Here is a 70,762-nt window from a genome sequence, read left to right as displayed (position 1 = left end):
GTAGTGCCTTATGATATTATTATATCAATGAATATATTCTGGAGTGACATTTGTGTTAAACTGTTCAAGAGAAATCCCACTGCAATAAACCTTGCACGATAGTGCTATCGCACTACCAAATGTGCGACTTTTTTGGATCAATCTCCAGTCCTTAGGTCAATATCATGCAGTACGGGTTCAGTATTACAAGGCGATGGGACATCCTGCTGAAAATTGAATTGTCTCATCACCCTGTCAGGAAGATGCCACTCACCAATGTGAAAATATATGAGAGGACTCATCGTCTGCTATATGTTTTGACCATTCGTACAAAAATTAGGTAAAGTATGCATAATAATTTTGTACGGCTCCTAAATAACCTGAAATACAAAATATTATATTAGAGAATATTAAAGACAAATACAATAAAAATGTGTATAAAATAATCAATTAGGTTCAGTGTAATGTACCTGTTCAGGTTGAAGCAGATTAAACATGTATCTATACTGGCTGACTACATGTGTGGCTGTCCTAGTCACACAAAATTTGTCTCTCCACCTAAATTTTTAAATTGATAATTTAGAATTTAAATTAACTAGATCAGTGATATAAAAATTAAATTGAATTAAAACAACATACCGAGAACCGTAGGCTCATCCAACTAACTAAACGTCATTAACATGTTGTAGCTGTGGAGCCATTGTTGGAAATCGCTCCCAAGCCCATAGTTGTAAAAGTACGAGAGGTCCAGCTATCTCTCAAACCTCAGGTCTTATTGCTTTGCATAGTTGTCTATACAACCATGCCAAGCATGCTCCACCCCACGAATACCGCCCCGTATCATGGAGGTTACCTAACAATGGCAGGAACATCAAGTGAACAAAATGACTTGATTTATCTGAAAAGACTTTCACCCATCATTTGTAGTATATATGCTCGCACATATCTTATGACAGTTTCCTCGTCTGCATCATCTGTGAGCTCACGAAATTGTGTTCCTGACCATATTAAACTTAACCTCAATCCTTTAATCTTGTCGGCAGGTGGGGTCACATCGAGGTACAGTTGACAAACTTCTGACCAGTCATTGTACATCACTCCGATGACCAGCTCACCGTCAACAGGTAACCCTAACAACACTTCTATGTCTTATAGAGTGATAGTGCACTTCCAACAAACATATGAAATGTATGCGTCTCGAGCCTCCATCTCTCGACCAAGGCTGTGATCAGATGCCAGTCCAACTGAATAAATTCTAATCTGGCAACCCATAGAATCCAGATGTGCGCAGTAGCGGTAGTACTCGAGGGTGGAGCGGGATAGTGCGCTGGAGAACTGCCTCTTGATGCCTGCAAGATATTTCTCCAGTAGTACGATCTCACTATACAACAGATGATCGATGAATGTATTGGTCGTACAAAATATCGGGATCAACAGGTCCTGGGTTTAAAGTCATGATCTGGAAAAAAAAATATTTCTCAATTAAAAAAAATATTTGTTTCTCAATTAGGAGAATAACGTACAACTTAATTAAAAGAATAATGTACAACTTAATTAGAAGAATAATGTACCAAAGAATAATGTACAACTTAACTAAAAGAATAATGTACAATTAATTAAAAGAATATTTTAATAATGTTCTTTTGAGGCTAGTAAATTTCACACTGTTAAGTAAATTCGTTTGAGGCTAGTAAATTCCACAACTTAATTAAAAGAATATTTTAATAAAGGAAATTGAATATACAATAAAAAAAAACGAGGATCTCGCTCATGAGTGAGATTTCCTTCACCCACTTATCTTTTATTGTATATTCAATTTTTTTTTATTATAAAGTTGTACATTATTCTTTTAATAACTTATACATTATTCTTTTAGTTAATATATATATATATATGAACAAGTCTGAAAAAATATGGTCAACCTTGATTTTATTATCAAGTAAATTAAAAAAAGGCGAAATAAGTAAATAGAATAGTATAGAAAAGTGAGGGTAAATTCACTCAGGATATGCAGTGTGAGGGTAAAGAATAATGTAAAACTTTATTGATCACAATAAAAAAAATTGAATATACAATAAATTATTATAAAAAAAATTGAATATACAATAAATTATAATTAAAAAAATTGAATATACAATAAAATGAATATATAATAAAAAAAAACTTATTTATTTTTCAATTTCTAACTATCTGGAGCCCGTCTTAGTAACGAAGGACACTTCCTTCGATTATGTCTTAACTGATTACAAAATCCACATTGTTGTCGAGTGGCTGATTCTGTCCAATCCATCTCGTTGTGATAACGTAAACTTTTCAGTCTACCAGGTTTTCTCAACAACGATGGATCAGGATATTAGACGGGCATATTAGGATGCGTGATCCAGTAATCTTCATGCAGTACAGGTTAAAATTGAGAAGAGTAACATTCACTATACATTGACAATTTGTAGTAGTCCTCAATAAAATCTTCGTAGTTCATGTTAAAATGTGAGCAAACGGCCATAAAATGCAAGCATGGAATGCCGCATGCTTGCCACTTGTTACATGAACAGTACCGCTTGGACCTGTTTAGCCCCAATATTTGAATATTTTCTCCTTTGGCATTGAGACTATGACGTCTGGTCTTCACATGAAACACACATTCATACCGATCGTATGATTGTACTTCATGTTTACTAGATCGTGCAGCCCATTTATTTATTTTATTATGTGCGTACCTAGATGTTTACTCCACTTAATATTATAATATATGTTTGAAATAAATTATTAATAATATATATATATAATATTATCGGGTGTATTTATGTTGACGCTTCAATGCATCCCTTATTTCTTCTCTTCTTTTCTCGAAATAGTTCACACATTTGAAGAATGTTATATGAGCAAGAACATTTATAGGCAACATTCGAGCTCCTTTTAGGACTCCATTTATGCACTCTGATATATTTGTCATCATCCACCCATATCTGAATCTTCCATCATGTGCTTGAGTTTATTGCTCTAAACTAATGTTGTCAAAAAAACTCAGACAGCTCCGATTTATTCCTTTAATATCTTTAATTTCTTTGTTGAACTTTCAAATTTGAAACTGACACCCGGCACGATAAACATAATTTTTCAATGAATTAAATTTATACTTTTTATTGAAGTTACTGACGATATGCCGTAAGCAGAAACGATGGTGACATTTCGGTCTCGTCCAACCATTTGCTGGGTTGTTCACTGCTGCGATTATACCAGCATGTCGATCTGAAATTAAACACACCTCTTCGTATGTTACAATTTCTCTCAGGTGCTTCAGAAACCATCCCCATGAGTCTGCGGACTCTTCATTAGCAACGAAAAACGCAAGTGGAAGAAGATGGTCGTTCGAGTCAATTGATGTAGCAATCAACAGTTTTCCTCTATATTTATCGTACAAGTGTGTACCATCTATCTGAATTATCGGCCGACATTTATTAAAAGTTTCTATACAAGGACCAAATACCCAAAATACAGAAGTTAGGATAACATGACCTTCAGTAAGCGTTTCTTTAACTCTCCACTCTCCACGTGTTTCGGGTTTGGTCTGCTTAACCATATATAACCACCTGGGCAACAATTTGTAAGACTCATCCTAATCACCAAACACTTTAGCCAACGCTTTTTTTTTCCTCTCATACCTTATGGTAAGGAACATGATATCCAAACTTTGATTTGATGTCGGACTGCAGTTGTGCCATACTGATAAATGGTTTTTCTCTTACGGCGTCACAGAACTCCAATGCAATCATTGATGAATCCAATTGCACGTGACTCCAACTTAGTTCTGAATAAAAACATGTATGCTGCTCATCATACTTAGTGATCTCGAACAAGCCATGCGATTTTTTCTTTATTGCACGAAGTCTCCACTTGCAACCTTCCTCCCACTTCTTACATCGAATTGTCCAAATCGTCGGTGTAGATTCAACAACCTCGTATGGTACGTGACACTTTATTGCAAAACATTTGATTGCATGTTGTAACATTTTCTTGTCTTGATAAATCATCCCTTTATACAATTGTGTATTGTCAATGTCCATAGGAGCTACAATTGGGTCATGTTCCCGAATGCTATCCAGTACATTCATATCCAAATCATTGAATGTATTAGAAAGCATCTCATGTTCACAACCATCGAAATCCACTCTTCAAATTCGTCATCCGTTTCTGTTCTGAAGTTTCTGTACAGGTTGTTAGCCGCCATATCTTCATTATCATATAGCGATGCAACTGACTCCAGTTCAGGATCGATACATTGAGTTGGATCTTCAAACTGGTTAAATGATGTATCAGGATCCACCCCTATCATATTTACATTTACATACAAATGCACTACATTTGGCACTAGCATTGTCATTGAGAACATCTAGTTCATAGCTTGTGCATTTGAAATAGGGAATGACATAAACCTTATTGATCCTGATGTTATAGATTGGGAAGTCTATATATTATTTCTATCTTATTTGCTCCCATATCTACATTAAGTAACATCCCAACCATTTGAATGAATTGTTCAAATACAATTTCACTGTTCACATTTATGGTAAAACTTCCACTTGATGGTTGGTCATACTCAACTCCATCAATACCATCAATCATATTACCATTTGTAAACAACAAAAAGCTCAAGCATTTACCTGCCATTTTCTTTTAAAAAAAAATTGTATTATACCTTTTATAAGAAGTATATTAAAAAATATTAATTTTTTTAGTTTATAAACATAAACTTTTTAAGTTTTATGAACATCAATTTTTTAAACATAATAATAAATTAAACTTTTTATAACTATTTTTAAACATAGCAATAAATTAAACTTTTTATAACTATTTTTAAAAATAACAACAAATAAAATTTTCAAAGTAAAATGAGGTAAACTTTTTTAAACTATTTTTTCAAATTTAATACAAAATAAAAAATTAAATTAAATTAAACTTTTTCAAACTATTTTAAACTATATTTTCAAAGTTAATACTAAAAAATATCAACTTATCACAATAAATATAACAACAATATTTTTCATATGAATAAACTAAAATTTTCAAACTATATTAAACTTTTGAAACTATACTAAACTTGTTAACTATCACAATAATTTTGTATTAACTATAAATATCAACTTCTTAAACATAACAATAAACTAAACATTTTAACACTATAAACATCAAAGTTAATACTAAATAAATCAAATATCATAAGAATAAACTAAACTTTTCAAATATCATAAGTTCAACTCACAAATTCGACGGTAGTTCTCTTTTTTCCTTCAAAGTGACAACGTTCACCATTTTTTCCTATTATTTGTTATCTGACAACAACTACAATTTTTTTTTAAAAGAATAAAATCTATAAAAAAAAATAATAATATAAGAACAAAAATAAAATTTATAATTATTCTTAAAAATAAAAATTTAGTAGAGTAAAGAACCAGTATAGTTGTGTGAAAATAATTTGTATTAAACGAAATATAAGAAGTGAAATAGAAATGGAAATGGGAGGAGAGGAAGATGATTTCGAAGGCTTATTTTCGAAGGCAGTGAGGGGGCAGTGAGCAAATCAAAGGGAGAGGAGTGAGCAAAATCAAGGGCAATGAGCTAAAAATTATCGAGGGAGTGAGTGAGCAAAAATGAAGATGATGATGGTTTAAAAGGATATTGGTTGAGTGTTGAACACTCGACCCACGGGTTTGGGGTGGTAAAAAGAGGCATTAAGGCTATGGCAGAGGGGCATAAATGCAGGGAATCGGAGTAGGGACAGCATGGTGATAGGACCTCACACTTTTTTTCAGACTTATTCAATTATAGTTAATTTTAATATATGCACTTTCATTAAACTTACTCAATTATAGTTATTAGTTGTAACAAAATTCTGTTATTGTTGTTATTTTTTCATTAATGATTATTAGATTTTTTTTCTCATTGGTCATGTATATAATATATATAATATATATTTCTATGGAAAGTAAATAAAGTGAAGACAATTATGAGTGAGATCATTCTCATCCTCAAGCATTTCTTTAACAAACTGTCTTCTTAGCGATGCTCACGAGATTCAGCCCACATTTCCAGCGAGATTCCCTTCTAGAGCGAGATTCCCATGATTTTCTTATAAAGCGAGATCCTCAAGCATTTCTTTAACAAACTGTCTTCCTAGCGATGCTCACGAGATTCAGCCCACATTTCTAGAGAGAATCCCTTCTAGAGCGAGATCCCCATCACAAAATTAGCGAGATTTCCTTCTAGAGCGAGATCCTCAAACATTTATTTGACAAACTGTCTTCCTAACGATACTCATGAGATTCAGCCCACATTTCTTGTGAGATTTCCTTCTAGAGCGAGATCCTCAAGCATTTATTTAACAAACTGTCTTCCGATGCTCACGAGATTCAACCAACATTTCTAGCGAGAATCCCTTATAGAGGGAGATCCCCATCACAAAATTAGCGAGATTTCCTTCTAGAGTGAAATCCTCAAGCATTTCTTTAACAAACTGTCTTCCTAGCGATGCTCACGAGATTCAGCCCACATTTCTAGCGAGATTCTCTTCTAGAGTGAGACCCTATCACAAAATTAGCGATATTTTCTTCTAGAGCGAGATCCTCAAGTATTTTTAACAAACTGTCTTCCTAGCGATGCTCACGAGATGCAGCCCACATTAACTGTCTTCCTAGCGATGCTCACGAGATGCAGCCCACATTAACTGTCTTCCTAGCGATGCTCACGAGATGCAGCCCACATTTCTAGCGAGATTCCCCATCACAAAATTAGTGAGATTTCCTTTTAGAGCGAGATCCTCAAGCATTTCTTTAACAAACGGTCTTCCTAGCGATGAGATTCAGCCCATATTTCTAACGAGATTTCCTTCTAGATTGAGATCTTCATCACAAAATTAGCGAAATTTTCTTCTAGAGCGAGATCCTCATCACAAAATTATCTTCACCCATTTATCTTCCTTGTCGAGGGTTGAAGTTTCGACTTATGTATGTCAAAATTTCAACCCTCGACAACCCTAATATACATATCGTTTCCAAGTTTTTCTTTGTTTGTTGAGTTCTCAACATTCGACCTCTACATTAATCGAATCCTCAACCCTCGACTTCTAGCCTCAAAGTCCCAAAAAAACAATATTTCTCTAATAAGTTTCAAAATAACAATATTTCTCTAATAAGTTTTGAAAACAACAATATTAATATTAAAGGTCCTTTTTCTACCACTATCTATGCCCTACTTTTCTTCGAACTTCGATTTCTTTTAAACAGATTTTCCCTATTTCTATTATATTTATTTCTCGTACGATGTCAGATTAAAAAGGTTTGTAGAAGAAACAATTTATTTGGTACGGAATTTAGATTCCGTTTTCTTATTTTGAAACTGTTTTCAAATTCTAAGGCCTAGAAAAAAATTCGAAAACAATATTGGTATGTTTTCCTATTGTATCCAAGTTTTTAATTTTAAATTTTAAATATAGAATTATATTAAATAAATATAAAAATATTTATAAATACAATTGATCATGTTTAGACTCAATTAATTTTTTTAAAAAAATCATAATATATTATGTAATATATTGTAAATTATATAATATTACAGAATAATAATTATATAATTTTTTTTAAAAAATAAATTAATAATAATTTATTGTCAACTAAATATTAGTGGGTAACTCTAATTAGTTTTATGATTTATACATCTATAGTATCAAACACATTTTAAAATGTTTAAATTAGAATCCAATTTCTGAATCTACTACCAAACAAATATCTGAAAATATAAAATACAATTTTGTTTTCGTTGAATCATTTTTTTTTTTAAATTCCTATTTTCAAATTCTCTACCAAACAGGCCATTAGTTTTTCTCTTTAACCACAATAACTTAAAAAAAAAAAAAAAAAAAAAATTATATAAAGTTTCCGTCTCCCTCTGAACCCAATCGGAGGGGAGTTGGAAATCTCGACGTAGCATGGTCAGACACCTTGCATTGTAGGGATTTGGGCTGGATTGTACGAGACTACCTTGGAACTCCTATTTTGGGTAGGTGGAAGAATATCAATTATAATTGAGGAGTCAAGGTACTTGAGGTAAAAGCAATGGTGAAAAGTTTTTGTGAGGATACATTATTGAACTGTATCTTATTATCTGGAAGTGATTACATTATTGAACTGTCAGGATACTTATTTGTCCGAGGTTGATTATTTTTGTGAGGGAGGCCCTTAACCTTGCTAAGTCTGTTAATACATGTAATTTTTGTAAGGTCTCTAGAGAGGAGAACAAAACTGCACAAATTTTACTTTTTTAACCTCCTCTTCTAAATCCTCTTTGGTTTGGAAAGACACTTTTCTAGCGTTTGTTTTTCCTCTTATCCTTGAAGGGGTGTGATTGATATGTGGTTGGTTGTAATGTTTGTTTCAAAGACTTTAAAGAAAAATCTTGAGCTGAGTGTAGTTGCATCATTTTTTGTGGGTCCAAAATTGTATACGAATAAAAACTATCAATTTCTTTTTCTTTTTTTCCTTTTCTTTAGACTATATCATTTTTTTACCATGAAAAGAAAATGTATGTATGAGTCTAACTACATCTAATCATTGCCCACTTTTAAATAAGGGGCACGCCATAACTTTTCTATCATCACCTTGTCCCATTCAATTTTAAAATACATAGGGGTTTGTTTAGTGAATGCACTAGTGATTTGAGTCTCTGTTCAATATATTTATATGTAAAAACATATAAACTAATGGGCATAGTTGAACCTCTCTTAATCATTAGCTTTCTTCAAATCCCTAACCGTCTTGATGTAGCCACCATTATATATATTGTTAAGATAGGCGATTTGAATCTTTAACATTTCGGTAGAAGTTGTCATGTTGTATCAATTTGAACTTTAAGTTTTCAATTTTACTTATCATTTCTTATCTAAATTATAAATTCCTTTTTTTTTTTTCTCTCCATTTGTTTTTTAATCAGTATTTCATCCTCTGTCTTTATTCGCCATTGTTTATTTTTTTCCCTTTTTTTCCTTAATAACATCGTTCAATTGAATAATTTTGCTAGTGCAATCATTAGATATATAACAATTGATTAGTTGTTTTAACTATTAGTTAGGTGAACCTAATACTAAGAGAGAGAGAGAGATTAGATGAACCTTTTTATATTCGAAAGTTTTATAAGTCTAAACCATCCTACCCTCCTAAGTTCTAACATGTTAATGATTAAGGCAAATCTTATACGATGATAATCGATTAACCTTTCTTTTAAAATTACATCATTAAGGTTATTTTTAGGATAAATTCGTCCAAAGGTAACTTTTCAACCTTTTTTTCAGTTCAACAACACATGAGAATGAGAATTCAAATCTTTAAAATTTTAGTCAGTATTAAATCTTTCAAATATATAAACTATACTTAATTCGACAATTCTAAATCTGTATTCCTTATATTTAATATTGATGATACTTTCAATATTTGTTCATATATTTGGAATGAAATATTTACTAATCTCATTAATAGGATCAAACCTTATTCCATGGTATTTACATAAGATACCTCTTTCTTATTCTCAAGCAAGCCTCTAAGAAGGTTTTAGTTGATTCATGATTCATGTTTTGTTTTTCAATGCTTTTTTCTTTGTTTCGAGAAATATATTGATCAATTTTGATTACATATTTTAAAATTGTTTATTTTCCAATTAAGATGATGGCTATGTGTCGAGATGGACCATGTCCATGGATTAAATAAAAGGGACAGTTGCAAATATAGACAGTAAACTCAAAGTATTAGCATATATAATATAATGTAAAAAAAATTGCAAATATGACCAAATTTAAATAGTCTATCAGACCATATTATTGGTAGGAGTCTATCAATGATAGACCATATCACTGGTAAGAGTCTATCAATGATAGTAGTCCATCGTTGATAGACTTGTTTATATTTGCAATTTTTTTAAAAAAATGATGTTATACACTTGGTTATTATTCCTTAAAATACTACCAACTGCAATTATCCTAAATAAAATGTGCAAGAGCTCTATTTTGCATTCTACGAGTCTCTTCCTTTTCACACATGGCTTTGGGTCGACACGAAAACGTGGACCAAGATGTTAGTTCAGAGTATAGATCATTTGACATAAAATATACTCTCGACCAAAAGTTCAAATATTCAAATCTTCCCTCTTTATATTGTTGTACAAAAAAAAACAAGAGGTTGAAATCTCGCACTGCTACATGTTCAACTAAAAAAGTTAAAAAAAAAAAAAACAATATTTTAGTTATTTGAATATGATAAAAATGAGTTAAATAATAATAATAATTTTTACGTGGATAAGAGAATGTGAAGATATGTGTTCAAGATTTTACATAGCAAAAAATAATAAACTTTTTAATACTGCAACAAAGAAACTAACCGTAGATATTATTTTAAAAAAATGATGTAAGAAGATGTAGACAGTTTTGTGGATAATATTGATATTTTATTGGGTATGTTGTGTGGTTCTCTTATAACTGGTGTGGTGGGACACAAATGACTCATCTCCACCTCTATCTACAATAGAACACAACACATCTTCTCTCCTCTCTCCTTTCTCTCTATTTCTCTTATCTTCTTCTTTCATTCCTTCCAAAAGGCACTCATTTTTTGTCCCACTTTCTTTAATATATATAATATCTTTAGGACCTTTATCACTACTCCCCTACTACTCTTTTCTATCATTTCATTTTCATTTAGATTCTAGTTTGTAGTTCAATATTATATATGGATATTCAAATACTGAATTATGGTGGCTAAGTTTTTACACATCAGTATTCTAATAATAAGTTATTATCGATCTATCTTTTTTTAGTTGAATGATTTTTTACCATATTTAGAGTGAGTGATTGAAAATCTTTGGGTTGATAGAGTTTACTCATGTTACAAATCTAAATTCATAATGATTGTTTTAATGAAAATTCAAGTGTTATTTTAAAACCACAATAATAGCACATAAATAAGGGAAATAGAAAAAGACGAAAAAAGAAATCTCTCAAACTATAGAAGTTTGTTACAATTGACTATCCATTTAACAATTCACCTATAGATTTACAAATGTGTTAATTAAATTATTTACTGTCTATTTACGATAAACTACTATTTTTATCTATTGTGTTATGATAGTACCAATAGTAGTCTATTGTAGATAGATTATAATATTTTACTATTATTTATAAATATTTTTGGTAGTTTAATCATTTAACATAATTTTCTTTTGTAAAATGTATAAATCACCCCAAATTACAAAGGGTTGTTTCAATCAAACATATATTATAGTTCTAAAAGTTATATAGAGAAAAACAACTTTGTTTGATTAATTATTAAAAGAAAAGGTTCGACCATAGAAATTCTTCATATTTTATTTAAGGACTTGAATGTAAAGTTGCAAAGTTTAAAAGGCCATTAATTGGATATCGAAAAAAAAGAGAGGCCATTAATTAAATGAAAATTTTTGAGGGGTTGATTGTAACGGGAAAAAAATGTTAAACTAATAGCACCATAGTAGGAGTGGTTTTTGTCATTTTTAGAAAAAAGAAGGAATTGTATTAAAAAAGGAAAAGAAAAAAGAAAAAAAGAAAAAAAGAGAAACCGCTCACAAAGCACAAGATGGGATTAACATTTTATCGACTTGTCGTTTACTGATATTCGATGTCAGCACTCTTCTTATTGTTCTCAGAGTAAACGCTCTTCTCCCTCTCTGTTGCCAACTTGCCATAACCTCCTTAAACCCTGATTCTGCCGCCGCCGCCGCCGCCGCCTCTTTCTGGCGCCAAAATGCAATCGGCAATCATATCTTCTTCACCACGCGCCATCCCCTTCATCACAATTTCACCATCTGTCTCTACCAATGTCCAACGAAGCCGTCCTCTCGTTGTCAGTGCTTCGATTTCTAATGTCACTACACAATCTCCGCCTCCCTCGGTGTCTGTAGACTCTCCATCTCCTAGTTCCACTACCACTCAAAAGCTCAACAAGTACAGCTCTCGCATTACCGAGCCGAAGTCCCAGGGTGGCTCTCAGGCGATTCTCCACGGCGTCGGTCTATCCGACGACGATCTCAATAAGCCTCAGATTGGGATTTCGTCGGTCTGGTATGAGGGAAATACATGCAATATGCATCTGTTGAAGCTCTCTGAGGCTGTCAAATATGGAGTTCAAGCAGCCGGCATGGTTGGCTTTAGGTTCAACACGATCGGTGTCAGTGACGCCATTTCCATGGGGACCAGAGGCATGTGCTATAGCTTGCAGTCAAGGGACTTGATTGCGGATAGCATCGAGACTGTCATGAGTGCTCAGTGGTACGACGGGAACATCTCCATCCCTGGCTGTGATAAGAATGTGAGTTTTATCTAAAATTTTCCCTTTTTCTGGCTGTTTTCGGCACAGAATCTGACAATCTTCTATCTTGCTTACTCGTATTTGAGGACTTGTTTTGCAATTTCAATTGCTTCACCCCCCTCTCCCTTCTTTCCCATCCATTTCTCTGTTTTGCTTATGTCATTCCTGATCGATTAAGCCTCTTTGTTAAAGTTTGTTCTCTGTTTTCTGTAACCGTATAAAAACTATAGTGCATGCGGTTTCTTTGTTTAGGTTTTCTCTCCTGAAATCTTAGTCAGATTAGAACAAAAAATGTTAAACCACTTTTTTTAGTTTTCAAAATTTGGCCATGATCTTAATTTCGTTTTTTAAATTAGACTGGAAAACAAAGAACGATGTTAGGAAATAAACATGAATTTTATAATCACAAGAATTTATCTATCGGGTCCTTATCGAGAATCATTGAGCTCGATCTAGGAGGTTAGGAAGAAAAAAAAAAAGAAAAAAAAAGAAACCCCTGAACAAAGATTAGTTATATGTCTGCAAAACTGACCTTATTGAACCGGGTGTGATCTTGTTTAGGCACAGGCTTCATTTTTCTTTTTCGGTTTCACTAGCATGCTGTTCTTACTTTATTTTAATTTTTGGAAAAGGAAATATATTTTGTATCATGAAGAGTTAAAAGTCAAGTTACAAAGGGAAAAAAAACACCGCGAAGAGCTTTAGGTATTTTTTCTATCCACATTACAATTTTGTGCTGATAATTGGCTATTCTACAGATGCCAGGTACAATAATGGCGATGGGTAGGCTGAATCGACCAAGTATTATGGTCTATGGTGGAACCATCAAGGTTGGGACTTGGATTTTACTCATATCCATGACTTGAATATAATATTTCATTTCAATCCTAAGAAGCACCTATACAAATATGAGACGTGGATACGACACGGACATGGTGACACGCCATTTTAAAAAAAATCTAGGACATGACATAGCAAGGACACATTTATGAAAATATGCCTTTCTAAGAAATATATCTCATTTTTATACAAAAAAGTAAAATAAAATTCAAAGTAAATAGGTCAATGCATTTATATGCTTAAAAAACTTAGTTTGATATATTTTACACTCAAAATTTATTATTATTGTTGTATATGTGCCTTTTTAGTATACTCAATAAATTCTCTATGCATGTCTAATATATTTGTTGCACAAGTGATCGATACGTGTCCAACAAGTGTTGGAGTGTCAAGTTGACACGTGTTGGACACAGACATGCTAGCCAAATGTAAGTGTCTGGGCTTCTTAGATTGAATCTTATGTTTATCAAGAAGCTGGTGTCATGTTTTCCATCTAAAACCCTGCTAAAAGTTATTCACTTCTACGTGGTCTGTATTAAATTTACCACAATGGAGTGTTTCCATTTGTATCTTGACTCTTGATTCATTTCACTTTTCTCTCACCATCTTTATCAGAATAGAACTACAGAAGATGATCACTTTGAGAGCCTTCACATTTTAGGGAAATATCGTAATGAGTTTGTTGCTTATAGATGCATACATCTACATGCTATAGATATGCCAACATGCGTTTATCATCTCCCTACTTTTTCTAAGACACTAGTATTTTGTCCTTATTTGAATCCAAGCTAATTAGTGTAAGTTTTTAAAGTTGTTTGTAATTTAATATTCTTTTCTGTTGCTTTTGTCTGCAGCCTGGTCATTTTCAAGGCCATACATATGACATAGTGTCTGCATTTCAGGTATGTGCTTATTGAAAACAAAATGTAAGAAAGTTTCATTTAAAATCTCAGCATTCATTATCTTTTCACAGTGAGTCATTTATGCATTAAAATCTCATGATGAATATGTAATATTTTTTAACACAACATTAATTTCGGGGACAATCACTCTGGGTCTGCATAAGCATGTAACTCCCGGATTTAGTACAGACATAAAAGTTTGCTGGCATATAAAAACAAAAATGAATGTTGAACGTGGTGAATTTTCATCTTTAAGAAACTCAAGAAAATAGAAAGTTGGTTATTTGAATATGTTTGCTCATGATATTGGCCTGGGCTATATATGTCGATGACATTTGATTAAAAAAAAATCTTAATAACTGTGTTCGTCAAATTTGCTCTTCAAAAGTTCAAATTTCCTTTCACATTTTGTAATTATTGACACTTAGGTATATGGAGAATATGTTAGCGGGTCAATAAGTGATGAAGAGAGGAGGAATGTTGTCCGCAACTCCTGCCCAGGGGCTGGGGCTTGTGGTGGTATGTATACAGCTAACACAATGGCATCTGCTATTGAAGCTATGGGCATGTCTCTTCCTTACAGGTAAGATATATCTCCAGTCCACGACGTTAGTTTGGTGTGCAGCTCTGGGAAGACATTCTCAAGATTTATGTTATTTCTCATCTGATTCACATTTTCTAAAGCTCATCAACACCGGCTGAGGATCCACTGAAGATAGACGAATGCCGTTTAGCTGGAAAATATCTTCTGGAATTATTGAAGATGGATTTGAAACCACGGGATATTATTACTGAAAAATCACTACGAAATGCAATGGTTGTTGTTATGGCTTTGGGTGGTTCCACTAATGCAGTGCTACACTTGATTGCTATAGCAAGGTGAGGAGAGGAGAGCTTGATGTAAAATTATTCGTTGACTTTTGACTCCTTTATTGTAGATACCACTGTGGCTAATGGCACAACTGTTGGCAGGTCTGTTGGTTTGGATTTAACCCTTGATGATTTTCAGAAGGTTAGCGATCAGGTCCCTTTACTTGCCGATCTTAAGCCTAGTGGAAGATATGTGATGGAGGACATTCACAAGGTCTGGATTTTATTTTCATCTCATTGCCAGTCATATAAAATGCTACCACTAGGTTTCTTTTGATCAGCTGTAGCATGTACTGGTACAATACTGTCACCATCGTGTCTTGATAAGCATTGAACATTTGTTTTGATAGATTGGAGGAACACCTGCAGTCATTCGCTATCTGTTGGAGCACGGACTTTTAGATGGAGATTGTATAACTGGTATATTTTGGCTAACACGACCATGGGATTTGGAGTTTACTTCAGTGATTTCCTTTATTGATGTTATTTTTTTATTTTTTATTTTTTGTTTTTGTTTTTAGTCACGGGAAAGACGCTGGCTGAAAATGCTAAACTTTTCCTACCTCTATCTGAAGGGCAGGTAAGATGGCTTTGATATTATTACATCCATGATTTCAGAAATTAAATCATGCTTCTAAACTATTTAAGTATCCGTGGATCTTTGTTTCTGGTTTACGGTTCAGCTTCGTCACCCGTGTCCCAACATAAAAAAGTATAATCCCTTCCAAAAGTTCCAAAATTCAAAGAATTTTGACTACAATAGAGGTGAAGATCTGAAGGAACACTTCATAATAACTATCTCTTCTTCTGCTTTGGATGCAGGATATTATCAAACCTTTGGAGAATCCCATCAAGAAAACAGGGCACCTTCAAATATTATATGGAAATCTTGCTCCTGAGGGTTCAGTAGCTAAGATTACTGGCAAGGAGGGGCTATATTTCTCTGGTACTGTTTATTGAATTTTCAAGATGCTTTATGAACTAGAAATGTCATTTATGGTTAAATTTTGATTAGAAGCTACCGTGAATTTCTTTTCTTTAAAAAAAAGGAGGAAAATACTTTTCATTTAACAGCTGTTTTGGCCCCCTCCTTTTTTTTGGGCGAGAAAACTGGCTGTATTGTGGTTCTGAATCTCATCGCTTATCAGAACGTACATCCTTGTACCTCTGTGCCACTCTCTACTGCCTGTGTCTTTGGTTGGTAGGTCTAGGTGTTACAGATGAATTGCAGATTTTACTCAAATTCTTAAAAGACCATTGTTTCTTTCTTTCTCGTGATAATAAACAAAGGATTTCATGCAAAAGGCCGAAGCCAGAAAACACAACCTTAGGGTTAAAGGGATGAAGCAATCCCCTCCTCCGCAATGTTTATCAATCCAGCAAGTTTTTTCCTTTTTCTGATTTTGAACCAAATTCTTATAACTTACTAGATATTTGTAAAGAATGGTAATAAAATTTTCTGGAAACAAATCATTCTACCTAAAAACATCTGTTTTGCAGGTCCTGCTCTTGTTTTTGAAGGTGAAGAATCGATGATTGCAGCTATAACAAAGGATCCCTCGAGTTTTAAGGTACGCTCACGATTTTTTCCCTTTCTTTTTCACCTTACGACCAAGTTCCAAACTGTTATCTTTGCAAAAGTGTCAGTCTTATGTGATGTATCGTTGTTTTGGCTTCTCTCTTTGGCTAATAATCTCATCTTATATCTGCATGCAATTCTTAGTTAGGGGTTTCAAATTCCACATGGTACATAAGTTGACGTGCATATATTTTCGTACTATTACTAATGATAGGTTATGTAAATCCTTTCTATATCCCGTTTATGAGTTTTCCAAATATAAATGGTACGACTTTAGGGTTCTCATTTTCAGGTTTCATAGATTTAGACATTAAAACGGTAAGTCTTTATCCCTTAAATTTATGGAATAGTTAAATTTTAGTAGTGCACATATCTATACATAACACGCATGCATATATACACAAATTCGAGAGGATGCTAAGCACGTGTTTATCCACACATTTTTTTTGTATGTTGTAATTGAGATTAAAATTTTTAATTCCTTAGGGGAGAACAGTGATCATTAGAGGTGAAGGCCCTAAAGGGGGACCGGGGATGCCTGAAATGTTAACACCGACTAGTGCAATAATGGGGGCAGGTCTGGGGAAGGTATCGTGTTTGAACTCTAAACTCATGTTAGATTTTTTTTTTTTTTTTGTTTAATTTGTAAATAATTGTTGTCAAAGTCATTCGAAGTTAAAGAAGATGACATCTTCTCTGAAGTCAACTTGATCTTTACACTGCCATTGACATCTACAGGAAGTGGCATTGCTGACCGATGGTAGGTTCTCTGGAGGTTCACATGGCTTCGTGGTTGGTCACATCTGCCCGGAAGCATTGGTGCGTTTGGTTTCTCACTTTTGTTAAATTCTTGAACTTCGTCTAAACAGTAGAAGCTTAGAGTAGAGAGAGTTCAAAGATTTATGCATTCATTGATAATAGTATTAGATAACATGGAACCAATCGATAATGAAAGAAGTAGTCCACCTATCTTAAAAAGTGGGTGAGGTTCTTTGATTTTTCTAATGTGGGATTCTTGTCATACTCCTCAAAATGGTACTTCTTTTAGTTTACCATTCTTGAATCAGATCTCAGTTTTGGTTTTTGACCAAATACTCACTCAAGCTTCATAGCTTCATGAGCTCTGAACCATATTAAGATAATATGGAGTTCTTTGTGCAATGAGATAAGTAACCCATTTATCTTATAAAGAGCGTGAAGTCCTTTGGTCTTTTCAATGTGGGATCCTCGAAAAATAGCAGGAGACGAGTCTCAATGTGACAACTCGATATTCGGTAATATCTTGAACAAATAATGGGGTCCTTCAAAGGAAGAAATTTTTTTGGTCTTTTATCCATTATACCATTGCATTGTTGTAAATATTTTGCTAGAATATATCAACAGTTCTAGTCCTAGAAGAAACCACTTCTGAAATAAGAAAATTCTTTTGATGATGGAAATATATTTGTTGCAATAATCGTCATGATGGTTGTCTTGTTGGCACACAAAATGAGAACCAGAGTTTCGCAAAAACATTTGATATGAAGAATGTAATAATTAAGTTTAGACCTAATGCGATCTCTCTTTTTCCTCCTGGCCTTATGGTCCCCTCTTTGGTCAAATAAAGTTTTTAAGTGCTTTTCTGTATCCATTTTCCAGGATGGCGGTCCAATCGGGTTGGTTCAAAATGGCGATATCATCAATGTTGATGTTCAGAACCGGAGAATCGATGTTCAATTATCTGATCAAGAGATCGAAGAACGAAGAAAGAAGTGGATTCCACCTGCATACAAGGCTACTAGGGGCGTTCTTTACAAGGTTCGTGTCATACCATCTCTATGATTCACATGTCTGAAACATTTTCTTTTCTTATAAAGAAAAATTTTATCCAAATCGTTCTTCGTTTTCAGTACATCAAGAATGTGCAAGCGGCATCCAAAGGGTGCGTGACAGACGAGTAAGACGAACCTGAACCTGTAGGCTGCAGTTAGAGATCTCTCTTTCTCTAGTTCACATTTAGAGTTATACCACAAACCCAGTTCCCAAAACCACATCTTACTTTTTACGGCAAACCCAATTTTTTAGTAAACATCAATTTCCTTTTCCTTTTTTCTTTTCTTGTTTTTTTTCCTCTCGTTTTCTTCACCATTTTGTTTCAAGTCATTTTGAATTATTTGCAGAGGAAGGCAGTGGTCTGTTTAACACGGGCTGTGCATTTGGTATATCCATTTGATTTTAATTAATGACATTTTTTTTATTTAATCATCATTTTTATAGAGTTGAGTATGTATCAAATGCATTTGATCATCTGGTTTGTACATGCAATAGAATGAAAAAAATTTCAAGCGAGAGCCTACAATTTACGTAAAAGACTGCCAGATTATTGTGCTTTATGCTTTAAGGAGAAGAAAATTGCAAAACTAACGTCGATGTCTATTTGGTATCTAAAACTGTGGTAAAACACACCCTTCCAGTCCCTGAGGATTAAAGTCGATGTCTATTTGGTATCTAAATGGTTTCTAAAACTATTTTGATGGTTGTTGACTAACGGTGATGAATTAACTTGCTGATTTGGCAAAATATTTACTGATATGGCCTTTCTCCAATCTCTCTTCACCGTCTCCTCCTTCAACCTAGTGAGCGGCCATTTCAGTTGTTGCCGTGTGTTGTCCAGTGAAGAACGCGGGCAGCCCATCTCTTTTCCATCTAAAAGGAGGAGAGGGAGAAGACAGAGAAAATTAAAAGAAACAAAAAGTTATGCCTTCGATTCAGATTCGTAGACGAGTGCACCCAAAATGTGTAACATAATGCACAATACAGCATAACACTTGAAGCAACACAATTTCCAATCTTCGATGTAAAGAAAAATTGAGCGAAAAGTTGTGTTGGCAAAATTTGTCTTTACTTTTTCAATGATTAACCAAAACGAAATGCCTTTCTTTATTTTCTCAGTTTCAAAATGAAAAAAAAACTATTGCATGCTACAGAGAGAAAAGTCTCAAGATGAACAACAACCGAGAAAATGTGAGAAGAGAAATTGAAGAAGGATGAAGCAACAGTGAGTTTATGAGTAATTCGCTTACATCCACTTTTGAAGAAGTAATTTGTTTTATTTCAAAGATAGTACAAAAGATCACAGAGAATTCACAATCACTTTTGTCTTTACATTCAAGAAATGTATTCTAAAGCCTTTTCTCTTTAACTAATTTTTTTTTTTACCAACAACCAGTAGAAAATACCTCTTTCCTTTAAACATGTATTAACTCATCTTTGTTCTCCTATGAGGTGAATGATTATCTTTTAACCATCAATTTCAAGTTTTTTGAACAAGTTGAAGAAAACCCACGTACAAAACTGAACGAAGAAGAAGGAGAGAATGGCAACTAAAAACGATGGTGTCATTGCTAGGTTGAAAAAGAGGGATGGAAAAAGAAGGCCACATCAGTAAAAACAAAAATATTAAATTCATATATTTTTGCCAAATCAGCTAGCTTAGTCATCGTTTAACCCACCACATTATCTTACCGTTAGTCAACAAGTAGTCAAAGTAGTCTCGGGACCATTTAGAACTATTTTTCAAACTCCGAAGACTAAGATCTCGTTTGTTAACTATTTTTTTTGTTTTTGTTTTTAAAAATTAAGTTTATATCATCCACATTTTTTATCATGATTTGCGTCTTTGTTAAGTACAATGGTTGGATTCGCCAAATTTCAAAAATAAAAACAACTTTGCTTACTTTTTTTAGTCATCAAAATTTGACTTGTTTTTTAAACTATTGGTAAAAAGTAGATATAAAGGAAAAAAATTTGGAGGACTTAATTTTAAAAAACAAAAATAAAAAATAAAGTAATTATCAAACAGAACCTAAAGTATTATGTTTTGAATCGGGACCAAATAGATATTTCAAGGACCAAAAATGTAATTTACCTTAGGAACAATATTAACACTATAACAACTTTTTCAAAAAAAAATATCAACACACTAACAAAAACACGAATAACAACTAACTAACCACCTTTAACATATGATGATTGTTTTAAGAAAAACAAAACTTTATTAATTTTTTATTAATTATAATTATCGATAAAGTCATACACTTTATAATTAACTTTTAGACCTAATTTGATTTTTTTATAATGAATTTAATACATAGAAGACAACTAAAACTTGCATTATTAGTGGGGTCCAACATCGGAAAGTTGACAGTATAAACTTTAAACTTCCACAATTTTTTAACTTTCATAATTAGGTCCTAATTAAAAGTAAATTTGTAAATTTTTGCACATTTTTAAGCATTACATCACTTTCATGGACTAGTTTCAATGGTTTTGTTTAATATAAATGTAATTGTTACAAAGAGGCCTACAATCTTGTCTCTCATGTTCTTTGAAATGGTTGGAATAAAATTTGGGTCGAATACCTCCTTTCAAATCACATACATTGTGGTTACTAAAACATATGACAGTTGAGTTATGCTCACTTTAACGATGCTTATATTTTGTTGGTTTGTTTGTCCTTTCTTCATTGTACTCGGAAAAAAAAAAGATAAACATCTTTAGATTAAAAGCGAACTCTTAATCCTTATTTCTTATGCTTTAGAAAATAATATGTACTTCATAAACTAAATTATATCATTATCTAAAATATAAGGATTTTGAACCTGTATTATAACGAGGAGTATATCTCAACAATAAATGGACATATACTCGTTTAAATTTTCATTCCCTACTATTGAAGTAGGAAGAAAACAATAACCAATGTAACAATATGCAAATATTAACAAAAGCACCAAACATCAATTTGTGATTCTATGTTTATAATTAGCTAATTTTCTGACATAAGGTATGTATCCTCGTAAAAAAATCGAATTTCCCATGCTGTAAATGGTTGAATTCAAAGAAAAAAAGCTAATATCTACGTCAATAATTGAGTAATATATATATATATAGGGTAATACAATTCGGGTGAAAATATGAATTTACCTTTGAAGATACCAATGACTTTGATTAAATAAAATGAACAATTACTAGAAGTAAAAATACTTTAATTATGGTAAACACATTTCCAAAAAAAGAAAAAAGAATGATCTTTACATAGTCTACGATATTATACATTTATAGCGAAAATTTGATAATATAGCAAATTTTTAGGTTTTGTTTGGATATTTGGCAGAATTTAGAATTAACAACATTTTTTGGCAAATCATACCTACTATGCGTGTAGATTAATTATTGTATTCCAAAAATACCCTCAAAGCATAATCTTTCAAATTTAGTTACACTATATATATATTAAAAAATCTTTATCTATCTAAATTTGATATTCTAGTTTTCAATATCCCTTCATTCTCATTTTTCTTTCTTCTCTTGCTCTCCTTCTTCTTTTTCGTCCTCTTCCCCATCACGTGTAACATACTGCCTATCATGAAATTGAGACCGAGACCACCACCGCAAGTAATATCGGACTGTGTTTACCTTTAAATTATGACACCTTATGGCTTCTAGAAGTGTTCAAAAAACCCGATGATCCGAAAAAATCGATCAATCCAACCCAACTTGTGTGATTTTGGTTGGTTATCAACTCATCTGGGTTGGGTTGGATTCAAATAAATAAAAATTTTATGGGTTGAGTTGGTTCATGGGTTCACCTAATATAACCCAAGTCAACCCGAATTTATTATTAACTTTAAAAATATATTTTTCTATTACTTATAACACAATTATTTACACATATATTAATTTTAATTTTATTTAATTCCAATATTTTTTAATAATTTATTCTTCAACAACTCTTAAAAGTAGTTTCTTTGCATTTTAGAAAAAAAAATTACACTATATAAATTGAAACTGAGTTGTTAAACTTCATTCAATGTATGAAAATAATTAAATTAGATTTTTATATATTTACATTTTGCTTCATTTTAGAACAAAATTTTAAATAAATGGCTCGATTAACCCGAACCAACCCAACTCTATATCGGGAATAATCCCACAAAAGGTGAAAGTTGAAGATAAAGAGGTTCTGGGAATTTGCTTCAGTCCTTTGGACTTCCCTTTTCTTGTTTTGTATTATGTATTGAATCGATAAAAGAATACCTACAGCCCTATTTCCTTTATACAAAGTTTGCCCTAGTTTGTTACAATAATAATAATACAAGGAATAAGAATATTACACATGACACTACATGATAGGTGGAGAGCAAACCAATTCTTAACCGAATGGTAACTCACCTCCTTCTTCTTCCACCTTTACTTTCCTTTTTTCATTTCTAATTTCTGCTCTAACATCCCCCCTCAAACTGGAGGGTACTTCAAGTACTCCTATTTTGGCTTGTAATGTATTGAAGTGTATGTTGTTGAATGGCTTTGTGAAGTAGTCAGCAAGTTGGTCGGTCGATGACACATAATGTTGATGTTACCTTTTAGAACATGATCTCTGATGAAGTGAACATCAATTTCAATATGTTTGGTTCTAGAGTGAAAAACCAGATTGACAGCTAAGGTTCCTGATCCTGGATTATCACACCATATGGTCGGTCAAGTGTTTGACTGTAATCCCATCTCACCTAATAGTTGTTGAAGCCAGAGGACCTCAGAAGTGGCATGAGCAAGTGTTCTATATTCAGATTCGGTATTCGACCTTGCTACCACTGCTTGCTTCTTCGAAGACCATGAGACGATATTATTTCCTACAAATGTACAGTAGGCAGCCACTGATTTACTGTCATCAAGATTGGATGCCCAGTCAGCATCCGAGTAGGCAGATATATGTAGATTCGGGCTTGGTTGAAAGTAGAGTCCATAATGTTTTGTGCTACTGATATATCTAAGTACTGTTTTTGCTGCTTGGCAATGGATATCAGCTGGAGTTTGAAGAAACTGACTTAGTTGGTTGACAGCATAGATGATGTCAGGCCGTGTATGCATTAAGTACTAAAGAGCTCCGATAATGTTGCGATATGTATAAGGTTCAGAGAGGGGTTGTCCATAGCTTTTGACAGTTTCCTGCCTTGAACAATTGGCGAGAGCACCAGTTTCACATCAGACATATGAAGTTTGTGTAGCAAATCATCCACATATTTCGTTTGGTTTATCAGTAGGCCTGAGTCAAGATAATGTACTTGGATTCCCAAAAAATATCTAAGTTGGCCCAAATCTTTCAATGCAAAGTGTACATCAAGGGTCTGTATGAGTTGTTTTGTGAGTTGAGTGTTGTTACCTGTGACAATGACATCGTCAACATAGACAATGAGGTATATGACAGAGCCTTTCGTGCGATAAATGAATAGAGAGATATCAGATCTTGACTGATAAAATCCCCTTTTTGTGAGAACTGAGCTGAGTGTTGTATTCCAGGCTCGTGGTGCTTGTTTCAGACCATAGATTGCTTTTTCCAACTTGCAAACGTGATTTGGGTAATGAGTGCTGATATACCCTGGTGGTTGACTCATATACACTTCCTCAATTAGTCTTCCATTTAAGAATGCATTGTTGAAGTCAAGTTACCTCAGCGTCCATCCGTGTGACATAGCAGCACTGATGACTACTCGGATTGTTGAGGACTTCACTACTAGGCTGAAGGTTTCAAAGAAGTCGACTCCATGATGCTGATGAAAGCCCTTTGTTACTAGTTGGGCTTTATACCGCTGTATTGTACCATCCATGTTCCCCTTGAGTCGAAATATCCATTTATTCCCAACGATATTCTGAGATGGAGATGCAAGAACCAGTGTCCAGGTCTTATTTCTCATTAGCGCCGCGTATTCTTCATACATCGCCTTTTTCCATTGAGGGGTTGCAAGTGCTGCTATAATTCTAGTGGGCTCTGTTTGAGACCAATCTATGGCTTTTCTCATTATCTAGGCTTTTGGTTTAAAAATGCCAGCTTTTACTTGGGTGATCATTGGATGAGTCGGAGCAGGTGGTGGACGGGTGGAGATGGTGGGCTGCGGTGGGCTAGTAGAGGTTGAGGCAGTAGTAGGATGTGATATGTGTGGTAGAGTTGGACTGGTATGTTCTTCTGATGTGGTTTGAGGCAAGGTCTCCGATGGGCTTTGGTGAGATGCTAACGAGGTGAGGTTGTCTGGTTTGTGGAGTTTAAGGTATGGTCTGGATGGTAGGCTGGCTTTTCTTGAGAGAGGGACGGTGACTGAGGCAGGGTATTAAGTATTGGTTGAAGGCTCGAAATTAATGACTCATTGAGGGGAGTAGGTACGGGAGGGGTTGTTAGTTGGACGATCGTGTTGGACGATGGAATGTCCATGATCGATGAACTCACTGCGATCGTTTTGTCTTTAGCCTTCGCAATCGGTCTACACGATGAAGACTTGACGATCGCTTTATCTTTTGTCTGTGCGATCATTCTATATGATAGGCGCTGAACGATCGTATTGTCTATCGGCTGAGCGATCGTTCTAAACGATGGAGACTGAACGACTGCATTATCTGTCGTCTGGGCGATCGTTCTGAACGATGGCCACTAAACGATCGTATTGTCTGTTGTTTGAGCGATCGTTCTAAACGATAGGGACTGAACGATCGTGCTAAACGATGAAGGTTAAGCGATCGTGCTGCCTTAGCGATCATGGTGTCTTTTGTATGGCCTGTCACTTGGGCGATCATGCTAAACGATGGTTGTTTAGCGATCATTTGACCTATCGTCTGGGCGATCGTGGTGCACGACTGTGTTGCAAATGGAAATTCCCTTTCATCAAACTTAACATGTCTGCTTGTATAAATCCGGCCTGATGGACTGAGTCATCTGTACCCTTTGTGATACGAGCTGGGACCAATATACACACATTTCTCCGAGTGTAATTGGAATTTTTTACTGTGATATGGTCGTAGGTATGGGTAGCAGGCACACCCAAATGTCCTGAGATTAAGAAAATCAAGGTTAGAACCAAACATTATGGTGACGGGTGATTTACCTTGCAATACTGTGGTAGGCATGCCATTAATAAGATAGGCAGCTGTTGAAAACGCCTCCCACCAAAAAGACAGGGGCATGGATACCTGTGCAAGGAGTGTGAGCCCAGTTTCTATGATATGTCGATGCTTGCGTTCAGCTCTACCGTTTTGTGCAGAGGTATGGGGACAGGACTTTCTAATTAAAATGCCTTTGGACTCGCAGAGATGATGTATTTTGTCACACTCTTTCCCATTATCTGATTATAGTATCTTTATTCCATAATTGAATTGAGTTTGTATTAGTTGAATGAAATTATGGAATGCTACCAATGTCTCACTTTTCTATTTCAGAGGGTATGGCCACACATATCTGCTGTAATTATCCAAGAATGATATGTAATATCGGTATCCATTAGTAGATTCAATAGAGGTTGGTCCCCATACATCAGTATGTATTAATTCAAACTTATCAGAAGCCCAAGATTGAGAGTTAGGAAATGATAAGGCACAGGATTTTCCCAATTGACATGAATGACAAAATTCGTTTCCTTCATTCGATTTAACTAGCAATTTACATTCTCTAATAACATAATTTAGAGTTTTCACTGATGGATGTCCTCGTCTCCTATGCCAAATAGCTTTTGATTCAACTACATTGATCCTAACTTCTGATAGAATTAAAACAGTCGACTTGTTTTTTTGTACAAAGTAGGTCCTCGGTTCTTGATATTTTTTTGTAGCACTTCAGCCCCTTGTAGTCGGTATAACCGTCTGTCAAGCTTCTTTTTCAGCAGTGTTATGCCTGTATCCTTGTCCTTAATGACACAATAATCAGTGTGAAACTCAACAACCACATCATTATCATGAGCTAACTTTGATATACTAATCAGATTCTTTGCTATGTTAGGCACACACATGACATCATTCAATATAAATTCATTCCTTCCATCAGATAAGCAAGATTGACCAGTGTGAGATATGTGTAATTGTTCACCATTAACTACAGTGACCAGTTCATTACCTCCATACTCGGTTGGATTATTGATGTTGTTATAATCTGGAGTGACATGGTTGGTAGCCCTACTGTCAATGTACCAGTTCAGATATGTTAATGTCTCTGGTATGGCTATGAAGGGGTTGGAGGGCTGAGCTGACATGAACAACGCAGTAGTGTTGTTGTTGGGGCCGACTGACCCATGATTTCCTCTGCCTTGTCCAGCATTCTGAGGGTATTCTTTGTCAAACCGAAGATAGCATACCAGGGCTGAGTGACCATACTTCCCACAAACTTGACATGTTGGTCTGTTTGAGTTGTTATTTCGACCTCTTCCTGGACCACAACTACCTCATTGTCCATTAAATGGATTATGATTAGTGTTGTTGCCTTTAGAGTTGTTCCCCTGCTGTCGATTTCCATTGAATGAAGGATTGAAGTGTGGATTCCCTCCATTTTTATTCCTGTTAAATGCTACATTGACAGAAGATTGTTGTGCAAATGAATTATGTATTTTGATAGAATTTTGGTGCTCCAGCCGTTTTTCATAGGACAATAATTCAGATTGCATATCTAACCAATAAATACTTGGTTTACCTTGGATGCCTACGACAACAGGGTTGTATTCTTCATCAAGACCAAGGAGAACTTGTGAGATTAGAGCTCTTGTCGATATAGAGCTGCCTGCCTGTGCAAGGTTGTTGAAGTGTATCTTCATCAATTTGAGGTACTTACTCATTTTTTGGCCACCTTTTCTTGTCTATTGGAATAGCTGCCTTAAGTAGTCTTCTTTAGTTCGTGATTGAACACTGAATAGTTCCTGAATAGCTTGCCACAGTTCCTTGGCATTCTCATATCCCATAAGTTGAACCATTACATTTGGGGCCATGAAATTGTATAGCCATCCCAACAAAAGTTGATGGACAGCAAGCCAGGCCTCATATTACGGATTGAGTGATCGTTCAATGAATGAATTGACTCTGTCATCGCTTGCCATTTGAGAGCTGGATATTGCTTCATAGGTCGTTGGGATGAATTCGGCGGGCAGGGTATCTGACCTGAAAGGTGTCCTTCGAGCTTATAGCTTCGGAGGATCGGCAGTGCAAGAGTCTTCCACAGCATAAAATTCCCGCGTTCGAGTTTCGTGGTGGTGAGTTGATTCAAGAGCTGGTTGGGAGGTGGTGTGATAAATTTTACCGTTCGGTGGAGGAACTATTTTCGGTGAATGTGGCGTCAACCATGGGCTCTGATACCAAGTTGAAGATAAAGAGGTTTTGGAAATTTGCTTTAGTCCTTTGGACTTCCCTTTTCTTGTTTTGTATTATGTATTGAATCGATAAAAGAATATCTACAACCCTATTTCCTTTATACAAAGCTTGCCCTAGTTTGTTACAATAATAATAATACAAGGAATAAGAATATTACACATGGCACTACATGATAGGTGGAGAACAAACCAATTCTTAACTTAATGGTGACTCACCTCCTTCTTCTTCCACCTTTGCTTTCCCTTTTTCATTTCTAATTTTTGCTCTAACAGTGGATTATTCAGAGCGAGTTCCATGGACAATATGGATGGAATAGCTATTGGGTGGTTAGGACACCCTATTTCTAGAGATAAAGAAGGGCACAAACTTTTTGTACGCCGTATGCCGACCTTTTTTGAAACATTTTCGGTTGTTTTGGTAGGCGGAGACGGAATTGTTAGGGCCGATGTTCTTTTTCGAAGAGCAAAATCGAAGTATAGTGTTGAAAGGTCGGTGTAACTATTGAGTTCTATGGCGATGAACTCAATGGAGTGAGTTCAGTTTTTAATAAGGGTTATTTAGGTTGAAAAAATTTACAACCCGAACAATTGGATTGGGTCTAAAAAGACATTCAACCTAATCCATGAACACCCCTAATGGTTTCTTTCTAAACTCATACCTCGTTGCTTATAGTTTTTCTTCAACTTTCTATAGATTTTTCTTAATTTCTTTTCTAGATTGTTCACTAAAAGTTTGAGATTTTTTCAATTTTGCTACTCTTTAATCTTGTGATTTTGTTTCGACATGAACGTTAGGCGGTTTCACAAGCCCATGATTTCTTTTCCTTCTTTTGGATCATATTTCAATTTTTCAAGAAAATACTTTAAAATTATGCATCTTTTTTAGGAGTTTTAATTTTTTAAATCATAAATGGTTGGTTTGAATATCCAAAAACATTAATTTTACTTATACTCTAATTTTTAATTTTTTTTATTATTTTAACTCTTATGCTTTTATTTGCGCTTTTTGAATACACATTAAATTGTATTATATTATCTTAAAATATAGTTTAGGATTTTTTTTTTTTTTTTTTTGCAAAGGTAAATCCAATTTACGTATATAAAGTATATGCGGAAGTGTTTGTAATATAACAACTGTATTTCTTAATATTTCTAGAATTTACAATATACCTATACTATATTTCTTATCAATTGCATTGGTTTTTAAGTAATTGTGTTTTTAAAAATAATCATTGCAAATCATATACAAATACTTTGAATACCCATTAGTTTTGTGAATTTAAGTTTAAAACATACTATTAATATATATAAAGACAGTTGTTGATTTCTATTTCATGTCTATTAATAGAGGGTAAATATGATCGATTTATAATTTCTAATAATCGAGTTAAATAATTTTTAAATATTACGTGTGTTTTATTTTTTTTCATTCTAATAGTAATGAAATCTATGTAGTTAGGATTTTAATTTTATCTAGTAACTTGAATTACTAATAAATAAGATTTGATAGAGCTATTTTGAACATTTGAAATTAATAATTCAGAAAATATTCTTACCATTTATCTAATTTCATAATTTTTTTTTGTCATTTATTAAAATGAAACTTCCTATTTTGTTATTTCTCTTATTAGTTCTATTTATGGAATCAATTTTTACATAAGAAGTCTATCTTACGCCATATTTCATAAATATCTTTAAATTTGATTTTTTTTTCCAAAAGATCTTTTAGTGTCATTTTTGGACAATTTTACCATTTTTTATATTTATTTAAATTCGTTATATATATATTTATTCTATTCTCAAAGCTACTTTAGCGATTGAGAGAGAAAACACATTTGTTATAAAGTTAGAAAATACATTTAATATAGTTTTCTCATCTATCAAAGATAGAAATATATATATATATATATATATATATATTTATTTTATTCTCAAAGCTACTTTAGCGATTGAGAGAGAAAACACATTTGTTATAAAGTTAGAAAATACATTTAATATAGTTTTCTCATCTATCAAAGATAGAAAATGCAATTATTTTAAATTTTTTTTCTATTTTCCAATTTGGAAAAAAAAATTATTTTCTATTATGTTGGTTTTCACATATCAATTTATTGATTTTTTTTTTAATATTTTTTTATAGATCAATGGTTATTTTAAATATACCTTATAACAGATTCATGATTATTTTAAAAATATTTTAGAAGATTTGTTAGGTATTTGAAAATATTCTAATCAATACTACCGTTTATAAATTAGAAATTGACTTAATGTTTGACATAAATCACAATATAAACCAATATATGGAATATATCACAATATATAAATCTTCATAAATTTTATTTACACCACAATATATATCATAATACAATAAGTCTAAATAAAAGAAAAAATACTCGTTTATATTAAATAAATGAATATATATATCATAGCATATATAAAATTTCTTACAAAAGCTAAAAAAAGTATATATATATAAAAAAGGAAAACATAAGGTCCATCTTCATATGAGGATTTATAATACATAACCCTCCATCTTCATCTCTTATACTCAACCCGTCACCGTGAATTCGTCCCACGTTATCTGCGTCATCAATTCGTCCCAAGTCGTTCATGTCATCTCGTGTCGAGCCCTTAATTCGCCCCACGATGTCGTCTATCGCCTACAACCCACCTCGCCGGAAGGAGAAAATAGAGGGAGGGGGAAGGAGAAAAGAGAGGGAAGAGGAAGAAATTGGTATGAATTATGGGGGAGAAAATATATGAAATATATTATTAGGAAGAAAAAATATATGCATGAGAGAGAGTATGCATGGAAGAAATATATATATATATAGGCTAAATGGTAAATAGCAACTTATATTAGTGAAAATAGGGAGATCGAGTTATTATTATTATTATTTTTTTTTTAAAAATGAAATGCTCAGGTATTCTTAAGATCTTTTAGTAGAAATCCCTTTATGGAAATATAGCCACGGTTCAAATTATGGACCGTAATGAAATGACAGCCCAGAAGCATTTTAATTGGGTGGGCCAAGGTTGATTTATTGGGCCTCAATATTATCGGGCCCAAAGGCAAATATCCGATGCGACCCGACCCGGTTCGTAACAGGGAACGGAGAAAGTGAGACGGTGGGTTTAGAGAAGGGAAGAAAGAGAATGGAGGTGATTGGATGGCCTCACCATCGTCTTCTTCGTCGTCCTTGAATTCAACCTGTGGGCTTCTCGCTTTTCTTGATTTGGACGAGAAACACGACGAGGTTCGATCATCTATTTTGTCTGAACATTGCACTCTTAGGTTAAATTTGTGAGAAATTTCAATCGTGTTCTTGTTTTTTTTTCCCCGTTGATTAACGTATGCTCTGAAAATTGTTTACTACGGTATTCGATTCCCCTTCAAGATTATCAGAACGTCTAGTTTTCTAATTATTTTGGTTTGATTTAGTTTAATATAATGCTGAATGGGTTGGTTCTTGAAAAACGATTAGAACATAACACACAAGGTAAGAGCTGTAGTGCTTGTAGGATGTTGTTGTCTATCCATTGTGTTATACAAAACATGCATTTATTGTATTATTATATGCTTTCTGATAGTTGAATGAAGATCGAATTCTTGTGTAGATTTTGTGGTCGCTTCAGTTTATGTGTACCATAAGGAAAAGAAGTGCTTTTGTATATTTTGTGGTCGCCTCAGTTGTTATTTATTTAAGGAAAAGATTCACCTTCTGGAAAGGTATGCTTAAATAGTATTTAAATGAGGACCATAGAAACCTCCAATAAATACCCACATGTAACCCAACACATTTTCAAATCATAAATCCTCGCACCCTTATACCCTTCACTCTTTGAAAGTTGTCGCATCAGATTTATTGGCCAGTATTTATAAAAAAAAAAGTTGACTTTGTAAAAGTTAATCGTGAACATGGCCTTTCTTGTAGTGGCAACTTTTGCAGTTAACCGTTATTTGTTAATTTGTGTTGCCAACATTGGGTTTGTTTTGTCAATCTTTGATTTACTTTACCATCACAATTGAGACCAACCATGGGCTGATTGCTATTTTAGTTGTATCTATGTTATGATACTTCTTTTTCTAGATGCTACATGCTAAACATTCCAAATCAATGAGATGAAAGAGCACTAAGGTGTGAGCTTATGAGCTCATTGTAATGAAAATATTTTTATTAATATATGTTAAATTCTTCCTAATCTTCTCTTTGTTCATGAATTTACGTTTAAATACTTCATATTCTTCTTTTTCTTAGTAAATTTACATTTTAGTGTTTTTTTGGAAAAATCTACTAGTGTCTGGTCAACTTGCTTTCACTGCTCCTGTTTTCTTTTTTTCTTTTTTTTCTTTTTTGTTTTCTGTCATTATCTTCATTTAGTTACCATTTTAATTCCCAATTGTCCTTGTTTGAGTGTCCCAGCCGGGTGGTATTATAATCTACTGAGCATTGATCTTTCCCTCCCAATGCAGAGTATGAAGGAGATGGAGACTGAATGGATCATGGATGTTCCTGATACACCTGACCGGTTAGCTGCCCGACAAATTAATGGCGGACAGTTTGTTCGGACGGAGACTGGTTCTTCTTTATCTAGTCGTTTGAGAAACCCTGATTTCATGATGGAAGAGGGGATGAATGGCATGAAGGGAGTGGGGGTGCTTGCCTGTGAAAATGGGCATGATTTGAGATTAGATAGGAGTTCTAAAAATATTCCTGGTGAAGATTTTACGGGTCGTAAAAACACCATTATTCTTTCACCGGGAGAGAATTCTTATGCATTGCAAAATAATCTTTTACTTAGAAAAGGTGGAAGGGAAAAATATTCATGTCAGGGGCCAAAACGGTTTATTTGCCCTCGCCGCGTGGATAAAGGGATAAATATATCTGTTGACTCTCCTTCCAAACCACCTCATTGTCAAGAAAATACTGCGGTTCCACAAATGAGAGAACATGATCTTAAGTCTAAACCTCAAACGGTTAATCGTCATGTGGCTAAGGACTATAAGATTGAGAACACCTTGAATGAACAGTCTGCTCGTTACATGCCAATTGCTTCAAAGAAACCCAACATAAACATTAAAGGGAAGGAAAAGGTTGTTGAGGAATCATTCCAAGATGTTGGTTTATCCATTATTCATAGAAAGGGAATTGAAAAATCCAATAACACCAATAATCGACAGGAAAAACAACTTTTGGGTTCTCGTCAGTTTGTTAGTTCACCTAGAGCTACCGGACATAAAAGATTGGTACGGAATGGTTGTATATCACCTCATAATATTGCAATAAAAGCAAAAAGTTTATCTGAGCAGTGTGAAAAGAGTTCAAGAGATGTTGACAAGAACAATTTGGGGAACATGCCATTAAGCAGTCCATTCTGTCCGATAGATATAAATGATATAGTTGCTGAAGACAATCGTAGTATCAAAGATAAAGGAAAAGGGATTATGCTTCAACCTTCTATCTCACATGATAGTGATGATGTCAAAGTTATTTTTTCAACTTGCAGGTAACAGAAAGATTCTCCTCACGCTATGCTGTAAATTAAAATTTTGTGGTTTTTTGCTTATATTTTGATGTTGTTGGCTGCCTATGAGGTATTGGACACTGAAATTCTCCTCTTGAGAGTTTATTTATATTTTTGCATGCTCTCTCGTTCATGCTTGGCGGTTCTTTTGAAGTTCTCATACATTTTAGCAATCATTTTTTTTCAACACTTTACTTTCTTTACCCTTTACTTTCTTTGGGGGTCCTCATACTTTCTTCTCTGTGGAACCTCTTCTCCCTACTGAAAAAGGTGAATCTAGGAGTGGTCTTTGTTATATCATTCACTTTAAGATGTAATGACAGTTTATTTATCTTACTAATATTGCCGATTGTTTTTAAAATTTCCTATTTCCTTTAAACAACCTGAGAGTTGCAGACTCTGCTATCCTTCATCGCAAAATAATTTTGTAGACACCTTAAATCCAGCTACGTTCATTGTTAGAATTTTACTATGTCATGGCGTTTCTATAGAATTCTTGTAGAACTACTACTCACTTTCTCAAGTTGTTGCGTGTTGGCTTTAGCATGTTCTTCATTTCCCTTTGGATTGTGAAAAGTTCTTAGTGCCACTATACCGGGGATTTTGAATCATGTAGATTTGACTCTTCGCATCACTGTACCCTGTAGTGCAATGGTTCGGCATCGGGAGACCATGCAGGTCTATTCCAGGTTTCCATGCAAGAGACTACAGTCTTGTCATGAATGATTGCTTGGCACACTGCATTGTGACCACTCTTGCTGGTGTATGAAACTACATGGTTAAATGTTTTATTGGATTTACAACAACTGGATGTAGTTGGATATTGGTGAACCCTATCTAAATCAGTTAAAATATAACATCATTCAACAACTTTAGTTGTTGATGCCAACACGTATTAAAATTTAGCTTCAATTTTTCTTGTTATGCCTGCAGCCTTCAAAAGCAATTTGTCCTGATATCTTATTTGCTTTCAGTGACACGGAAAAGGCTGCTGAAGCAATTCCAGCTGGAACTTCCAGATTAGGTACATCTGAACGTTGTGAAGAAGTAGGCGTTTGGAGAAGAACACACAATCATTCAAGGAAAGGGATCGTCTTGTCTAATCCATCTGGGGATTCTTTTAAGAAGATTGATAGTGTTGGAAGGCTTTCTAATGGAAAAACTGAGATGGTCATGGAGAGACAAATCCCTAGCAGGCAAGAACTCATAGCAGAAACTGATTATGCAGGAAACGCTGATACATCTCAAAAGGCTTCCAGCACTGTACCCAAAATAGATCAGACTATTCGACCGATGCATGCTGAAAACAAACTAAACAAAAAACAAAAGAAACATGGATCAACTTCACAAATTAATACTTCATGCCGCATTCCAGATGTCGTGTACCTTGGTACATCTGGGGAGTCTTCAAATTCAAGGTCAACTAAACTGCAGGGTCAAAGAATTCGTGATAATTTGAATGAAGTAATTGAGGTTGATGAGTTGTCACCTGAAATGAGACACCCTGTCTCCCAGACTGTTGGTAGCTTAAATGATGACACCTCAGATGTTAGGGCAAGACAACTTGAAGCTGACGAGATGTTGGCTCGTGAACTTCAGGAACAACTATATCAGGAGATGCCTATTGGAGGGGAAGAGGTGGTTAATTCTTATATAAGCTATGCCTGTCCATGCTTAATCAGCAACTTACTAAGAAGGTATTCTTGATTTCATAAGTTTTATGTTTCTTTTGGCAGATTGATGAACATTTAGCTATGGCACTGCAGCAGGTGGAACATGGCCTTCTTGCACCCTCCCGCCGGACTTACAATGTATTATATCCTTTTTGACTCTTCTTTTTTCTCTTCCTGTGACTGCAACCTCTTTGCTCTTTGGAAATATTGTCATATGAAATTAGGGTAATTGGATTGGGTAGTATTTTTTGGGATAATAATTAAAGGTATAACAACATTTTTAAAGAATCGCGAATATAGCAAAATCTATCAGTGATAGACTCTACCGCTAATGCATTCCTACCAGTGATATGGTCTATTATTGATAGACCTCTACTAGCGATATGGTCTACCACTGATAGACTTTGAAAGCAAAATCTAAATTTTGTTATATCTGCAAATTCTTTTGCATTATTCTATATCTGCAAATACTTTGAGCCTGATTGCTATATTTGCAACCGTCCTCTGAAATTATCCAATTCCTCACGTTGATATTACAGAGATTGTGTTTGCAAATTCATTCTTGGATGTATACCTACGCAAGTGAACTTTTTTGTCCTCCCCTTCTATTTTTTCACCTAAAAGTTGAAAACTTATTACCAATGCAACCCCACAATGTTAATCTATGTCTACAAAGCTACTCAACGATTTGAGGGGAAGCTGCTCAACGATTTGAGGGGGAGGGGGGTTGGAGTGTCATTGGCATAGCTTTGAACTAATTTATGTTTAACATTTTTCTACATGCATTTTCTTCGTAGGTTTGGTGGAAAGATGGCTAACATGTTTTCCTAAAATAATTCGACCTTTCTTAACTAATTATCTTTACTTTTTTAAATGTACAGTGTGCCCGGTAAGAGATAATTTAGTCATGCATTCTTTCCTGTATCCATCTGCTATCTAAAAGATGATTATTTCTTTTGTTCAGAGTCAGAGGGGCTCGTTGGTAGCACAGGCCAACAGACGCACTCGTTCTCAATCTTTACAAAACTCTTCTAATAGAATGCGGACTCGAGTAACCCACTCTGCACGAATGGCACAGTTGAGGAATCAATTTTTTGGTGGCTCTCATAGAGTGTCAAGTAGACAAAGGAATGTTAATTTTCCTATGCATATGGATTTAGATATGGTAATTACTATAGTCTTTGTTGGTGCTAGGTTAATCAGCTAATTTTTTCTTATTAACAAGCACTTTTTTGCTTGTTATATGGACAAGATGTATGAAATAGATTGTTGATGGTATGATGATTGTATCTTGCCTATGATTGTTTGTAATGAGATTGTTTATCCTTTATCATATTCAAACACTAGTAAATTGCTTTTGACACAGAGACTTGATATATTGGAAGCTCTGGAGGCTGCAGTTGGAGATATGGAAGATGTGAGAATGAATAGGGACATCTTGCATATCCAGCGTGATTTCAACGAGTAAGATTTCAATCTATTTGAAAATGATTTATAACTTACACTTGGGTTTTCACTTTTCAGTTAATGTTACAAATTTGTTAGCAAGATATCTTGAAGTCCTCGTTATATTATTTCTATTAAAAATAAATAATAGGGAAGAGAAGAACAACAAGATTACGTGGAAATCCTAGTGTAGGGAGAAAAACCACGATATAAAGTCTTTTCTTATTTTTTTTTAAAACTGATACACTAAATACACAGGGACACACTATATAAATAGACAGTAGGAAATCCTAGGGGTCTTACACAATTACATAAATTCCCCTAGGTTAAAAATCCTATTTCCAACACTCCACCTCAAGTTGGTGCATAGATATCAACAAGTCCCAACTTGCTTACATAATAATTAAAATTTTGTCTCAATAACCCTTTTGTAAGTACATCAGCAACTTGTTGATTCGAAGGAATATAAGGGATGCATATGTTTCCACTGTCCAATCTCTCCTTAATGTAGTGTCTGTCTATCTCCACATGTTTAGTTCTGTCGTGTTGAACTGGATTGTTTGCAATACTGATGGCAGCTTTATTATCACAAAACAATTTTATTGGAAGCTCATTATCTTGCTGGACATCTGATAATACTTTCTTCAACCAGATTTCTTCACAAATCCTTAGACTCATGGCCCGATACTCAGCCTCAGCATTACTTCTAGCAACAACTCGTTTTTTACTTCTCCAGGTGACTAGATTTCCCAAGACAAACGTACAATACCCAGACATAGATCTTCTATCAACAACAGACCTTACCTAGTCAGAATCAGTGTAAGCTTCAACAGATCGTTTATCGGTTTTCCTGAACATTAGGCCTTTACCAGGAGTTCCTTTCAGATATCGAAGAATATGTTCAACTGCTATCATAGGATCCTCACAAGGAGCTTGCATGAACTGACTCACAACACTTACTGCATAAGAAATATCCGGTCTTGTGTGAGACAAGTATATCAACTTCCCAACTAACCACTGATACCTTTCTTTATTAACAGGAATTCCATCACTCTTATCACCGATTTTTGCATTGTATTCTACTGGCGTGTCAACAGGTTTACACCCAGTCATACCTGTTTCCTTTAGCAAGTCCAGTGTATATTTTCGTTGAGAAACCGATATACCCTCTTTTGAGCGAGCCACTTCCATTCCAAGAAAGTATTTTAGCTTCCCGAGGTCTTTAATTTCAAACTTTCTAGCCATCTCTGTTTTTAGTCTTGTGACTTCTACATCATCATCCCCAGATAAAACAATGTCATCAACATAGACAATTAGAACAACTATTTTCCCTGATGTTGATCTTCTTATAAAAAGAGTGTGATCGGAATGTCCTTGAACATATCCCTGTGCTTTCACAAACGTTGTGAACTTGTCAAACCAGGCTCATGGAGATTGTTTCAATTCGTATAGTGATTTCCTCAATCTACACACTTTATTTTTAAATCGACTCTCGAACCCGGGAGGGGGACTTATATAGACTTCCTCCTCAAGTTCCCCATTCAAAAACGCATTTTTAACATCAAGTTGGTGTAGGGGCCAATCTTTATTCACAGCTACTGACAGAAGTACTAGGATCGTGTTAAGTTTAGCCACAGGTGAAAACGTTTCAGAATATTCCACTCCATATGTTTGGGTAAAGCCTCTTGCAACAAGTCTGGCCTTGTATCGGTCAATCGTCCCATCTGACTTGTACTTTATAGTAAACACCCATTTACATCCTACTGTTTTGTGCCCTTCAGGCAGAGTCACCGGTTCCCAGGTTTTATTCTTTTCCAGAGCCTTATTTCTTCCATAACAGCAGACCGCCATTCTGGTTTTTTCATTGCAACACTTATGTTATCTGGAACTACCTTAATATCCAAGCTAGTAGTAAAAGCCTTGAACTCGGATGTCAAATTACTATATGTCATGTAACTATGCATAGGATATTTAGTACATGAACGGGTACCTTTCCTCAGGGCTATAGGAAGATCAAGTGATGCATCACGTTCTTTCACCTCTTCAGGCTTCTCACCATGATTTACTATCTGTGTATCAGAAACTTCAGTAGTATCTTCCACATCATCATTAGCACGGACCATCTCATCCTCTGTAGCTTCAATCATTTCATCCTTTACAGTTTCCCTTTCTATCACTCTCTTAGCATCACCGCTCCCTTCTCCCTTGTCATACTTGCCTTCATCATTCTCTATACATAAATCAACATCATTAGGAATATACGTACCTGGACCTGACGACAGGTCTGACTCTTGTACTGGAGCCGGCAGTTCTAGTTCAACAGGTGACACTGCTTCCTTCCTGAGATTTTTCTTGTAGTACGTTTTCCAAGGAACTTGATTGGTAGGAAGGACCAGACTATCATGCTCAGGACTAGGTTTAGACAAGGTTTGAATGGGCGCTGACTCTAAAGGAATAGTATAAGATGACCAGTTAGTCTCTTCATTTATGTTCTCCCCCTGAAGATGACTAACAGGGAAGAACGACTGATCCTCGAGAAAGGTGACATCCATAGAGACATAGTATTTTCGAGATGACGGGTGATAGCACTTATATCTACGTTGATGGAGTGGATATCCAACAAAGACATACTTCTGAGCACGAGGAGTAAATTTCGTGCGGTTTGGACCATGGGAGTGAAGAAAAGCAACACGACCAAAAACCCGAAGAGAAACATTAGAAATCAACCGAGTATTAGGAAAAACTCTTTAAACAATTCCAAAGGGGTATGAAGATTAAGAATATGAGAGGGCATCCGATTAATGAGGTGAGCAGCAGTAAGAACTGCATCTCCCCAGAGGTACGACGGAAGGGTGGCAGATAACATAAGAGATCGGGCTACTTCAACCAGATGCCTATTTTTACGCTCAGCTGCTCCATTTTGTTGCGGAGTGTAAGCACATGAGCTTTGGTGGACAATACCTTTAGAATCGAGAAATTCTTTGAAGGAGGCATTAAAAAATTCTCGCCCATTATCACTTCTTAAAATCCCAATCTTTGTTTTAAATTGCGTTTCGACAGTTGTGTAAAACTGTTGGAAAACAGAGGACACTTCAGATTTATCAGTGAGCAGGAAAACCCAGGTGAGACGGGTGTGATCATCTATAAACATGATAAACCACCGTTTTCCCGTGGAAGTAGTAACCGGTGAGGGACCCCATACATCACTATGAACAAGAGAAAAAGGACTCGAGGGTTTGTAAGGCTGATAATGGAAAGAAACACGATGTTGCTTGACACGAATACAAACATCACAATTAAAAGAAGAAGTACTAGCTAGCATTACGAAATAAATGAGGAAATAAATATTTCATATATTGAAAATTCGGATGTCCTAAGCGAAAATGCCATAACATAACATCATTTTCAGAAACAGAGAAATTTAAAGACATAAACCCAGATTGGTGATCATTCCTAGAGGAAGCTTCGTCAGAAAGGAAGTAGAGTCCCTTTTTGTGCCGGGCAGTGCCAATCGTCATCCCCAATTTCAGATCCTGAAATAAAACTGAATTTGGTGAGAAAATTGCCAAACACCTCAAATCTCTTGTTATTTACTGACAGATAACAAATTATATGGTATTTTAGGCACATGTAAGGTATCACGTAGAATTAAACCATGAAACGGAGAGATATTGCCCTTTCCTGCAACAGGGGCAAAAGACCTGTCTGCAATTTGAATCCTCTCATTACCAGCACTCGGATTATATGACATAAATAACTCTGAGGAACTCGTAAGGTGATCAGTAGACCCCGAATCCACAATCCATGGTTTCTTACCATTTACATTAATTAGGCCAAAAGAAGAAAAATTACCTGACTGTGCAATTGCACTCACCCCAACTGTACTCGAGCTGTGTTTACCGTCACCAGAAGATTTCTTTTGAGTTTGTTCATCTATTGAATCACTTGCCAGGGCACGACTAGTATTAGATTTTTCATGAGACTGTCGTTGCCTGCTATTTGGAGGCTTCCCGTGTAATTTCCAACATTGATCCTTCGTATGCCAAAGCTTTTTACAATGTTCATAAACTGGAGGAGGTTTTTTATCACCATCAGTACTGGACGGTTTGGCAACAAAGGCGGCTGCATCAGTAGTTGAGGTGATATTATTCATGGCACACGACCGATCTTCTTCTAGCCGTATTTTAGAACAGACTTCTCGAAGTGAAGGAATCGGGCGCTGGCCCAAGATTCGACTACGAACCCCATCAAACTTTGGATTTAATCCAGTCAAAAACACAAACACGATCTGCTTCCTCAATCTTCAAATATTGGGCCCCATCCTGTGGACAATTCCAGACAATCTCTCAAGTCCATTTCCTGCCACAACATCAACAGTTTGTTAAAATAAGAGGTAACATCCATAGACCCTTGTTTGGATTCATGAACCTGTTTATGGAGTGTATATAGCCGGGAGATATTCTGTTGTTTAGAATATAGATCTTGTGCTGCCTCCCAAATATCCTTGGCTGTTGCAACATATAATAGCGGTCTTCCTATCTGGGGTTCCATACTGTTCACCAAGACAGACTGTAGCAACGAATCTTCTCCTTTCCAATTCCGTTCTTGTGGATCACCTGGGGCCGGCTTTGGAATTTCCCCTGTCAAATATCCAAACTTGTGATGCCCTTCCAAGACCATCTGGATCGATTGAGACCAGGAGAAATAGTTTTGGCCATTTAATTTTTCTTCGACGATAAATCCTGCAGAATTACCCATCGAACCAGATAAGTAGGAAACGTTAGGCACTATAAGTAATGAGTTTACCGGATTTTCTGAATAAACCGGTTGAGGATTTGCACCGAACATCGTATCCAAATTAGAAATCTGCTGTTGTAGGTAAGCCAACCATTATCTCACATCGTCTGGGTAACAAGCTGAACCACAATTGATTGGAACAGGTGCTGGTTGCTCGAGACCTCGGCTGTTGGATATGAAAAACCATCGGGTCGGCTGTTGAAGGAAACCAGATCACCGGGTCGGGCTGGATGGGCTAAAAGTGGATCGGCTGGCGCAAAAAATTGGACAGAAGAGCTCTTGGGTCGGGCTAGCCGTGGGTCGGATCACGGGTTGAAATTAAAAGCTGCGCCCTCGGGTCAGGCTAGCCTTGGGTCGGAATTAAAATCAAAATACTGGGTCTAGCTGATCTGCCCTGGTTCAACCCGAACTGGCCCGGTTTGCTCCAGACTGGTACTAACCCTAATCAGATCATCACGACTCCTCTGCTCCTCGCCTCCGATGCTGCTCACTTTGCCCTGGTAGCTCCGATCGAAGGTCAACATCTCCTCGCGGCCAGCCTGCTCTTCACGTCCGAGACCGCCGCCGACTCTGCCATGATCGTTGGTTCCTCGCGGCCGACTCCAGCTCCAATCGGATTCTGATTGGTTTCGGAATGGTGATACGCGATCGGCTGAGGGTGTTTTTCCAAGGATTGTACCTAAACGGCAGATATTAATTCCGGTAGGGCATCCTGAAAACATTCCTTTACCGCTGCTCGAATTACCGTTCTCATGTCAAAACTTGAAGACCCATCAACAGAGGAGGATTGAGGTTGATTCTCTTCCATAACGGCTAGGTTTTTGTCACCGCGCTCTGATATCATGTTAAAAATAAAGAATAGGGAAGAGAAGAACAACAAGATTACGTGGAAACCCTAGTGCAGGGGAAAAATCACGAAGTCTAGTCTTATTTGTTTTTAAAACTGATACACTAAATATACAGGGACACACTATATAAATAGACAATAGGAAACCCTAGGGGTCTTACACAATTACATAAATGTCCCTAGGTTAAAAACCCTATTTTCAACAATTTCCTCCCAATTAATACTGATTTCCATGTGTTGGGTCTTCCAAAAATTTTCAAGTCCACAAGTGCAAGCGAGGGAATGCACTCGTTTAAATATATATCATGGAGAAAGGATTGACATTTTGTTCTCATTTCAGTTAAATAAAGAGTATACTTGGCTAGAGACTGAATACTTTGTTATCAGGTGATAAAATGAGAGAAAAAAAAAGGAAAAAAGAGAACGAAAACATAAAGTATTTGGCCTGGGTCTGAGGAGTAGAACTTTATACATGTGAAACTGATATTCTCAAATATGAAATGTTAGCTGTTGCTATAATGGACGGAGAATTTTAAGTAAAAGGTGGAAGGTCATGTCTGAACTATGCAAAGTTTTATAAATGTAGTTGACCCGTGTGGAAATAAGTTCAAACTTCGGCAGACATTACAATAGTTTGAGAAACAAAGGATATTGTTCAAGCAGCAAGTAGCGTCAACAAAACAACCTAAGGGACAAGGGATAAGGGATCCTCTTACCTGACGGAAGAGTTACAAAAAGACCTTCCAGTCCAAGCTAAGTTAATGGTGTCTAAAATATAGTTACAAAACAACCTACACTTTTATACTATATCGTCTCTATATTAAAAGCATGTTACCAATTGCAGCCTCCATGTTTCTTTTATACAATGCATATGGTATCTTTAAGAAGTGCCTTAGCGGTGAGGGTTCAAGCTCTCAGATGCGAAACTTGGTAACTTATCCTCTCTTAGCTACTCCCAAGTGTCCTAGTGGTAAGGGTCTTGAAAGGTATGGAGATATCCTTCTAATTTCTGGGTTAATACTCTTAGATGGAAAAATTAGTAACCTAGTGTCTCTTAGAACTGGCCTTCTGTTTGCGAAACCTCCTAGGGTGGATCATTAACATGAACATAATTTAGTAGTAAGGAGACAGATTCTAATCTGTTTCAGATACTTTTGAGGTATGACCACCAGTAAGCTGGGAATGATTCTGAAATGTTGCTATCCGTGGATGTTTATTTTTGCAGCTTCTTGAAATCAGGATATTCCATTTGACCAGTCATTTGTCGTTGTTTTTTGGGATAAGAAACCCCTACGGTCAGTTGTTTTAGATTTGTGACATTATTCATTATTTATGCCAGGAATGATTATGAAATGCTGCTATCCCTTGACGAGAACAATCACCACCATGCTGGTGCATCTACCAACCGGATTAATAGTTTGCCACAATCTACAGTACAGGTAGATGGTGGTTCTGCATCCCATTTTCGGTTATTTTTCTTCTCTTGATTAAAAACTCATTCTCTGGATCACCAGGTGTACTGGTTTAGCTGCTCTTGACAATTTTTTTCCTGTCTTCCTCAGACTGACAGCATGGAAGAAGCTTGTGCAATTTGTCTTGATACGCCAACCATTGGAGATGTCATTCGCCATCTACCTTGTTTACACAAATTTCATAAAGATGTATGCGACTCAATAAAGAAGCCCCATTCTCCTTTTCAAGCCATAACCGCTAACCACTTCTCTTTCTTTGCTGTTTCAGTGTATCGATCCATGGCTACAGAGACGAACATCGTGCCCGGTTTGTAAGTGCTCAATCACTTGATACTAAGGGTGATTTTGGGTGTATTGCAAATCTGCATGCCCTCTTAATCTTTAGTGGAGCCAAGGTAAATTAGATTTATTATTTTCATTTTATTTTCCATCTTTTAGATGAGATAATGTAACAGAAATTTTCATACTATGGAGATGGTTCATCTCCTGCTTTAGTTTGGTTTTCCTTATGCTGCATATCGTATGCGATGTTAGAAGGTCATAAAGATTTTTTTACTGGATGATGACGGTCGTCATAGAACGATGCTCTCGTTGTGTATTCTCTCTAATTTTCCCTTCGTCTCGTCGTATAGCTTGTTAGAATGTTTTGCGCTTGAGCTTGGGCAGTCAGAAGCGTAAGACTTCAAAGGTGCAATTCTCCATTGGGGAACAAAGAAAAGTTCTCAGCCTGAATGAGTGGGCATGGTTTTGAATCATCTGCTGGAGAAGATTCATTATATGTACATCTTTGGCAGTTTTTTTTTTTTTTTTTTTTTTTTTTTTTTTTTTTTTTTTTATAAATAATTTTTAAGCTAAGCCATTGCCATCGAGCAAGAAAAGCCAAATATCATGTTAAACTTGTGAAATGTATCGGTGGCCATATACCTGCTTGGAATGCTCAATATTTAACAGGAACACTGTGCACCTAATTTGCATAGTGTAATTGACCATTCATGTGAAGGTGATCTTTGTTTGTTCGTCGCATATTGATTGATGTCTATTAGTGTCTACCACGGATAAACAATGATATTTTACTATATTTAAAAATATATTTAGTAGTTTTGTTATTTAAAATAATTATTCTGTACAAAAATTATTTTATTGTTCAACAAATTTTGGTTAATATTAAATATAAATGAATAAATTCTAGGTTGAAATAGATCGAGGATGTGTTTGGTTTTATTTTTCAAATGTTCCATTTAGAAAAAGAATCATTTTGAAAAAGTTGAGTTTTTGGTAATGATAACCAACTTTGGCGGCTACCTCTGGCAACAACCACCATCAAGTTCGGTGGTTGACAATCACTATCACCAACTCTAGTGCCACATTTGATGATCAACTTCAGTGATCACTAATGACGCTCAACTCTTGCAATTACTATTGTGGCGATCACAACTAACCACTTCTAGTGATCAACTGTGGTGATCACATTTGACGATCAGCACTAGCGATCACCTATGGCGACCAATTCCAATGACCTTCATTTGCTACTAACTCCAATAACGACCACCTTTAGTGACCAATTACATCTTTTTATTAGTTCATGATATTTAATAGTTGTCATCTATATTAATCTAAAATAATAGAAACATATAGCAAACAAAATAAATTTATAAATAAAAGCACGAGAGAATATAACCGAACACGTGAGTATTTTTATTCTAAACAATATATCTATATAATACTTAAAAAGAAATGACATATTAGTCAATTCAAAGAGGGCCTAAATCTAATATTAGATTAATTGAAAATATATAAATTACAATGGACAATTGAAAATAGGAAGAGAAGAAGCATAAGGATGTTTGAGGGCTGTTTGGTAGATAATCTTAAAACAAGTATTTGAAAACAAAGGATTAAATGAAAATAGAGTTATCCTAATCCAATTTCATGTTTTAAGATATGTGTTTGGTAGTAAAATTTAGAAATTAAATTCAAATTTAAACAATTATAGACTAGTTATAGTTATCCACTAAATATTAATTGACAATACATATTGTTAATTTATCTATGAATATGTTTTATCTTAAAAAAATTGTATAATTATTGTTTTGTAATATTATATAATTTATAGAAAAAAAATGAAAGTTTGGTCCCTGTGGAGTAAGTTAAAATTTTAGTCATGCGGTTTATAATTAGAATTGATTTGATAAAAGTATTTAAGAGAATTTAACAAACCATATGGACTATCAAATCATATGAACTAAATTCTAAATTTTGAAATCTAACTTTTAACCTCGTCTAAGGGATCGAACTTGAAACTTAACCTAATTTAATTTATAATACATATTTTAATTTTTTTAAAAAATTGAATTAAGTTTATAAGATGACATATCATATTCATAAATGTTTTAATCTTTATTTAATTTAATTTTACATTTTAAATTTTAAAATTCAAAATCTGGATAAAAAAATGTAAAAATATTATTTTCAAATTTTGAATTACAAAATTTAAAATTTGGGTTGCCGGTTAGAATCTGAAAACATAAAAGAGAATCTAAATTACGAATTAAACATACCTCAATTTTTCAAAAAAAGAAAAAGAAAAAGAAAAAGAATAATTCAAAAAAATTTAGAAAAATAAACGCTGGTTCGGCATGTGGCATCTAAAAAGAAATATTCTCCCCCTTTTTCTTGGCCCCCAAAAATCGCAGAGCCTCCATCGTATTTTACATCAAACGATTCAAAAAAGTTCTGTGAGAAAAGGAAAAAAAAAAAAAAAATCCAAATCCCTTCGAAGAACAGAAAATGAGTCGAAAAATCCGCGTAATCTGCAACGATCCAGATGGAACCGATTCATCTTCAAGCGAAAACGAAAGAGACGAAACAAAATCTTCAAAATCCAAACGCATAGTACGAGAAATTCACTTCCCCGTTTTCCCTTCTCACTCTTCTTCTTCTAAATCAATCCATGATGAATCCCCTCAGAGCTCTTCTCTCGACAGCAACAATGGCGGAGAAACCCAACAGCCAAGAAACATTAGGGTTCTAACCAAAACCCTAACGACTGGAAGAACAGCCTGTCGATATAGAGGCGTGAGGCAGAGAAAATGGGGGAAATGGGCTGCTGAAATTCGAGACCCTTTCAAGAGAGCTCGAATTTGGCTTGGAACTTATAATACAGCCGAGGAAGCTTCTAGGGCTTACGAATCGAAGCGGCTCGAGTTCCAATCTGCCATGGCCACCTCCCCCAAAGCTCCACCGCGGTTCAAAGCTTCTCATCTACTGAGTTTTTGAACCGTGGAGTTTTCGCCCCGCGGCGGAGTTGACGGCGGGGGAGGAGGAGGGAGAGGGAACCGGCGTCGACGGGAAGGGGAGAATTTTGGTTATTTCCTTTTTTGAATGCCATGTCAGCTTTTCCTTTTAGCAAGTTAAATCTTGCCATGTCAACTTATTGTAGAGCTGAAAGTTGCCACATCAGCTTGTTGTAAAGCTTTAGATTGTACTTTTAATTTCGTTCTTTGTTTCGAGTTCAATGACGTCGAGTGGAATTCGAATGCCCTTTGGAGATTTTGAGAACACATTAATTTGAAAATAAATTTGAGAGCTAAATTGAGAGCTTTTTTTGAATTTATTAAATCCTGCATAGTGTTGTTCATGACTAAGGTACCAAACTAACATACGAAAAATAAATTAAGGTTGGCTCCACCCACCAAATTCAAATTCAATTTCGTTACTTGAACATCTCGTCCCACATAGACATATTAAAAGAACAATTAAAAAAATAAGTTATCATAGGACACATCAACTCATGCTCCTAAAGAATGTTTTAGATTTTTGTACGGAATTTGCCTTACTTTTTTAAATTAACAAAATGTACTCGTGTACGTAAAATAGCTCATCTCGTTCCCGCTCACTCTCATTCTCTCTTTCTTTCCCCACTAACATATCACTCCCCTCTTTCTCATAGTCAATGTTGAGGCATGGTTTTGTCAATAAGGAAAAAGAATAAAAAAAAAGAGTTTTTCTAAGGTTGGTTTGCCAAAGAAGTTGTGGTTGCGTCGAAAAGGAAGAAGAAAAGAAAAAAAAAAGGAAAGAAAAGAGAAAATCTGAAAGACGATTCATGACTTCACTTATCACATCAAAATGTCAATTTCAGACGATTCATGATTTCACTTATCACATCAAAATGTCAATTAACATTATTTTGAAAAAGTGGGACATATTTCATTTTGGACCTTTAAACTAGGCCACCTATAAATCATTCCAGGATGATTATCAAACTACAAAAATTTGAAAGAAAGAATAAGAAAATACTTAAAATGAATCGATTTCAAAACACTCGAAGAATCAGTTTGTTCTCCAAATTCATAAAACATTGAAAAGTTCCAAACACACGTATGATTCCATAATAATGACGAATAGCATTCACAAAGAAATGCACCAAAGAGGAAACCTATCTCATGATATAACCTACATACTACTCCCATGTAAGGTATACGCCTCAAAGAGGATAGATTAGACCATACTCACAACAAAGATGACAAATCTCATACCAAACAACTTCTTAAAACAGATCAAATAAGTTGTAGTGGCCTTGCCTTGATTGAATTATTGAATTTGATTGTATAATATTTTGGCATCGTTGAATCATAATTGGCGTAAAATTGATGAACATGTTGACAAAAGTCGCATTGAAACTTAACAAGTTTAGAGTAAGAATTACTTCTCTTGCAACCTAAAAGTATCCTGATTCTTACTCATCATTGTAATAATAATTTGCTCAACCAATATTAATTATAAAAACAAATATTTAAATTCCATTGAGTAATCATTAAACCTACAAATACTAAATTCAATTTTGAGAACTAAAAAAAAAAAACTTAAATTATTTTTATTTTAAGAATTTAATAAACAATTGCTGAATTGTACTTAAAAAAAAAAGATGCAAAAATTATTTGAAGAAATGTAAATAGAATAGACTTAATTTTAGAAAACAAAAACATGATAAAAATCAATTCAGCTGTTGACTTCAGCTCAAATGACTAGTCTTGCTCTGCGATCATCAAGTTGTTTGGACGACAATCCATAACAAAGGATTAGCTTCCAACAACGTCTTCAATCTTTATGGTAAACAAATCAAAACATGCTAAAATAAAACTAGTGTGTCCAAAATGGAAACAAGAGGGTGGGAAGTGGTATGAAGTTTTGTCTTAACGAGCATCCTTAGACAGAAGGTTGACTCCTCCTCCAACTTTCTTAGCATTGCAAAGCTCATCAACACAATCACCCCTCTCGAACACTGCGGCAGCTCCCATTCCAGTGCCTGCAATATCCGGTTTTGAAGTTTCAAGTATGTATTCATCATCCATCATATCGTCGAGTATTAACTCTGAAAATGCTGAGGAGGAAGAAGTAGAGGGAGAGAGAGTGTACCTATGCACATTGATATCACTCCAAAACGACAATCTTTGCCACGGCGTTTCATCTCATGCAACAATGTAGCGACACAGCGGGCGCCTATGGAAGAATCAAGTTAATGAGCATATGCTAAAGGAAGCATCATTTAATGGTGGAAGGGTTTTGAGGTGAGATCTTGTGACAATCTACTGCTAACTGGTTAGAGTTGTAATATTTTCTCTAAGTCCCCCTACTATATGAATATTATCGTTTGCTAACAATTTAATCGCAGTTAAAGAATATAAAGAAGAAACCTATCTAACACATAAGAATCTTATATTTTTTAGGTGTGGTTAATAGAAACTATGCGTGTCAGTAACATACCTGTGGCACCCAGTGGATGTCCAATGGCGATTGCTCCTCCATTAACATTGATCTTTTCTGGATCAAGCCCCAGCTTGTTACGACAATATACAAATTGGGATGCAAATGCCTGTAGGTTAAGGTTGTGCGTTAGTGTAAGCCAACATGTTCTGAATAGGTTCGAACTTCAAGCCTCAATTAGTGATAGAAATATAAGGTACCTCATTTATCTCAAAAAGATCAATATCATTCAGTTCAAGTCCAGCAGCCTTGACAGCGGCTGGAATTGCAACAGCGGGGCCAACACCCATGATAGCAGGATCCACACCTACAGCAGCAAAAGTCCTACAAAGCCAACGGCAGCAAACATTGAAAAGAAAGTAATTCATGCTCAAGAAATCCCAAACTCAAATGGTCATTGTCATCACCCTCAAACAGTTTAAACAGTCTACACTCTGGAAAGCCTGGAATTAGTACCCAAGAGAAAAGAGCATTTATGTTGCCAAACTACACTTAATCTTCCTCATCGTTTCATGAAGAAAGGCATTTCAAGAGAAACTATCGATAATGGAAAGCATGCGGTCACAACTTGATGCATAAGACAGTATTGAAATAATAGTCGTGACAAATCAGGGAGAAGTTTGCAAGTCAAAATATGGGATAAAGAAACTTTGAATATCTAGCGCAAATCACCACGCCATTTGTAAAATTACTTGTGATGTTAGATATTAAAAATATATCTTGAGTATCATACCTGAAAACACCGAGAATGGGGAGACCTTTTCGTAGTGCAACACTTTTCTTCATAAGAAGAACAGCTCCAGCACCATCACTCACCTGGCTTGAATTACCTACACAGTTCACAATACCAACACCAGAGGATCATGAGTCTCAATGACCAAAAATAGCAGAACGTCTCCCTACTAACGAATTCAAATATAATCAAACCACCATGATACCTGCAGTGGTGGTCCCATCTTTCTTAAACACAGGCTTCAACTTCCCCAAATCTGCTTGAGTTGTGTTAGACCGAATCCCATCATCAACCGAGATTGTAACAGGTTTCTCTTGACCGGTTTTGGGGTCAATTATCTGTTTGAAATAAATACATCAGCAAATTACCGTGTGTGGAAATTACATAGTGTTGATTCTTATAACTTACCTTAGTAGAAACAGGGATAATCTCGTCCTTAAATTTGCCACTAGCAGTGGCAGCCGCAGCCTTCCTGTGAGACTCAACCTAGACCCACATTGACAGGATTTCAGTACAAAATATACATTTAAGAGCCTTGAACGAGATGTAAGATCCATTCTACTTACAGCAGCCTGATCTTGCTTCTCCCTTGACACCCCAAAACGCTGGGCAACATTTTCTGAGGTTACTCCCATTGGAAGAAGGCAGTTCTGTGCATTTTCGAATGACTTCACCTGCCATTTTTAACAAGAGATTCAGATCTTTCAAGATTCCCGCTTGAAGTATGCTTTAAAGAATATCTAGAACTGAATCAAAATTTATGCAACAAGTGTATTAAAGCAAGGGAAAGAGAGTACTCTTGGGTTGACAGATCCTTCCCAAGCCATTGGATTAATAGTCATCGACTCCAACCCAGCTCCAATTCCTTAAAAACGAGCAACAAATAGAATAAGTTTGCGTACTAAACAAGGCATTTATAAGACTTCAATGAAAACCTTATTGGATGCTTACCAATATCATAAAACCCTGCTCTTATAGCTGCAGCTACATCAGCAACGGCCTGCAGCCCCGATGAACATTGCCTATTGACAGTTCTAACAGGCACAGTTTCTGTGACAAAAACCATCATATGCATTGATAATATAAAGAAGAAGACACATACGAATATGAATAATTCTTCTTGGGGAAAGGCATACCAGGGAAGCCGGCATAGAAAGCAGCCATCCTACATTCACTAGCTCTCTGAGAACCTGGTGCAAGCACAGAACCAACAACAATATCGCCAACTTCACTTGGATTCAGATTAGTTTTCTCTATCAATGCCTGTATCAAATCATCATCATCAAAATTCAGTGATGATCACTAAGTCACTGAACAATAAAAACGAAGAAACACGAAAACATGGTTTCTATTCGGTTTAACCTATTAAGTTGAATCCATAAAAAGAATAGAAGAAAAAGTGTAACAAGAAACCTTCAAAACAGGGGCGAGCAGATCATCAGGATAAGTATCCTTGAAGCCACCACGCTTGGATTTGCAAATGGCGGTACGGTACGCTCTGAGAGAGAGAAAAATGGAGATTTCACAAATTCAACTAAACAAACAATTTTGAATAAACTCAGAGAGCGAAATTCATGTAAGAACGAAGCAACTTACGCAACAATCACGACGTCATCTCCAAACACCGACGTTCTCTGATACGAAGCACTATCCCCAGCTGCACAAACCGATGCCTAACAAGAAAAAACAACAAAATCAAACTACATCAATAACAATTCAAATAGAGAAATTCAATGGAAAAGAGAGGATAAAGGATTAGAAAACTTACAGAGAGCGAAGATTCATGGCTGTAAGCCGAAGAAGAAGGTCGCAGATGATGTAACAAAATGTTTTGCCTTTTGATCGCCTTCTCCATTAGTGAATTTGTCGGAGGAATGAGATTGGGATTGGGATTGGCCGGAAAAGAATATGAAATGGACATCGGCGGCCATTTTCAGGTAAATATAGAGATCGGAAGAGGCGGTTGCTTGGAGATGCGTGCCGTCTGAGGATAAAGGATAATGGCAAAATTAGGAAGCGTATGGGAATTTCTAGAACAACGACGCCATTATCATTTTATCTTCCGTATCGTTAGATTTATTTTATTATTTCTTTTTAGGTACAAAATTATATTCGTTTTGACATATGATTAGATGTTCTCATGTAGACAAATGTGGACCTACGTTATTTTATTATATATTTTTAGTTAGGTTGAGATTTGGATCTCTAATTGCCATAAAAAAAAACGTAGTTCAATTGATACAGTGTTTATATTATTGGTTCGATTCCTCCCACATTTTAATTATAATATCTTTTAAAAAAAAGATTTGAATCTCGAATTTCTAATGTTTGTAAGCATAGTGCAAATGATATAAATATGTTAATCATCAAAAAAAAAAAAAAAAAATTACATCTTTTCAACCGCTATTGTATTCATGGTATTAAAAATTTATGAAATATAAAAAAGAAGCAACCAAATGTTGATAATTTGAATATAATATAAGTAATAAATATTTTAAGTCTTTTAACTCGTTTAAAAAGTATAAACGAAGCGTTTGGTGAACTGAGTTGGTTATTATAGTCGGTAGGTTAAAATAATATATTTTTGGATGTAACTATTTTAGTTTTGATAGGAAATAGTAAACATAGTAAAAACTATAACAAAGAGATATTTGAAATAATAATATTTTAGTTAATTACAAGTTGGAAATATCGATGCCGATGGAAATATTAATGTCCTAATTTTATAGAAATATTGATATCGATAAAAATTTCAGAAAACTTTATGAAAATTATAGAAATTGTTATAATTAATTAATGAAATTTTGATTTTGACTTAATTAGACTATAATTGTTCATTTCTAAACATCATTTCTATAACATAAGATAATATTTAAATTTATATTGTAAATATACATGTAAATATAGATGCGAGAGCAATTTTTTTTTAGAAAAATAGAAAAATAGTTACAAAATAATAAGGAAACGTGTTTGAAAGTTGATGGATTAGTCCATATAATTGAGAAACTTTTTTGTTCAAACTTATAGTTTTGACTCAAAATGTTTGCTATGTACTCTTGGTATTTTTATTTAATATTGTGTTGGTTATTTTGTCCATTTATGGAAAATTGTGGGAAGACAATATATCTATATGTTCATGGAAAATTGTGTTTCAAAGGATAAGCTCTTGCACTAGCAATGCATAATACCAATCAAGTTGAAAGAAGCATCATATAATCAATTAAGTTGTAAACAGCATCCACATTCACGAACGGAATTATAGGATAATTAATATATTTGAGTTTAATATTTATTTAATTGTTAATTTAAATTAATTTGTGTTTAATTAGTATTTTAGAATTAATTAGTTAATTGGTTTATTTCCTTATAAGGATATCAATAACTACTTTGGAATTATAATAAGAAACTTTGAATATAAAACTCGTGTTCTCTAGAGATTGTTCTCTCATCTTTAGAGATGGACTTTCCTTGTTTGACCATTAACTTGGCCTAATCTCTTAGCCTGCTCGCTGGATCAAACACACAATAACATGAACAACAGGAATATGAAATTTTGACATTAAAGTTAACATCATCTACAGATTTTGAAGTATATAAACTCCATAAAAGTTAGATATTTGGCTTGATTTAGCTGATTGAACAAGCCAGTTACTTTAATTACATAGAGTAGAATAGTTTAAACTTTGTTCTTTTCTTCTCCTCTTTTCCAAATCAAAAGAATGGTGACTTATAAGAGGATGATGTATTTCATCTACTTGCTACATGTGGCCTCTTTCTGATCTGAAGCGCTACCGACATGCTGCGAAGTCTATTTGTTATCTCTGTGAATGATGGCCTTGCTGCAGGTTCAGGAGACCAACACTCTTCCATTAGCTTTTTCCATTCGGGGTCACAACGTTTTGGGATTGGCGGTCTAAGAGTATTACTTACAATTCCACCTACCCAACAAAGTATAAAACAACATGATCTCCTTATTTGAATAATAAAGCACAAGATTATGGCTGGGAAATAAGTATATGTGACAATTATGAGAACTAAGCTGATAAAACTGAACTACAAAATAAATCAAGTTTACGAGTTCCATAAAACCTCCCAATCTTGAGATCACTCTCAAACCATAATTCACTCAACAAAATATTGTCCATCTTCTTCATTCCCCTCGCCCTCTATTTATAACCAACAAGTATAACAAACTCCTTAACTAATTACTAATATACGCTTAATACTCTAATAATATCCTAATACCATTCCTATCACAGCCTGTCTAGAAACTCAATGTTTAACCAATGACAGAATTTTGCAATTCAGGGATTTAGTTGAAATGATTTTCAAGATACTGCAAGAAGAGAGAAGTGAGGAGTAAAGGAGGACGAAAGAAAATTTCACGAAAAGTGCTGGAACAAGCATAAACCTGAATTTCTTGAGAAGGCTTTTAAGAAATTAGGAGCATAGGAAGGAAAGTTTACCGATGATGGCACCACAATGCATGTTAGCATATGGCTCCTCGCCTGTCAAAATCTCCCACATTGCAATACCGAATGAGAAAACATCAACCTATTAAAAAGAAAAATGCTAATAAAGCAAAAATAGAATGATATTATCCTCCTAGGATCTAGATATGATTTAAAATTTCCTCCAAAATGTCTTATGCAATATAAGACTATGTTTGCATCTCCAGAGCAATCTAAGCAACATTTACACGACTTGATTTAGTTGAAAGAAAGTTAAGGTCTTCGTTTTTTAAGTTACTAACCTTCTCAGAGACCTTAGAACTGCTACTATCTAACAATTCTGGTGCCATCCATGGAAGAGTTCCACGCACGCCTCCAGAAACAAGTGTATTGCGCTTAATTCTGGACAACCCAAAATCTCCAACCTGAAAGACAGAAAATGACCCCCAAACAAGCTCAGTGTGGCTGGAATATTGAATATAAATTTTGATTATAACATTTCGTTCGATAATCATTTGGTTTTTGAAAATAGACATTTCTTTATAATGTGGTTTTTTCTTAAGAAACATTTCAATTCAACTACTTTTTATAGTTTTCATTCAAATCTTGGCTTGGATTTTTTTCTTTGGAAAACATTTCTAAAAGGTAAATACCAAAGTACATAAACTATTAAATAAAAGTAGTATTATAAGCGTGATTTTTAAATATAAAAAATACAAGATCAAATAATTATCAAATAAGGTCTAAATTAGCAACATCTCAAATAATATAATATTTTTTAATTAGTATGTGGGTAAATGTCCATAAGAACAACAGGCTATGGAACCATTATAGGTGCACGAGATGTTAGATATATTAAAAATTACCTTGCATATAGGTCGTTCAGGATCCCTCAAGTTGACTAACAAATTATCACATTTCAGATCAAAATGAACAATATTTTTCAAATGCAAATATTCCATGCCAAAAGCCGCATCCATTGCAATTATAAGCCTTTTCCGACGATCAAGCACTCTGCAGTGAGAATGCTAAAGTTTCAGTATCCCTTTCCACAAGAAAGAAGAGAATCAAAATGTGGAGTTCGGACCAACTTACCTATCCTTCCTTAAAAGGACATGCCTTAACGAACCGTTTACCATATACTCGGTTACAGTTGCCAATGTTCCATCAGGTCCATCAGGAACTACCCCATAAAAAGCCAAAACGTTTGGATGGTGAAGAGTCGATAGAATCCTTGCTTCTCTCCAGAAATCTCTAGTCTAAGCAAACAGTGAAATTTTGGACCCATTTGTGAAAATGTTGGGGGCCAAAGAGGAGGGTGGAATTAGATTGTAGGAAATATGTTCATAGGCTTAATCAATAATGAAATGCATTTGAGAAAATAAAGCATACAACATTTATTTCGAAACTGAATGCACAATTTTGTAATATTCTAAGAAAATTTTTATAACCATATTCACCAATATCTTAAGAAGCCATTGAGCACAGGAATTGGTTAATATATAAAAGGCTCAAATTTCAGATTATGTCAAACTCACCAGCCGTTCTTGCTCTGAAAAACTTCCTGAGAAGCAACTCTTTTTTATTCTCTTAATAGCAACGTCTGTTCCCCTCCATTTTCCATGAAAAACTGTGCCAAATGTCCCAGAACCCAACTCTTGCAGTTCTTCAAGGTCTGCATTCTTTATGATCTGCATATCAGCATATGAATTGATCAATAGAATATAATGTGAACTTCAGCTTTTGTGATTGAGTAAACATTCCAGTCAATTCTCTTTAATGACTGCAACCATCATCTTTATGCTATAATTACAAAATTCTTATAAACATCCTTGCATATTTTCTTACAACCGACAAGAAAGAGTTATTAAGAACAAATGAAGTGTGTGTGTGCATGGAAAATGCTCAATACTGGTACTACAACAACTTCATTCAGTGATGCATATTTTACAAAGTTAGAGACACCTTAAGTGGACAGATGTGTTAAAAGGTTGGAGGAACCTTAAGTGGATGAAAGAGTCCAAGATATGTCATATCTGAGAATTAAATCTATACAGAAAGGTATGTATGATATAATAAATAGAGAAGCTTTGAACCTGCAGGCCGTAGATGCCAGCTTCGATTTCAGCTATTGCTGCCTCGCTCATAGACTCATCCCTTGAACTAAGGATACTATCGGCATCCTGAAAAAGGACTATCGCGTTAAACATTAATGAACAGGAATACTGCCACAATAACTGAAATTCACAGGAAAAGTTCACCTCAAGGTCAGTTTCTGAACTAGAACTCAAAGCATCATTTCCTCTTGAAGATGGACATTCATCGCTGGCCTCGTTTTCAACCCGGGGGACAACTCCTGAAGCTATGGGTATGTCAGGAGGTATACTATGAGTTACATCTTCAACTATTACAGCTAACTCCACAGCCTCATTGCCATGAGAATCATCTGAGTGTGATGATTTGATAAAGATATCATCATCACAGTTGCTCTTTTTCCTGCTATGGGCTGCAACCTTGCGGTAATGACAGGTTACAAAGTTCTCATCGCCTAGAGAAACCTCTCTACCTGAAGCAGAACTGTTCCATGTCTGTTAATAACAAAAAGAGATAATTAGCTTCATATAAATTGGAGAATAAAGGAAAACTATTATTTGCAAAATGGAGACATACTTACTGGTTCCTGATTTATGATCTTTTTATCGATCAAAGCTTGAGTTGTATGAGGTAGTAGATCAGAAGATATGCAAGAGAATGGTTGGCTCCTTACTATATCAGAAGTAGGACCCTTGATACAATATTGGCTCTCCTCAAAAATTATTGGAGCAGTTCTTTCTAAATGGTAAATGATGGATGGGCCACCCGTGGTATCTGCAGAATTTTCTAATTCAAAACCTCGTTCGGAAGAAGATCTGCCTCCAAGGCTTTGAACCTCTTTGGGGAGACAACCATTTTGTTGGTAGTCAACATGTTGCAAATATCTGTATTTTTCTTCATCATTAAGTGATGGAACATAAATACTTCCATAGAAATTAGCCTTCTTTTCATCAAAATTGCATTCTTCGTATGTTTCATTATCACTACCAGATGCTAAAATTCGATGATTCTCATATTTAGCATCTTGAAATTCCGCATCAACTCTCTGTTTCCACATCGTTGGCAAATCCTGCAAGGAACTTGACATTCCCAGTGAAGGTGACTGATCACTGTCATTGAATGAGTTCACTGGATAGAGTCCTCCATGATTCGACTTTTGATCCTGTTCCAGCAGTAGGGGCTCAGAATGTGAATGCATAATTTTTTGTCCCATATGGGTGGTTCCAGATCTTAGCTGAATCAAATACTCCTCATCAGAGCATAGCTGTCCATAATTAACTGCCCGTTCCTTGAGCAAAATTTTCATTGAATGTGTATCACTTTGACCCCAGTTGGGTGGAGGCACAAAATTTTCACTGGAGCTTCGTGGGAAATGAACATTAAGAACTTTGTATATCTCATCAGGTTCCACTGTAGATTTTTCATGATGATAATTCATCAATGGAGAACCATGGTAAAGATGATTGTGACGGCCCATTGCATCAACATAATAAACCATATCACATGGACGTTTTCCTGAAACAAATGGAGTGAAGTTTCTAGCATCTTCTGCATATGTTGCATCCAGATTCTTAAAATCCTTTTGCATTACTGTAACCGGAGAAATTAGAGGTGATTGATTAAATGACTTGCTTGGGACTTGAATGGGATTTAACAACTGACCACCAGGTCTAGGAAACATTCCCGCCAAATTTGGCATTGGTGAATTGGCATCTTTTGAGTCTGTTGCATGTGACGAATCAGTATGAAAATTGGTACTATGATCTGAGATGCCCCCCACCTGGCTAGTCTGACTTGTGAAACTCTGCCCACTAGAGCTCCTTTGAAGACTTGGGTCTAGCATACCATTCACAGCCGCAACATATTGATAATCAATATCAATTGGTTGAACTACCCTTCCTTCAATAGAAGTAGGGCTCTCACAACAATCATTTGAAGAAATCAGAAAAATTCTAAGTCTTTGAGAACCCTCTGCATTTTCCAGCTCATGATATTCCTCTACCATATGATGAAGATCTTCATCAGAACAGACAGAGATAAGTGAATCAAGATCTTCACCAGGAAGCTGGTACTTTATCGTGTGGGCATATTTACAGACAGCGTATGTCTTTTTAGTAAGTTCTTCACATGAGATGTTTTTCCTAATGGATATGATGCGTGTTTCTCCACCTACATATCTAAGCTTCCCATCATTAGGCCTTGGTAATATTCTACCTCCAAAACTACAGAGAAATTTCATCTTATCATTGGCAGAGAAATCTCCAAATCCAGCCCCACAAGGATAACCTGAACGAGGCGAATCCAATGCATACAAGGTCGACGTCGTGGGGCCAAGTTGAACTCCTCGGATAATTTCATCAACATATGCACCAGATGCTTGTCCAGTAACACTATATTCCCACTGACGTTTGCTTGTGTTTTTAGGATAAACCTTGTTGTCCCTTTCAGCTGCATAAGCAGTCACTGGCGTTGATGACAATTCTGAACTGCTTTCAGAATTCATCCTCTTGAGTCCAAGAATTCCACTGAGATCCTCATACACCAATTGGTTGCTCGGATTGAACCCAAGACCTGTTCTCTTTTGCTGTTGTTGTTGATCTCCATCACTCATGTCAGACAATCTTCTTAAAGCAACTCGATCCCGCATAAACTGGGGAGAAAATACCTCACCCGTCTGTACACAAACATCACTCACACTATGATCTGCAGTAACTCGTACATCCGAAACAACCCTTGGTCTTTCCATGTATAATTGTTGGCTTAAAATGCCATGTACTTCCCTAGCCATGATCTCAGAAAGACAGATTGTTCAACATACGAACATTTTCGCACCCTTCAAGCTCTCTTCTTCATTCTTCTTCAAAATATATAATAAAAAAAATCTACAAATTTTCTAATTCTACACTCGGAACCCCCAAATAACCTACTTTCAGATGCTCATCTCATTTCTCCTATATTTTCAAAACATTTAGTTTACTCAAATATCCATACATTTCTCAACAACATGGGGGAAAAAAAAACAATGCTAGAACTACGGAGAAACTTGAAACGTTGAAATGTACCTAAGAATCTTCAAACAGGCGATCTCCTAAAAGTTTTCCAGCGCCTCCCTTATCCAACTGTAGAATGAAGATACAGAGAATCAATTAAGGGATAGGACAAAAAATTCATTGAATATGATCATGTTCGAAGAGAGCGTGGTTTTGGGAGGAAATTTATGTGCTTACAAACACAAAAATTTTACCCTAACCAGAAAGGATGAAGGAGAGATTCAAAAAATCGTACCTGTGTGTTCGAATCTGCGAAGCTTGAATTGAAACGAAAAAAGATCGGAAAATGAGAGAGAGAAAGGAGTTGAAAGAGGAACGGAGTTGTAGGAGAAGAGCAATGGTCAGAATAACGCGGCAAAATCACAGGGACGGAAGCTCCCAACCGCCAAACTAATTTATGAATTTCTCCCTTTTTTCAACGTAATCCCCCACAATTGGTTTTTCTTTTCTTTTTTCTTTTTATTTTATTATTATTATATTATTATTATTAGGGCATATTGCAAAAACCCCTCTTAAAAGTATGGTAGTGTTGCAATTACAGCTCTAAAGTCTCATTTGATTTAGTTTTTAGTTTTTGAAAATTAAGCGTACAAACACTCATACCACCTCTAGATTTCTTACTCCGTTATCTATTTTTTACTCATGTTTTAAAAAATCAAACAAAATTTTGAAAACTAAAAAAAATAGTTTTTGAAAACTAAAAAAAATAGTTTTTAAAAACTTGTTTTCGATTTTGAAATTTAGCTAAGAATTTCAACTCTTGTGCTTAAGAAAGATGCAAACTATTGTAAGAAAATTTGAGAAAATTGGCTTAAATTTCAAAAAAAAAAAAAATGAAATAGTTACCAAGCCTAAATTGTAAAAATTGAGCTCTCAAACTCATATGATTGTCAAAATTAGATTATCAAACTTACCATAGTTGTAAAAATTGAATCCCCTAAATGGAAAAAAAATTGAACCCTCAAACCTATACAATTGTATAATTTCTACATCTACGTAAATTTAAGGGTCTAATTTTAACACTCATATAAATTTGAGTGCTCAATTTTTATTACTGAAAGTTTGAGGGTATAATTGCAATTGTCACCATATTTTAGGGTAGTATTTGCATTTTGCCTTTGTGGTTATTGTTGTTTTTTTAGTTGAATCATGGTGGGATGAAGGATTGAATAATCAATTGAGATGGTAATTGATATTTTTGTTAAATTATTAAATTATGAACAAAATTATCCTTAAATTTTACATTTTGTTTAAGAAATACCCTTATTCTTTAAGAAATTACATTATTACCTTTGACATTTCTATGAATGTTTCAAATTACTTTTGGAATAGATATCTATTAAAATTTTAGATAAAAATTGGAACCCTAAACCAATATGGAGATGACATGGAATAGTATGATAGTGTTTGGATCTAATTTTTGTTTTAAGTCACTATTACATCTTTTCAACTATCAATTTTTATCCAACATTCTAGTAGATCTATGCTAATTTTGAAACATTTATCAAAGATCAATGATAATATTATTAGTAATATTGCAACTTCGGTAAATGTTTTTTTTCCCTATAATTTAACCTAAATGTTTTAATCTTGATAATTGTAATTTAATGTCTACTTGTTGAAGGATAAACCTTTAGATTTTTCCGAATAAATATCTAAACTTTAAAAATGTCTAATATATTTGAACTTTTAATTTTGTATTTAATAGATCACTAACCTATTCAATACTTTTTAAAACAATTTTATAGACATAAAACTTAATTTTGTGTTGAACAATATCCCATACTTTCAATTAGTTATGTGAGTTTTGAAAAATGCTGGATAAATTTATTTTCTTACTACAGTTTTCACATTTCCTCAAAAAAATATTTGAATCTATAGCTAAATTTTAAAAATAAAATTAAAATTTAAAAAACGAAGTACATAACAAACAAATACACTGACAGGTAAAAGTAATGTTTATAAGTTGAACCTTCAAAAGATTAAATAATTATCAATCCGACTTTAAATAATAAACTTTATTTAATAATATAATTATATAATTTTCTTCCAATCCAACCATATAAAAGTAGAAGATTTGAATCTCTAACTTTTGGATGAAGAATTTGAGCTATACTCTTGCAGTAAAATTATACGTTCGTTAATATTTAATAATAGAAGGCCAGACATTATTTTAATTTCATAATATTAAAACATTATGTGCATCAAATCAGATTGTGAAACGTGGAAGTGGCAGTAGTCATTACGTGCTTCCCACCCAATGTATTATATTGTATGATCACCATGTTGGCATGTTTTTTCTGCTGCTTCAAAGAAATTTAAATCCAAATTTTTCTTCAATGGTGAAGTTATCCTATATATATACAAATTTCAAAATAATAATAAATAATGTAAAATAATTACATCTCTACATTTTAAATAATACTCTTATTTCTATCTTATCAAAATGTCGGCATGACATATTTAATAAAATAAAATTTAGTTGACATATCGTCTTTTGAATATACTTTAGTGTCTTAAAGATCGATGAACTACATTTTTATAAGAATGAATTCCGACCTTTATAATTGTTCAACTAAAAAAAGAAAATATTTTTTATTTATTGGTCTATAATTTAGAAATATGTTAAGTCAATATTCAATTAATGTGTCAACTTAAACATAGTTACAAAGGAAAAAAAAACATAACCTAAGCATAGTTTAAATTAGTTAAATAAAGATATAAGTATACTATATCCTTTGAAAGTTGGAAAATTGAATTCTCGTCCATTCCTTTATTTAATCTTAAAAAAAAAAGCCTATCAATAAAGTGTATAAGTTTTGTATTAATAATAAAGTGGAAAATATATATATATACCGGAAGCTTCCATTAAGTTTTTATCTGAAAAATCATGACGAAAAAAGATATATACGTTCAAATAAATTATAATATAGTCCTACATAATCAAGGTATGTCGAAGTTCATTTAAATTTTCCAAAGAATTTTTTTACAATGGGTCCAAAAAAATCAATACAAAAAAGTTTAAAACGAATATTTAATACGTTTAACTAAATAAAAAATAATTTAGAGTTAGAGCATGACCCATTCTGTGCTATGAAGTATCCATGAGTTTGATATTGACATAATGGATAAATCGATATTTCCACAACATGGTAAGAACATTGAAATTCACAACTCATTTCACATTATCTCTATGAAAAAAAAAAATCTTATTAAAGTATTGATATATTAAAATTTACCATAACCACCAACTTCAATTTTTAGTTAATTATTGATTTGCCAAAGTTTTATGAAGCACATATACGTCATGTGAGGCAGAATCCATATCATGACATGCGATTTGACGTATCTATTTCTACGTGTACCCTTTTTTAAAGAAAAAAAAAAAATAAGCAACTCATCTAATCTTTCTCAATTTAAAACTAAGCAACCCATTTAAAAAGTTCACTAGTTGAGTCCAAAACTAAAAGGAAAAAAATAAATAAAAGACCAAACCCTAAAATCATCTAATCTTCATCTTCACATTTGAATCCTCACAAAGTCCACCAAAATATAAATAGATATCTTCAACAATTCAATGAAAAAATTCTTCGTTTATCTTCATACTTTTCCCTCTAATCTTCTTCTTCTTTGTAATATGAGTCACTTTTCTATTGATTTTTTTAATTACTGTACTTCAACATTTTATATACATTGAGTCACTTTTTGTATTGTATTTTATTTTGTGCTATTATTATTAACTTGTATGCTAAATTTATCTATATCCTAGATTTTTTTAAGAAAAAGAAAATAGATCTTCAATGTATCAATATCCTCGTTTTTTTAGAAATATATATATATATTAAAAATATATATAAAAAACAACGTATCCTTAGACTTATCCTTGTCTTAGTTTTTTAGAAATTGACGAATCCCTGTATCCGATCGTATCTATATCGGATAACCGTATCTGTGTCTGTGCTTTATAGCTAAAGATCCTATATGTAACCGGCCATTAAATCATTTAATGTTGGATCTTCTACAAATTTTCCAACTCACTGGACAAGTAAAAAAGCTTAAACTTTGAGGTTCTTTTGTCAACACAACTCCTTTGATTTGCTCAATGAAAATATAAATTTTCATTTCCAATGGTTCACACAACTCAAAGTTTTTATAATATTATGAACTGTTTTTTCTCCTCCCTCAAAATCAAACACACAACAAAAAAAGAGCAGAAGAAAGAAATCCCCAACAAAGTAGAAAGAAGGCCATAACAGAGCACACCAATAATAACAACACAGAAACAAGGAAGGAAGCTGCTAAGCAATGCACAGAAGACTATGGTGCTAACTGCTAAAGAATGTGTTATGTTCACCTAAATGACTCTGGGCGCTTTGGCTTGCTTTGAACAACAGCTTCAATCTTCTCCATTACTGCAGGAGTTAGCAATGGGATCACGTCCACAGCTTTCATGTTCTCCTGAATCTGCATATGTGTTGGAAAACAGTTTGTACTCGTAACCTCGAAAAGAATAAAACAAAAAACTCCTTTTCTTGAAGAAATACCATACTATTTTAAAAGTTGCAATATCATCCTTGACTTTTAATAAATGTTTCAAATCTAACCATAAAAATATAAGCCAAGAGAACAGAGATGGTCCTACAGAATCAGGTCAGATATATCCTCACAGTTAAAAAGATCGACCACTTAAGATCTCTCAATAACTAGCAGAAGATGACTTATAATTCTTGAAATTTTTTGTAGTTAATTGATATCGTTTTTTATGTTGACTAGATTACTGGTTTTTTAAAATAATAAGCCCACCCCATATGAGCCCACTCTGGCTTACAGATCCAATTAGATGCACCAGACGAGCCAGGGGAAAGACTACCAATTGACCCAACCATGTTCAACTGATGAAACATTAGGATTTGAAGCACACATCCTGAACTAGACTATATCTCAGAGTAAATGGTTCGTAAATTCAAAAACCAATATATCCACAAGAATCTGACCTGAGATTCTTTCGTTGCACCAGTGATAACCGATGAAACATTAGGATTTGCAGCACACCATGCAATTGCTAGCTGCGACAATGGCACGCCGAGCTCATCCGCAATTGGTTTCAACCCATTGACTTTTCTCAACACATCATCAACCAGAGATCGATTTGCAAGATTCTACAAGCAGGCAGAATAAAAGGCTAAGTTTCCATGTTCTCATCATTGGATAAAGGAAAAAACACAAAGTTCTTTAATCACTAGCATAGGATATCCAAATGAGGTGGTCCCTTGCAGACATCAATCCGAAAAAGTAACTGATTAACCAAGAACTTATTAGCTAAATCAAACCAAAGCATGCCAAACTGTCAGATCCAAACTTCTTACTTTGTAATTTTCCAAAGCAAATCGGCTATCAGGTGGTATACTTCCCTTGTTGTATTTTCCAGTGAGCACGCCCGAAGCCAGTGGACTCCATGTTGTTAGACCTAAGCCATAGTTGGTGTACAGAGGGAGAAACTCGGCCTCGACCTGCATGAATACAGTAACACGTCTCAATCTAGTTTCCATGCAAAAGGAACAGAACCCAAAAGAAGGATATTAAACTAATCATCCTAGCAAGCTACCAGATTAAACTATTCATGAATTAAGTTAAAGATTATTTTCCAGCAAAGAAAACCTCGTTCGAAAAATTACTGAAGTAGGCCTTGACTTTTAAAACTGCAACAGGAATGCTCAAATTCCATTTCCAAATGGAAGCGGAAAACAAAGAGAATAATTTTACTAGTAACCATAAATAGAACCAAGCAATCATTAGGCCAAACATACAATTTCATCTACGCCCATTTAAAAATCTAATCCCTAATCTTTCAAAAGTTTTGATTTCATCTTGTACTCATCAAAATTTTTCAATAGTCTTTACCATTAAAAGTGATGACGGGGCATGAAACCACTTTATTAATCGATTTTATAATTCTTATTCACCGAGTTAGGCATACACACCAATAAATCAAACACCTATCTATTCCACATAACTCAACTCAGCCCCAAACAACCTACAAATTCGAGATGTGCTACCACTATCCAAAAATTATCCCTTTTTGGATAGCAATAGAAAAAATTATCCATTAAAAGTACTACTATAGGATAAACCCATCACCGCCTTGGAAATAGTACTATTCAATTTCCACATCGTTACTTTTCAATATCTAATCTATTCAGAGTCAAGTTTCGAATGAAAAAACTACACGAAATTTCTAAGAATAACATAGATCGAGGCCAAAACTGTATATCGAACCCAGATGTTATACTTCCCACCAAGATCCCCCCAGCCAATCAGTGAAGAAACTCCACAGAAAACCAATTTACAGAAACCCTCACAAAACACCCGATCAGTTGGTAATATCAACATTCAAAATAGTCATCAGAAATTTTGCCTAACTATAACTGAAAACTCCATTTCTATGATCTAAGAGAAAACATCAGAAAACGATCAATTAGCTGAAAAAACAAGGCACTTACCTTATGCCGAGACAACAAATTGTACTCCGGCTGCTCCACAATCGGCCCAACCAAATCCAATCTCTCGGCAATTCCCCAAGCCTCAGTGATCTGCTGAGCTGACCACTCACTGGTTCCCCAATAAAACGCCCACCCCTTATCAATCACATAATTCATCGCCCTCACCGTCTCCTCGATCGGCGTCGAAGAATCCGGTCGATGACAGTAAATAACATCAACATACTCCATATCCAATCGCTTCAGTGAAGCCTTGGTACCTTCAACGATATGCTTTCGGGAAAGCCCTTTATCGTTTGGACCAGGACCGCCCCAAAAGATCTTGGTGGAGACGACTATATCGGAGCGCTTCCATCCGAGCTCCCGAATGGCCTGACCCATGATCTCCTCGGCCCGGCCATTGGCGTAGACTTCAGCGTTGTCGAAGAAATTGACGCCATGGTCACGGCAGCATTGGAGAAGAGATTTGGCCTCTCGAACATCGAGCTGATTGCCGAAGCTTACCCAAGCGCCGTATGATAACTGGCTGACCTTCAAGCCGGACCTGCCTAAGTTCTTGTACTGCATCGTGGACGGAAACGGATGACGATCGAAAAAATTCAGAAGAAAGTGGACGAGAGAGAGTGAAATGAGATTCGGAAAAAGGGAAACGAAATGGAATCGAATCAAAGTTCAGTGGTTTGAGGATTTTGTTGAACAGCAACACGTGAAGACGGTTGGTTCTACGAGAAAAATCTGAATCAAGGGTTCATACTTGAAAGTTGAAACTTCAAAACTGACTTACTGAAGGGACGTATGGATGTATGTGTGTATATAATATAAATTTCTTTAGGAAAAATAAATCGAGAAAAAAAGTTTTTTTTTTTTTAGTTTAGTTTTTATTTAGAGTTATTTTCAAATACAACAAAATAAATAAAATATTTACATATATAGTAAAATTTTAAAATCTATTCATGATAAACATTGATAGACTTCTATTATTAGTGTCTATCAGTTGCTAAAATTTTTGCTATATTTATAAATATTTTCACTAATTTTGTCATTTGAAATATTTTTCCTTTTATACAATCATTATTTTCACATTTTTAGTTTAATTTTAATTTAGTCACTTTTAAAATATTACATTTTGTTTTTAAAATTTTGAGTTTTATTTCAATTTGATTCTTAGATTTATGGATATAACTTTTAGCTCTATTTTTTACTGAATATTCATTTTCATTTTTAAATTAATTTGAAAGTCAAACAAAAAAAAATAGTGATATTTAATTAATTATAGTTGTTTAAAATTTTTAAATTAATTAATAAATATTAAAACTAACTACTAAGGGAGTATTTAGGAAGAAATCAAGGTCAAAAGTGTGAACCACCAAAAACAAAAAGACATTTTTCTCTATTTCTTTATTTTTGAAAAAAAAAATCGAGTACAATATATATGTATTGGGGATTGAACCTACGACCTTCAAGTACTCACTTTAGCATATTCGAATTTAGTGTCTATTTAGTACTTGGAGTTTAAAAAAAAACACTTTCGTCGCTGAAGTTTGAGAAATGATTCTAAATGGTTCGTGTACTCATTTTGCAATGACATGGCAATTAACATGCTAATTGGACTATGGTGACTAGGAAAGTTTAAAATGAGTTGGCAAATTATATTGTTTTTATGTTATAATTATAGGATAGGGTTTTTCCATCCCTTCCACCTTCTTCAACCTCTCTTAAGCATCCTCCTGTGGCTAGCAGGCATCCACTTTCGAAAATCTTCTTTTCCCTTCTCTTAGGTATCCTTCATCTTTAATCTTCAATCGCAATTCTTCGCATTCAATTTCGTCACATTCTTCATGATTTGAGGAAGCTCTCAGCTTTATTCGTTTTAGGTCGTGGCTTTCTCAACAGTGCCATTGACGTTCTATGTGCCGCCGATTCAGAGCATAGATCTATCTGTTTGTCAGAGGCTTAGAAGATTTCTCTGTCGCACCACCATTCGGACGTTCAAAGTTTATATTTTCTTTTGCCAAGCCTTCTCTTAACTCTTTGGTTCTATATTCCACGTTTCTTGTTCCAATAACATATTTGATTTGGTTCTTCTTCAAGTTCAGCTACTTAGTTGGGGCTTTTGTTCTGGCGTTGTTGTTGTTTGATTTTGAGGATTCAATTATTCTTGTTATTGAATTTTATTTTGGATCTTCAATATTGATTATTGAATCTATCGTTGTGCAGAGAAGTGCGACTTTGATTTGAAATTAGTCTTGAAGCTGGGTTTGTTATGATAATATATGATTCTTTTCAGTATGTTCAAAATTAATTTTTTAGAGTAATTAGGAGGCACACCACGTCATTCTTAGTCAGCTTCATGGTGTTGGGTTCGACCCTGCAACAACAATGATTTTATTTAATTTTTTAATATTTCTTTATTTTCTATATTAATTTGACTATATTTCTTTCTTTCTTTTATTTTTTTCTCCCTTTATTAATTTTTCATATTTATATGTTTAATTTAATTTTGAATTTTAAATTTTCCAATATTTAGATTTATGTATTATTTTGATTTTCAAATTTTAAATTCTCAAGTTGTATATTTAAATATTTTTTGAACCTTAAAATTTAAATTTTACATATATATATTTATATATTATTTTAAATCTAAAATTTTTATTTTGAGTACATTCGAAGATGGTTAAAATTTTATCATTTATAAATTTTGTTTACTAAAACATCAATTTAAGTTTACTTTAGTATTTTATAATCACGATATTTATATAATAATATATTTGAATTGGATTTGCATCAACATCATTCAAAACAAATTAATTGAAATATATAAGCTAGAATTAAAATTAAAATGAGATATTCTATCCCATTTAAATTCAAATTATCGATTATTATTTACATTATTTATGAAAATTTTCAAATCTATTCTTTTTGCTAATTACGGGATCTTTTTCTTTTACTAATTACTATTATTTTCTCCACGTGGAAATCATGGAAAAAGAAAGGAAAAGAAACAAAAATGGGTCGGTAGTTCAAGTGGTCCCACCCAACTTCTCAATTAATTATGTGCAAAGCAATAAGCATTTGTGGCTAATTCTTAAAATAGAAATTTTAACACCTAATATTTCATAAGTAATATTTATTTATATAGTAATACACTGATACCTATAAGTTATTTAGGTTAATAGACATATTAGTTGGTTTTTATTTGAGCTTAGAGTAGATTTGACTAAATAAATTTTGAAAATTAAGTTCATAGTCCAAACTTATCATTTTTATAAAAGTGACAAAAAAACATGTCCAATGCATGAAATGTTAAAAAAAAAAAGAAAAAAATACAGATACACACTTGATACATACGATATAGTTAATACACTTGATATATTATTAATACACTTGATATACTTAATACACTTCATACATTAAAAGGTGTCATATCTGCAAATGAAAAAAGTATGTGACACCCTTTAGATATCCTATTGTTAAATTGTCACCCAATGGATATATTTTTTATTACATTAAAGTTGTTGAAGAGCAAACTACCTTTCCAACATTTCCACATTTTGAACTACTTCTATATTCTTTTACAAATTCTTTAAATGGTAACAATTAGTACACATATTTTAAAAGATAAAAAAATAATTAATTAAATTTCCTCCCATATATATAATGAGAACGTTAAAACCGAATCCCATTGCTAAGTTGTATAGAATTTCTATTTTATGACTGGATATGCCCCACTTATTAAATTAAAATCTTAATTACAATTTAGTTAATAAAATATAGGGGAAAATACATTTTTGGTATCTAAATTTTTGTTTTAGTTTTCATTTGATCCATAAATTTCAAAATATTATACATTTAGTACTCAAGTTTTGAATTTTATTTCAATTTAGTCATTAGATTTCAAAATGTTACAATTTTATCCTTGATAATTAAATTTTGTTTCAATTTGGTCTATAGCTTTAATATTCATACTTTTAACCTCGAGTTTTCACTAAATACTAACTATCAATCTTTGGCATAATGCCTATTCATTATTTAAAAGAATTATATATAATTAAGTTTCACAGTATTTTTCATCACCATTAAAATCAATTTTAGAATTACACATCATAACTATTTTAATTAATTAATAGACATATTGTTAAAGACTTAAAGTGAGTATTTAGTAAAAATCGAGGTTAAAAGTGTAAATCTTGAAACCTAAGAACTAAATTGAAACAAAAACTAAATTTAAAAACTAATATGGTACATTATGAAACATAAATACTAAATTGAATTAAACTCAAAATTCAAAGATTAAAATTATAAGAGATCAAGAAACTAGGGACCCAAAGGATATTTTTTTCCTAAAATATATTTTAGAATCAAACAAAGCGTACAATAAATGAAATACATGAAATTTGAACCACTAAATATTTAGCAATTAGTATATTCGAGAAAAAAAAATGTAGGCATCACACAAATTATTAGAAACAAGATCATATATTTTACTTTTAAGCTTTGAATTTTCTTCTTTTTTTTTTTTTTTTTTTTTTTTTTCGTTAAAAAGAAATTGGCTTTAGTTCATTTTGGTCTACTTTCAAAATGTTCATTTTAATTCCAATACCTTCAATTTGGTTAATTTGATTTATACTTTTAAAATATTCATTTTGGTCATTGTACTCTTAACATTGGTTCATTTTGGTCATTGAACTTTAAAAAATGACCATTTTAATCCAT

General features: G+C 34.2%; 6 protein-coding genes and 1 long non-coding RNA gene across 11 annotated transcripts; 4 read left to right on the top strand and 3 right to left on the bottom strand.

The window, feature by feature from the left end:
• Positions 1 to 11,540: 11,540 nt before the first annotated feature.
• LOC120091073 (dehydratase family) lies at positions 11,541 to 18,797 on the top strand. The gene is made up of 14 exons (XM_039048892.2): positions 11,541 to 12,359; positions 13,118 to 13,189; positions 14,054 to 14,101; positions 14,530 to 14,684; positions 14,786 to 14,980; positions 15,074 to 15,185; positions 15,322 to 15,391; positions 15,493 to 15,551; positions 15,794 to 15,917; positions 16,472 to 16,542; positions 17,037 to 17,138; positions 17,289 to 17,369; positions 18,189 to 18,347; positions 18,440 to 18,797. The coding sequence occupies exons 1-14, from the start codon at positions 11,796 to 11,798 to the stop codon at positions 18,488 to 18,490; spliced, it is 1,863 nt and encodes a 620-aa protein (XP_038904820.1). The 5' UTR covers positions 11,541 to 11,795; the 3' UTR covers positions 18,491 to 18,797.
• A 12,010-nt stretch (positions 18,798 to 30,807) lies between these two features.
• On the top strand, positions 30,808 to 44,484 carry LOC120085468 (RING/U-box superfamily protein). 3 transcript variants are annotated; one of them, XR_005483962.2, is made up of 10 exons: positions 30,808 to 30,957; positions 32,175 to 33,208; positions 34,201 to 34,864; positions 34,963 to 35,037; positions 35,864 to 36,064; positions 36,266 to 36,363; positions 43,329 to 43,428; positions 43,552 to 43,650; positions 43,730 to 43,856; positions 44,094 to 44,484. XR_005483962.2 is itself a non-coding variant. In XM_039041448.2 (9 exons), exons 1-9 carry the CDS (start codon positions 30,871 to 30,873, stop codon positions 43,790 to 43,792), a joined length of 2,421 nt encoding a protein of 806 aa, XP_038897376.1. In that variant the 5' UTR covers positions 30,808 to 30,870; the 3' UTR covers positions 43,793 to 44,047. The 3 variants fall into 3 exon arrangements, 2 of the variants coding, with proteins under 2 accessions (XP_038897376.1, XP_038897385.1); XM_039041448.2 differs by lacking the exon at positions 44,094 to 44,484 and having other exon boundaries at positions 43,730 to 44,047; XM_039041457.2 differs by lacking the exons at positions 30,808 to 30,957; positions 44,094 to 44,484 and adding an exon at positions 31,319 to 31,430 and having other exon boundaries at positions 43,730 to 44,047.
• An 817-nt stretch (positions 44,485 to 45,301) lies between these two features.
• Positions 45,302 to 47,052, top strand: LOC120069364 (ethylene-responsive transcription factor ERF118-like). Its single transcript, XM_039021113.2, has 2 exons — positions 45,302 to 45,338; positions 46,202 to 47,052. The coding sequence occupies exons 1-2, from the start codon at positions 45,302 to 45,304 to the stop codon at positions 46,735 to 46,737; spliced, it is 573 nt and encodes a 190-aa protein (XP_038877041.2). The 3' UTR covers positions 46,738 to 47,052.
• A 1,345-nt stretch (positions 47,053 to 48,397) lies between these two features.
• On the bottom strand, positions 48,398 to 52,040 carry PKT4 (peroxisomal 3-ketoacyl-CoA thiolase 4). Its single transcript, XM_039021102.2, has 14 exons — positions 51,726 to 52,040; positions 51,554 to 51,630; positions 51,371 to 51,455; positions 51,094 to 51,220; positions 50,909 to 51,007; positions 50,755 to 50,822; positions 50,524 to 50,631; positions 50,366 to 50,443; positions 50,163 to 50,295; positions 49,958 to 50,054; positions 49,425 to 49,548; positions 49,225 to 49,333; positions 48,877 to 48,960; positions 48,398 to 48,766 (listed from the first exon to the last, which is right to left on the bottom strand). Exons 1-14 carry the CDS (start codon positions 51,876 to 51,878, stop codon positions 48,654 to 48,656), a joined length of 1,455 nt encoding a protein of 484 aa, XP_038877030.1. The 5' UTR covers positions 51,879 to 52,040; the 3' UTR covers positions 48,398 to 48,653.
• Positions 52,041 to 53,488: 1,448 nt separating this feature from the next.
• LOC120073852 (PB1 domain-containing protein tyrosine kinase) lies at positions 53,489 to 59,939 on the bottom strand. Of its 3 annotated transcripts, none has more exons than XM_090311152.1 (11): positions 59,788 to 59,939; positions 59,565 to 59,621; positions 57,083 to 59,282; positions 56,670 to 56,996; positions 56,505 to 56,591; positions 55,947 to 56,099; positions 55,504 to 55,667; positions 55,275 to 55,422; positions 54,711 to 54,833; positions 54,424 to 54,465; positions 53,489 to 53,895 (listed from the first exon to the last, which is right to left on the bottom strand). In XM_090311152.1, exons 3-11 carry the CDS (start codon positions 59,246 to 59,248, stop codon positions 53,884 to 53,886), a joined length of 3,222 nt encoding a protein of 1,073 aa, XP_090167278.1. In that variant the 5' UTR covers positions 59,249 to 59,282; positions 59,565 to 59,621; positions 59,788 to 59,939; the 3' UTR covers positions 53,489 to 53,883. The 3 variants fall into 3 exon arrangements, with proteins under 3 accessions (XP_090167278.1, XP_090167273.1, XP_090167270.1); XM_090311147.1 differs by having other exon boundaries at positions 54,424 to 54,511; positions 59,788 to 59,929; XM_090311144.1 differs by having other exon boundaries at positions 54,424 to 54,511; positions 57,083 to 59,621.
• A 3,707-nt stretch (positions 59,940 to 63,646) lies between these two features.
• Positions 63,647 to 66,864, bottom strand: KAB1 (potassium channel beta subunit 1). Its single transcript, XM_039022140.2, has 4 exons — positions 66,053 to 66,864; positions 64,919 to 65,062; positions 64,547 to 64,711; positions 63,647 to 64,016 (listed from the first exon to the last, which is right to left on the bottom strand). The coding sequence occupies exons 1-4, from the start codon at positions 66,614 to 66,616 to the stop codon at positions 63,903 to 63,905; spliced, it is 987 nt and encodes a 328-aa protein (XP_038878068.1). The 5' UTR covers positions 66,617 to 66,864; the 3' UTR covers positions 63,647 to 63,902.
• An 828-nt stretch (positions 66,865 to 67,692) lies between these two features.
• On the top strand, positions 67,693 to 68,347 carry LOC120092376 (uncharacterized). Its single transcript, XR_005486038.2, has 2 exons — positions 67,693 to 67,827; positions 67,924 to 68,347. It is a non-coding gene; the product is annotated as an uncharacterized LOC120092376 (long non-coding RNA).
• The last annotated feature ends 2,415 nt before the right edge of the window (positions 68,348 to 70,762 follow it).

Source organism: Benincasa hispida, chromosome 1, assembly GCF_027475165.1.
Source record: "Benincasa hispida cultivar pf3 chromosome 1, pf3_genome.v1.1, whole genome shotgun sequence".
NCBI lineage: Eukaryota > Viridiplantae > Streptophyta > Magnoliopsida > Cucurbitales > Cucurbitaceae > Benincasa > Benincasa hispida.
This window is presented reverse-complemented; position numbering and strand designations above follow the sequence as displayed.

What these genes read in the sequence shown, in the direction of transcription:
- LOC120091073 (XM_039048892.2), top strand. Translation starts at nt 11,796, where the DNA reads ATGCAATCGGCAATCATATCTTCTTCACCACGCGCCATCCCCTTCATC. An exon ending in ACATCTGCCCGGAAGCATTG is followed by an intron (nt 17,370 to 18,188) that starts GTGCGTTTGGTT and finishes TCCATTTTCCAG; the next exon opens with GATGGCGGTCCAATCGGGTT. An exon ending in CTAGGGGCGTTCTTTACAAG is followed by an intron (nt 18,348 to 18,439) that starts GTTCGTGTCATA and finishes CTTCGTTTTCAG; the next exon opens with TACATCAAGAATGTGCAAGC.
- LOC120085468 (XM_039041448.2), top strand. Translation starts at nt 30,871, where the DNA reads ATGGCCTCACCATCGTCTTCTTCGTCGTCCTTGAATTCAACCTGTGGG. An exon ending in TGGACGAGAAACACGACGAG is followed by an intron (nt 30,958 to 32,174) that starts GTTCGATCATCT and finishes CTCCCAATGCAG; the next exon opens with AGTATGAAGGAGATGGAGAC. An exon ending in CCTCCCGCCGGACTTACAAT is followed by an intron (nt 35,038 to 35,863) that starts GTATTATATCCT and finishes TCTTTTGTTCAG; the next exon opens with AGTCAGAGGGGCTCGTTGGT.
- LOC120069364 (XM_039021113.2), top strand. Translation starts at nt 45,302, where the DNA reads ATGTTTGAGGGCTGTTTGGTAGATAATCTTAAAACAA. An exon ending in GGTAGATAATCTTAAAACAA is followed by an intron (nt 45,339 to 46,201) that starts GTATTTGAAAAC and finishes AAGTTCTGTGAG; the next exon opens with AAAAGGAAAAAAAAAAAAAA.
- PKT4 (XM_039021102.2), bottom strand. Translation starts at nt 51,878, where the DNA reads ATGTCCATTTCATATTCTTTTCCGGCCAATCCCAATCCCAATCTCATT. An exon ending in TTATCCCTGTTTCTACTAAG is followed by an intron (nt 50,296 to 50,365) that starts GTAAGTTATAAG and finishes TATTTCAAACAG; the next exon opens with ATAATTGACCCCAAAACCGG. An exon ending in ACATCCACTGGGTGCCACAG is followed by an intron (nt 48,961 to 49,224) that starts GTATGTTACTGA and finishes ATTCTTCCATAG; the next exon opens with GCGCCCGCTGTGTCGCTACA.
- LOC120073852 (XM_090311144.1), bottom strand. Translation starts at nt 59,290, where the DNA reads ATGGCTAGGGAAGTACATGGCATTTTAAGCCAACAATTATACATGGAA. An exon ending in CTGGCATCTACGGCCTGCAG is followed by an intron (nt 56,100 to 56,504) that starts GTTCAAAGCTTC and finishes GCTGATATGCAG; the next exon opens with ATCATAAAGAATGCAGACCT. An exon ending in GTTCTAAGGTCTCTGAGAAG is followed by an intron (nt 54,512 to 54,710) that starts GTTAGTAACTTA and finishes TCTTTTTAATAG; the next exon opens with GTTGATGTTTTCTCATTCGG.
- KAB1 (XM_039022140.2), bottom strand. Translation starts at nt 66,616, where the DNA reads ATGCAGTACAAGAACTTAGGCAGGTCCGGCTTGAAGGTCAGCCAGTTA. An exon ending in TTGCTTTGGAAAATTACAAA is followed by an intron (nt 64,712 to 64,918) that starts GTAAGAAGTTTG and finishes GCCTGCTTGTAG; the next exon opens with AATCTTGCAAATCGATCTCT. An exon ending in GTGCAACGAAAGAATCTCAG is followed by an intron (nt 64,017 to 64,546) that starts GTCAGATTCTTG and finishes ACACATATGCAG; the next exon opens with ATTCAGGAGAACATGAAAGC.